Consider the following 72,089-nt stretch of genomic DNA (forward strand, 5'->3'; position numbering starts at 1 on the left):
AACCAACCGCTCGACCTTGATAATGTAATTTAATTTTTAAATAAGAGCATTCGGCCAAAACCAATAGCGTTCGGTCTCTATAGTGCTCGGTCTTCGACTAGCAGTCGTTCTCCTTGATGTTAAACTCATAAATAAGCTAAGTATTTATAGCATTCGGTTTCTTCATATAATTTCGTCACTCATTATTATTCGATGTCCTAAAGTATCACTTTCTATGGTGTTCGACCTAGAGTCTTAGTATTCGGCCTAGGCTTATTGGCGTTCGGTCTAAACTCTCACGAGTCAGTTCATTAAATTGGCTCACCTTGTAAATAACGTTCGATTTTATTAGTCTTTGAGAAATATTATTGTAATCGGTCTCTTTCTCAACCCCGATAGTAACTCTCTCGGTTTTGATCTGTTTTGGAACTGGAGACCTCTTGGTCTCAGTCCAAGTGTTCGGTCTCATTCGGGGTTGAAGATTTACGTTCGGTATTTGGTATCCTAAGGGATCTTTGTTCAAATTGGTTCAGTTCAGGTTTAATAATGAAAGATGATGGAATATGATATGGATGAAACGACTTTGATTATGAAAGAGTATTCCGGGGAGGAATATCTCATGAATGGATATTGGAATTGGTAAAGTATGAATGTGGGCACGCTAAGCTGGCGGTTCATCCTGATTTTCCGTGATTACTCATTCTCACGTAGAGAAGGGTAAGTCATGTGTGGGAATGGGAGGAGGTCCTAGTCCTTATGGTTAATTTGGACAGATAGGACTAACCTCGGGTGGCAACTGTTGAGGGTATCCCAGTTACTACATCACCCGGGTGCACGAACGTCGTAACTACACAGAATTCATACAGTCCGGACAGTCAGAGTCTAGTATTAGGCTTTGCATGTAAAAGTGAATGAACTATCTCGTTTATTTGAATTGTGTGAAATCTATGTTGATACTTGAATTGAATTACATAAGCTTACCATATTTCATGTCTTGTCCGTTTTGTACGTTCGGTGGTTGTCCTTCTGTTGCAATGATCATCCGTGTGGATGTGAGCAGAAGGAAAAGCGTTGCTGGAAGAGGCGCTAGAAGAAAAAATTTTGGTAGAGGTAGAAGTTAAGGTCGAACAGTAGAACCGTTCGGCCATCTGCTGTTTTATTATCTTAGAGGACCGTTCGGTATAAGTATTTTGTAAACCATTCGGTCTAGGATTGTATATTTGTACAGTTTTAATCCCTTGCTATTTTGTAAGGTCGTTCGACCATAACCGTACGTTATATCTTCTGTAAGAACTGATCTGTAGTATTATGAATGTGATGTTCCTATTATATGACTTTACACTATATTTTTGGGATGTTACATTTAAGGTTTTAGTATTTTTTTTTAGAATTACATCTTTTTTCTCAAAATGGTAAATAAATCTAACATATCAAACTCCTTTTGATTTTCCAAGTCAAGTATCCATCTACTGAATGTCCCGGAACAGGGTGGTGAGTTAATCTTATGCTATTCTTTCAGCAATTCTTTGATGTTCTGATAGATATCTATTAACAAAATCCTACTCACACCTCAACTGCTAAGAAGAGTAAAAGAATTAAACATTTTTCAAATTCAAAATGAATTAAACATTATTCTTCAGATAATTTCACACTGTACTTCTTTTTCGAAATATAAAATACATGTAAAGCAACGAACTAATCTAAAACTGATTTATAACATTTTTGTCGAGAAGAACTTGACGAATCATGTTGTCCAAATTAAGAAATGAAGTTCCGTAGGGGCCAGAAGCAGCACTCTTTGCCAATTCCTTCCATTGCAGGGCTTTCTCTTTCATCTCCTTACCCTTTTCACCACCCATCAACTCCTTCACAAGGCTCTCTATTTTGTCCCTCTTAACATCTTCAATCTCCAACCCAACCCCCCACTCTTTGCAGCAGAACCTGCAATTGGTCTGTTGCTCCGCAAAGAAAGGCCAACATATCATTGGAACACCAGCACACAAACTTTCTAAGGTCGAATTCCAACCACTGTGTGTCAAAAACCCTCCAATCGCAGGGTGATTCAGCACCTCCTCTTGAGAACACCAACTGGACAAAAGGCCTCTATTTTTTGTTTCTTTCACAAACTCTTGAGGTAAAACAGCATTTTCACCAGCCACAAGATCTGGTCTTATGACCCATAAAAAGCTTTTGTTGCTGTTACCAAGCCCCCATGCAAACTCAACCAGTTGCTCAGGAGTCATAACTGCGATGCTCCCGAAATTCACATAAACAACACTGTTAGGTTCTTTGGTGCCGAGCCACTCCATGCACTCAGTTTCCTCCTTCCAGAGATTGGACTCAATTGCATTCAGTTTTTTGTCATCAACACTCTTCACAAGTAAATTCAAAGGACCTATGGAATAAACAGGAGGCAAAATAGACGAGAACGCTTCCAACACATCATGCTCTAAGGTATCAAACGTGTTCAAAAGTATCGCAGAAGCTCTTCGAGCCCTCTTGCATTCCCCTTGCACGAAATCAAGCATAAGATCATTTGAATCTGTGGTCCTAATAAAACTAGGAATATCCTTCAATCGAATTTCCTTGATGCCTGGTATCCAATCGATGGTACTCTCCAAATACCCGTTCGTGACATCACTTGAGTCTACATAGCAAACACACAAAAGTTATAACTTACTAAATTTAAATAACATAAATACCAAACATATAAAAGATCACGTAAGAGTAATGGTATTTTGAAAGTCTTTATTTTGTATATTATTGTAATATGTATATACATACATATATTAATGCTTCAAAACTATTAAAACAAATTTTTAAATAAAATCATTTAACAATTCTTTCTGAAAAAAAAAGAAGACTGAAAGCTATAGTTAACTGTCGTATTGACGGTTAGACACACAATAGATATATTAAATACATCAATTTTAGGGGTTGAGTGGACAAATAATTACCCTCATGAAAATAAAAAAAAAATTAATTCATAAAATGAGTATGGTTCCAAAAATTTATGCACATAACAACCAAAGTACTCATCGTTTTCAACCGTAACATGGATCATTAAATAAGATTAGGGCAAATTACCTTTAAGCGGTGTTATGCCCTTCTGAATGAATTGTTCGTATTGAACATAACACATGAAGCCACATGCACTGGTTGTCCAAAACAGCACCTCAGGGACACCCAATTCTTGGGCAGCATCAACGGTGAAGCTCATGACGCCGTCAGAAACTATGCAGGTCACTGGAGGGGCATCTGAGTTATTAACCTTAGCGAGAAGGTTTCTGAAGTGAGGGAGGCAAGTTCTTCTGGTGGAGTCACAGAGGGAGGGAATATCCTGTGTGACATCCACATCAGAGTCGGGTAGACCATCGGGGATGGTTTCAAAACGAAATGAAGGGAGACCATTAAGGGAAGAAGTCCCTCTGGATTTGAGAAGGCGTCTGTGGTTGTACTCTGTGTTAACAAAGGTTATGTGGAAGCCATTGAAGTGAAGGAGTTTTGCTAGCTTTAGCATTGGGTTTATGTGACCCTGAGCTGGGTATGGAATGCACACGGCATGGGGTTTATTCATTGTTCCCAAAGAACCCATCTTTGTTATCTCTTCCTTAGATTGCACTTGTGTATGAAAAACAATATGCAAGTGGTAGCTGCATCCAACTCGGCTATCAAACGTTTGATTTTATAGTGGAACGATGGCGGTGGTCGTTTTCAAATTAATGTCGATAGCTCCTAGGTACGACTTCAACTTCAACACCACAATCATAATCATATTGGAGAGGTGGATCTTAAGGAGGAGTTGCTTGCGTACATGCCTCTTGTAACATCCACTTTTTAGGAATATTTAATACAGAACCAACTTTAAAATAATACTTTTATTTATATATAACAATGGTATTGTTTGACATATGTTTCCTATTGCTTTGCTTTTGTCGTCACGTGTGACATGGGAGATGAGGTGGGTTTCGAGATATTTTTTGTTTTGAAAAAGTTTTAATCGAGTTAAGAAAATAAAGATGCTGTAAATATACAAAATAATGCTATACATAAAATACTATAAAATGTGATGGTATATGAATTTATATAAATAGTATTTTTAACATATATTCGACAAATTAAATTAGATCTCTTTAATAATAATAATTTAATATAACTTTACATTAATATCATTTTAGAAAACACGATCATATAAACTCAATAAAAATACATTTATAGTTCTTCTAGAGTTTTTTTTTTTCAAATTTAAAGTAAAAATTAAGAATTATTTAATAAAAAATAAAAATAATATTTTATTAAAATCATCTCACTAAATATAGCTATTTTGTTTTCTAGTGTATTAAAAACTCGTTTTCTTAAATTGGTAAATAAGTTTTAATAGATGCCTCCACCCACAAATCAATCTAAAAGTCGTAAAGTTTGACTGGCAGAGCATGTGCTCCCGAAGTTAATTGAAATGAACAATCGTCATCTTGACCTCATGGGATTGAATGATAGCTTTTCTGGTGAAAAACAAGTAAGAATTTGAACCAGAAGATAAATAGTGAGAGAATGAAAAAGAAAATAATAAAAAATAAAATCATTCATAAATCTATCTTTTTTATATTTTCTAATAATTAAGTGTCTAGCTTTTTTTTTGTCTCCGTTTCTTACATCTTTGAAAACAAACACCTCATGTGTTTGCACAATTTTATTTTCGTCAAATATTAGTTGTTGTAGAAAGCAATTTATATGAACCTTTTCACTAAATTATATTCGTCGGTACATTTTTCCATTTTCCTATTTTATATTTCTTTTTACGCCAAAATAGGATACACTTTCATTTAAGACCTGTACTTGTTGTCATTGGTGACGAGAACAAATAAAAAATATATAAAAAAAGTGATTCAATAATTGAAAAATATTAATTGATAATGCTGCCCTGAACAGTGTAGAAGATTTGACGATCATGGAGGTTTAGATTATTCTTTTCACTCTCCAAACTCAATTGCGTTTTGATTAACAGAACTAAAGTCAAAAGTGAGTTTATAAAAAATGATAAATGAAGTAAAAAACAAAGCAAATGGCGTCTGTGCTGTCACACCGACGCCTATTAAGATTCTGTATATTTAACGCCGGCTATTAAAGGGAGGACCGACACGTTACACTATCAATTACAGGCTTTCTTCACTGTTAACGATCAATGTCTTTTAAATATATTTAAATTTTAATTACAATATAATTAAAGTTTAAATTTATTTCAACCCGTGAGAAGCTTATAAATTTTGTTTAATCTCGAATTATTTTTTACCTTAATGACGAAATATTTAGAGATTTTCTATTTTGTGCTAAAACAACTGTTTATTAGAATTTTATTTTCATTATTTTTTAAATTTTTAAATAATTTTAAATTCTTTTTAGAATTTTATGTGTTATAAAGTTTTATTAAAGATTAAATTAATTATTCACATATTTTTCTTTCACTCTTTTTTGTTCATATTTTTTACGATTTTAGTTAATATAAGATTTATTCATTTTTAGGTATTTAATGTAATTTTTATTTTACTAAATTATTTTTAATTTAATTTTTTCCATAATATTGTTTAAGTAGTTAATCCACTATGAATCATGATGTCATATGTATTTATTAATTTTTTTAAAAATTTTCTGAATTAAAAAAATTATTTACATATTAAATTAATATTGTATCATATAATAATATCACGTGTCAAGTATAATGTTAAAATATAATTCAAATAAAATTAGATCCATTTTTCTAGAAAATAAATTTAAATAAAGAAATTCATCTTTCTAGAAAATAAATTTAAATGAGTTCCATGAAAGTATAACTTTTAAAAATTATTTTAAATTAATTTCAATTTCATAGATCTAAATTATTTCATAGATCTTCAATTATTAATATTTCTTTTATTAATAATTTTATTTTAATCACTTAAACTTTAGAAAAAAAAATCAAATAAAATTTAATAACATAAATTAGGAAAAAATATTGTTTTCTAAATTGATACGTTATATTTATATCCACTCCCGTTAACAAATGAATAATTAAAATACTCATATCAATTAACATTCAACGAATTTTATCTACAAATATTCACATATACAAATTTGTTTTATCATCTCTTACCATTATATTCCAACACTAAATTCTCTCAGTAGACCAGAATCTCAAAACACCTCTCCTACATGTTACATAATGTAAATAAAAATTCCTTGTCTAACATGAAAAATACAAAAATAAATTAAAAATAATATAAAATACATAATACACCGATAATAAGGATTAGTCCACTTACAAAAATGTATAATGGACAAAAGAATTCTAATTAGGAAAAAAAAAAACACGAAACTCCAAAATTAACCATCAAACATAATGAAACACTCCATCCCCAAAACTCTGCTAACCAGTTATTTTAATCCCAAACCTAAGAAGAAAAATAAGTTTTGACACTTAACCAAAAACCAAAAGAATATTCAATGCAACATGACACTTCCTTTATAATTAAATACAAATTGAATTACTAATTAAATATTAAACTAATCTTAAATCAATCCTCACTTCAATAATTATAATCAAATAATTGTTATGTTGTTATCTTGTTAGACAACTTAAAAACATTGGAAAATAAGTTACAAAAGTAAGATGATTTATTATTAAAATAATGAAACAAAATAAAAAAACTAAAAAGAAATAATATATATATATATATATATATATATATATATATATATATATATATATATATATATATATATATATATATATATATATATATATATCCGCACACGTCGGCCATGGAGAATTGAACGTTGAAAGAATGCAGACTTCTTTTTTTCTTTTTCGAAAACGTGTGTGTATATCCAAAGAAGATCTAGCCCAGGAAAGATTGAAAGTGCCGAACGAAAGCAAAAATGTGTTTAATTAAAATATTTAATAGTGCTGAATAATTGCCGTCCATCGTAGACTTTAATTGAAGTATTCGTGTTTCACATTCTCTCTGAGTTTCTAAAAACAATAGTATGACCTACAGTAATTTGCTCATAGTGTATTTCTTTTTCTGGAAACAATGAATGAAATATGACATCATCATTATATCATATATATATATATATATATATATAAATACTACACATTTAAGGAACATAAACACATGTCCAAACCCGAAAATTTCTTAAAAGAGTTAAAAAGAAAACAGAATATAACTTAGCTAAAAGTGGAAAAGAGTGAATGAGGTGAGTCTAAAAGTGAAATTTGTGTTATTTTTTTAAGAAGATTTAGGAACGAAAGATAATGAATTTAAAGATAAAATTTATGAGTGATGTCGTAGAATAAAAAAAAAATAAATTGAACTAACTGTGAATCAATTAAAAATAATTATACAAAACCCATCATAAATTGAACAAAACATTGATAATCACCAAACTAATTTTATAACAACATACGAAAGTATATGTATTATTTAATTTTAACAAATAAATAGATAGGTGAAGAAGATGAAGATTAATATTAAAGGAGTATGATAAAATAACAGAGTGTGAAATTGACCTAAACATGTTATATTAACATCACAGTAACACATTCAGATCAAAAAACAGTAGAAGCAAAAATGAAATAATAATGTGCACCTTCTGTCATTGTAATTTTGTAAATCTAAACACAGACAGCTTTGTTTTCTAAACCTTAACTCACTCAAACTCGATAGTGTGTTTTTCTAAATAGAGGAGTAGGCTTAGTGATCAAAACTAAGAGTAACTCATTCCCTTATATAAAGTCTGGCCATCACAGTTTCAAAATAAATGGGTTTTACGTTTAAACATTAGTAACTGCTCCATAACCTCTATGCAGTTAAAAAGATAAAATAATGGCTTAATGGACCACTTTATGTTCCTTAAAAATAAGAACTGAAAAAATGTTATAATATTTATTTTATATTTAAAATAATGCTAACATTCTCCCACTTGGTCCATTTATCCAATTATTAACCACAGTAAGTGACAAAATATATACGAGTCATGACGATAGGTCCTCTGATAGTGAGTGTTATCTTCCATGTACCACGATATATATTTCTCTCAACATTAGCTCTCAACTTAATGCATAAACCATATGTTTATGCTAGATCAAAACTAAATGATATCTTCTCAAAATAAATGTGCACAAAAACATATGAGAAAAACATCAAACTGAATAAGAGTTTCATTGAAAATAATAAATGTACTGATAATGAAATTACATCGTGGAACCAAGTCCTATTTGCACTACATGATCCTTAAAATTCTTTGGTGGCATGCCTTTAGTTAAAGGATCAGCAATCATCAACTCAGTGCTTATGTGTTCAATGACCACTTTCTTTTCCTTAACATGTTCTCTGATGGCTAAGTATTTTATGTCAATGTGCTTACTTCGACATCCACTTTTATTGTTCTTAGCCATAAACACTGCAGCAGAGTTGTCACAGTACAACTTTAATGGCCTAGAAATAGAGTCCACAACTCTAAGCCCAGAAATGAAACTCTTTAACCATACACCATGCGAGGTAGCCTCAAAACAAGAAACGAACTCAACTTCCATAGTAGAAGTGGCAGTTAACGGCTGCTTGGCACTTCTCCAAGATACAGCTCCACCAGCTAACATAAAAATATCACTAGATGTTGATTTTCGTGAATCAACGCAGCCAGCATAGTCTGAATCGGAGTAGCCAATCACTTCCAAACATTCAGTTCGTCTATATATAAGCATGTAATCTTTTGTCCCTTGAAGATATCTCATTACCTTCTTTGCAGCTTTCCAGTGGTCAACACCTGAATTACTCTGATATCTTCCCAAAACTCCAACAACATATGCAATGTCAGGTCTAGTGCAAACCTGAGCATACATAAGGCTTTTGTTGGAAGTCCCACATCAACTAGAGATAAGGCCAAATTATAATATATAAGTGAGGTGCAAACCTCACCTTACAAGCCGGTTTTGTGGGTTTGAGTTAGGCTTAAAATCCACTTTCTAACATGGTATCAGAGCCATGGTTAGAGCCTATCCTAGCGAGTTCTAAGTGGGCATTCTATTCTTCTATTCCACCCACAATCGGGCCGTTATCGGACCACCCAATTTCTACTATCACGCACGAGATGTCTATACCTCAGCGTGAAGGGAGTGTGTTGGAAGTCCCACATCAACTAGAGATAAGGCCAAATTATAATATATAAGTGAGGTGCAAACCTCACCTTACAAGCCGGTTTTGTGGGGTTGAGTTAGGCTTAAAATCCACTTTCTAACAACTTTCAATAGCTGAAGCATATGGAATATTCTTCATGTGTTCCCGCTCAAAATCATTTTTCGGACATTGATTCAAATTGAGTTTATCACCCTTCACGATGGGAGCTACACTTGGTGAACAATTCTTCATGTTAAACCTCTCTAAAACTTTGTTGATATAGGTCTCTTGAGACAAACCCAAAATGCCTCGAGATCTTTCCCTATGGATCTTAATGCCAATGACATAAGATGCCTTTCCCATATCCTTCATGTCAAAGTTCTTTGAGAGAAATTGTTTTACTTCATATAGCAAACCCTTATCGTTGGTTGCAAGCAAAATATCATCCACATATAATACAAGGAAACAAATCTTACTCCCACTGACCTTTTGGTATATACATTGATCCATGACATTTTCTTTAAAACCGAATGAAGTGATAACATCATGAAATTTTAGATACCATTGGCGAGAGGCTTGTTTTAATCCATAGATGGACTTATTAAGCTTGCAAACTAAGTGCTCATTGTCTTTAGAAGAGAATCCTCTAGGTTGTTTCATGTAAACCTCTTCTTCCAGATGATCATTAAGGAATGTTGTTTTCACATCCATTTGATGTAACTCAAAATCAAAATGAGCTACTAATGTCATAATTACTCGGAAGGAATCTTTCTTAGATACAAGAGAAAAAGTCTCCGTGTAGTCAATTCCTTCTCTCTGAGTGAACCCTTTGGCAACAAGTCTTGCCTTATATCTCTCAATGTTGCCTTTTGAGTCTTTCTTGCTTTTAAAGACCCATCTACATCCAATGGATTTTACACCATTAGGCAACTAAACGATATCCCAGACTTTGTTGGATGCCATAGAATCCATCTCATCTTTCATGGCGTCATACCATAGGTCTGATTCTTTAGAACTCATGGCTTGTGAAAACGTTTCAAGATCATTTGCAGCTCCAATATTGTAGTCAACTTCTTGCAAATACACTACATAATCACTAGGAATTGCTGGCCTTTTAACTCTAGTAGATCTTCTTAATGTTGCCTCATCATTTTCTTGAGAAAATTGTTGCTCAATTAACTGTTCAGTAGGTTGTTCAACACCATCTTGTTGTTCCTCATTAGCAACTTGATCTGTAAGGTCATTTTCAGCAAGTTGTGAAGTTTCAATTATTTTTTATCTAACACCCAGTTGTGTTTGAGGGGTGTGAATGACAACCATTCTATCACTTGAGCTAGAGGGTTGAGCTTCATAGTGATCCCTTTCATTCCCAATGTTTGGAAACTGATCACTCCCACTAATCAAGTCATTCTCAAGAAATTTTGCATTTCTTGACTCCATAATCCTAGTGTTATGCGATGGACAATAGAATCTATATCCCTTAGACTTTTCAGCATATCCAATGAAATACCCACTAATAGTCCTTGGGTCTAGTTTCCTCTCTTGTGGATTATAAATTCTCACTTTAGACAGACATCCTCAAACGCGTATATGTAGCAAACTTGGTTTCCAACCTTTGAATAACTTAAACGGTGTCTTTAGGACGGCCTTGGTTGGAACTCGATTTAATATATACACAACCGTTTTCAGTGCTTCAGTCCACAAGGATTGAGGAAGTTTTGAAGTACTCCTCATACTTCTCACCATGTCCATTAAAGTTTTGTTCCTTCTTTCTGCCACACCATTCTGATCTGGAGAACCAGGCATAGTGTATTGGGCAACAATTCCATGTTCTTGAAGAAACTTCGCAAGGTGCTTGTCCATTCTCCGTGTATCTACCATAATACTCTCCACCTCTATCTGATCTCACAATCTTGATTTGTTTTCCGCATTGTAGCTCAACTTCAGCCTTAAAAATTTTAAAGGCATCCAAAGCTTCATCCTTAGAACGAAGTAAGTAGAGATACATATAACGTGAGTAGTCATCTATAAAGGTGATGAAGTATTTCAAACTACTTGCGTCCATATCCGGACAACAAATATCTGTATGAATAATTTCTAGTAAACTTGAACTCCTCTTAGCACCTCTTTTGGACTTGTTAGTTTGCTTACCCTTTATGCAATCCACGCAAATCTCAAAATCAGTAAAATCCAAAGTATTAAGTACTCCTTCATTTACTAATCGCTTAATTCTCTCAATGGAGATATGTCCCAATCTACGGTGCCATAAAACAGAAGAATCCTCATTCATAACACATCTTTTTAACCCAGCAGTAACGTGCATAGAATCATAAGCGACATTGTTTTGCAAAATAATGGAATAAAGACCATCACATAATTCACCAAAACCAACAACTTTAGATTTATTCATTAAGGTAAAACCAGAATTTGAAAAGTTAAAAGAAAAACCCAAAGGTATAAGTCTTGAAACAGAAATCAAATTCTTAGAAAAACAAGGAACATAAAATGTCTTTTCCAAATGCAAAACAAAACCACTACTTAAAACTAAGCTGCACGTTCCAATGGCCTCCACATGTGAGCTCATCTTACTCCCTGAGTAGATATATTGCTCACTTCCCACTGACCTCCTTAGGTTTTGCATACCTTGTAAGGTATTAGAAACATGGATTGTAGAACCAGAATCAATCCACCACGTGTTATGATTAAAACTAGTCAAATTAGATTCATAACAGACAAAAGCAAATGGAGATTTATCAGATGTCGTAAACTGCTCATCAATAGCCCTTAGTAAATCTTTGACATTCTCATATTGGTCAACTGAACCCCGGATCCCAGCGGAAATGTTGGTTTTTATGAACGTTACGGAGAGACGATTTGACCTCTCCCATTTTTCATAAAGATCAATGGCATCTGGAGTGCTAGTATTCGTAATACCCGGTGGTTCTGGTTTTCTAATAGCATAGTCAATGTCCATCCAGCCTAAATGAAGAAGAACTCTTTCCTTCCAAACCTTACAATTATCTCCTTTCAACTCGACAATACCACACTTGATATCAGAAAAATTCACAGATTGAGAAACTGCAAATTCAAAGTTACATGCTTATTATATAATTTGAGACTAAAATAAATGTCATGTTTACCAATGTAAACATGTCTTTTCCAATGAGTTTATTAACATAAAACTTGCCTGTGGGCTAAAGTCTTACTCAATTAGACTCATTATCTTAATGATAAAACTATCAAATTATGTTCCTTTTTCTTAATTCTTGTGGGTAAATTAAGAAATATAATTTAATATTTTATCCTAATTAATCATATAAATATGAAAAAAATTCCTGTGGGTAGATTTTATCATATTAAATATAATTATTTACAACTAATGTTTTTCATGTAGCAAAACTTTATATACAATTTTAATTAATTAAAGATGTTGTGGCTACTCTTTAATTTATTAAAATTATATTACTACTAAAACATTAATAATATATAAATATTTACATAAAATTCTTCATATGCAAATATATAATAATAATTCATATTTTATTTGTACATATAACAACAAATATATACATACAAATAATATCCTTATTATAAAACGTGTTTTATATTATATGCTAAATAAAAATAATAATAATAATTATATCATTATTTGAATATAAAAGCACCAATGCATCCATTAACAATATTTAATGTTGCGTGAAAAGAGAATAAAGCTGCAAGACAAATAAAGCTGCGAGAGGTCATTAAAATGACCTATTAACACTAGTGGAAAAATGACATTTTATAACGTACAAAAATGATCTTTTATAACGTAGTTACTGGGGACATAGTTCTGGGCGATATAGTAAGTCTGTGCATTTTATAACGTAGTAGAAATTTACGTTATAATATGTTGAACATATTATAACGTAGTTTCTAAAATCCGTCATAATATGCGCAGTTTATTATGACAAATTTTCATTTGTCCGTTATAAAATGAAAATTTTATAGACGTAGAAGTTTTTGTACGTTATAATATGTGCTATATTATTACGTACATATTTTTGTACGTTATAATATGTGATCAATGTATCATGACGTACATTGTTTAGTACGTTATAATATATGTTTTTTCTAAACAAAAAATTAATTATTACATTTGAAAATTATAATAATATACTTGTATTATCATCTCATTCAATCAATTTATAATCAATATACTTCAAATAAAAAAATTTAATGAAACTAACAAAATAGAATTCATTTCAAACATTAAATAGTGTAATATTTAATACATCATTTATATTATGCAGATTTAAATGATTCAAATACACTTGTGTTAAATGATTCAGCAGTAGTTGATTCACATCGTCTACCCAAGAACAAATCTCTACTCATTGACAACAATTTGCATCCCCAAGCAAATGCCTAGAAATGGAACATTATGTTCTCGAGCATACTTAGCCGCAAGAATTTTCCCTTGCACTCCTCCATCACCTAAACCTCCAAGAACTAGAACACCATCAACGCCCTGCAGAATAAGTCCAATTACAGAAAACCAATAAATAATATATCACTATATGAGATTTTAACATATATATCAATATTAAAGATCTAAAAATGGAATAAATATGTTTAGTCTAAATAGTAGGAATACCTTTAAAAGATTTCATGCAACTTTATATGCCTCAAGATCCTGCAGCAATATATTTTAATCAATCGTCAGAGGGTTGCATAAAAGCAAAACCAGAACCAAAAGGTCAACTAACATAAGTAATGTAGTAGATAGATCAGTAATCACCTCTTTATGTTTCAGTATGCATATTGAATAAAAAAAAGTTGTAGAGAATCCAAAAGGAGGAAATTATTATGTAAAGAATAGAAGGGTTCAGTTACTAATTTAGGAGTAAGTTACCTTCAGAACAGAAAGATATGCATATGAAAGGCCTGTGTATTTTCCCACCATTGCAATTCTAACCTGAGGCACGTAACAATTGTTGTAAGCTCCACATTGGCCACTATTAAGATAAATAAATATCTATGCACATGTTTTTTCTTTTTCTTTAGATGATGCATATTTGAGATGTCTGCCACTCACAGTTTCATCACATCTGTCATAAATTTTTTCCTTGCAGTCGACTCCTTCAAATTAGGCTATGCTACAACACTATAAATGATAAAGGAATTAGTTTGAAGACCCAAACACTTTAGGATAAACTCAAAGGAAAAGGTTTAGATATTGCATGAACTTAAACCACTTCAAATGCAAAAGTATGAAATTCAATTTTAACAGAAAAAAGAAAAAAAGAAAACCGTCAAAACCATGAAATTAACAAATTAAACTGCATAAATACGGTTCATACAGTGCTTCAATAAAAGGCATGGACTCAATATCCCCTGCATGAAAGAAAAGTCATTCTAAATTAGTTGCTTTAAAATATAGCCGATCCCTCCACCAAGTGAGAACAAACTTGGTGGTTGCCTTAGAATATAGTACGAAAAATATGAATATTAATATTATTTTCTCCCACTGTTTGCTAAGTATAATTCATTTTCAATTTTTAGTTTTCAACTTCCATCTAACCCATAATCTTTAGAATTAAATATGGGAAAAAATTGAATGGATATAGAAATATAATATTGAAAAAGTTCTATCTTAATATTGATTGAAAGTTTTCTTTGACTATTATTTACCTATAGTTCCACCCAATTCAATGACACAAACATCAGCTGGCCCTTCTTTCCCGTCAACTAGTATCTTTGCCACTTGTTCTATCCATTCTTGGATAACATCTGTTATGTGTGCAACTACCTAAAAATAAAGCAAAAAACAAAAATGAAAACCAAGGCACCAAGAACAATTACAAATAACTTCAAAGGGGAAGAAGAATCAAAGACTAAGCATACCTGTACGGTCTTTCCAAGATAATCTCCTCGTCTCTCCTTCTTAATAACAGACTATAAACATCCAAAACAAAACAATTAGAAACATCTGGCTCACCTGATACATTTTTCCAATAGTGATGTTATTGTCGTGAGTTAATTTAATGTCCAAAAAATGTTCGTAGTTCCCAAGATCAAGGTCAACCTTCCACAAACAAAAAAAAATAATGAAAATGGCAATCTAAAACTTCAGAGGAAAACAAACTGCAGATATCCTCTTTTACTACGACTCAGAAAGTTTTAGCTTGCACTTATGAAGTAAAATGAGAAAATGAAAAGAGTAGGGGAAAGTATAACATAAAATACAACCTCAACCTTCCATTGAATTTAGAAGGAAATAAAAAATCTAATGACTATCATCTTGTTGTAGAAAAGTTTCATGTGCTTACCTCTCCACCATCATCTAAGACGAAAACTTCCCCATGCTCGAAAGGAGACATTGTCCCCGCATCAGTGTTCAAGTAGGGGTCTGCAAATGATGGAAAAATTAAAACAAAGATAAAAAGAGTGAAAATAGCATTCATTACTTTACATAATATGATAATAAAAGCAAACAAGTTTTATTAAAGTTTCTATAAATATGAAAACTAAACTAACAGGATAAAGAGGGGAAAACTGTTACAGAGAAGAAGAATGTGAACTATAACTACGGTTGGAAGAGTGACTATGAGAAGATGACTGTAGGCGCCACACGAATCCTCGAAGCTTCTTCTAGAGAGAAGACGCAGCGGAAATATGACAAAAACTCGAAGAAGAACAATAAATAGAGGATTAAACTTGATAGAAACCCTAGAAGAAGAAGGAAACCTATTCTGGATCGATTGATCGGTGTAAATCAAAGTTGAATCGGTGGAAAAGGTTTCTAATGGTGAAAACAAGGTTTTAATCGGTGGAATCGAACGAAAATGGTGAAAAGGAGAAGAAACCCATACAGAGGGTTTAGCTCTACGAATGATTCGGTGGAAAATGAAGGATAGAGGAAATAGAGATGATTCTGTGAGTGAAGAAGACTTACCGCGATGATGAACGATGTGTGATGAGGAGATGTCTCTCGAGAAGGAAGACGCCAGGAAACCGAAATTGAGAGAAATGAGAGTGAGGCTCTCTGATGTGAGAAATGAAAGTGCTCTCTCGAATGCGCGAGAGGAAATGAAATGAGACCTCCAAGCGTGACAACGAGAAAAGGAATACGTTCCACGACGTGGCTGAAGCGCTGAAAATGATGTGGCTGATGACGTAGATGCCGAGAAATGCGAGTGAGAGGGATGAGACGAAGAGCGGAAGAAAGGAATGAGACCGAGAGTGAACTTAGAAATGAAATCTAGCGACAGGGAAATGTGAAAAATTAAAGAGGAAGAAATATTATAACTGATTTCTAAAACTCCGTTATAATACATCAATAATAGGTTTTGAACTTATTTACAAGTTTACCACCACATTTTATATTATAACTTATTTTTAAAACTACGTTATAATATGTCTTACACTTATTTACAAGTTTGCCACCGCATTTTATATTATAACTGATTTACAAAATTATGTTATAATATGTCCTATTTTTATTACCATCATGCCATCGATCAACCTAGTATGACGGATAATTTTTATACGTTATAATAGGTTCGTTATAGAAAGATATTTTTCCACTAGTGAAAATAATAATATTTTAAAAAAAAATTAGGAACAACTTAATTCTCATGTGCGTGACAAAGCAACACGCAAAAACGAGTGAAAAGAAAATACGGGTTCAAGGACAAAGCTGTAGTTACGACGCGTATAAACCCTTTCTCTATCTTTAAAGACCCAATTCTTCACCACGAAAAAACAACAGACCCTTCTTCATTCCCTTCATCAAGCAACAACACAGTTCAAGAATGGCTAAAGCAGAAAGAATCTAAACAGGGACGAGTCGCTGGAGAAATTGGTGAAGAAACACAGGCACAGAAAATAGTCGCTCATCTACAGGTTAATCCCACGACGTTATGGGAAATCCTACAAACTTCGATGAACAACCAGATATCACCATAGGTCAAGCACCATATTGTCACGCCGGGAAAGACGACTCCAAGGCGAAGAAGAAAAAATTTAAACGGTTCATCGTCAACCCGGAATCCTAATGACAATTTGGCTAATTTTATTCGCTTTTAAAAAATAAAAGCTCCGTTTAAGATTACAAGAAAAATTGTAATCAGGTTTAACGTTAATTTGGGAAATATTATTTGGATGGGCGGACGTCTATAATATTGTAGACGTCCGGCCCCCTCCAGAACGGACGTTCAGAAGGCTGAAGCAATCAACTCTTCAACTCCCCCCGTCAGCCTATTGATCGTCCATTCTGAATGGGGCCAGACGTCTACAATATTATAGACGTCCGTCCCCCTCCATAACGAACGTTCAATATGCCGAAGCAATCAACTCTTTAACCCCCCGTCAGCCATTTGAACGTTCGTTAGAGGGGGCCAGACGTCTATAATATTATAGACGTCAGACCCCCTCCAGAACGGACGTCTCCACACTCAATTATTTACATTTAGGCCACCGATCAATTATTTACGTTGGGGTTTTGGTGGACCGACGTCTAGTGGGTGACGTTAAAGGCCAATTCTGCACTAGTGATAATAACTTAATTATTATATATTAAAATCACATATGAAACTTTATTATGTTAACAAAGTTCACTTACCCAAATATATAAGGAATACAAAGTATCTTCTTCCCGCTTGCAAATCTGATTGTGAGATATGTTGTTATCTCATCAAAATCATTTGTTTCGTGAATGACTTGGGGATCAATGAACTCATTGACATCATTGTACCCCAAGTTGTTACTGACACCAAACACATACCTGAAATCAAAAATCACCTTTGATATAAGTATACTTGATATATAAATCAATTTTATATAAATAATTTCTCATAGACTTACACCATCCATAGCTGAACTAATGTAATATTTAACTCTTCTGTTCCCGACGCAAGCTCTCTGACATCTTGGCTATGCAGGTATATTGGGACCTTAGAGCCTCTCCCAAATACATTAGCATCATATTCAACCTCCAAAGGCTTATTTCCAATGATGTTAGCAAGTTGCTACAATGCACCAAGAGGATCGTCCTCAGATAAACGAATCTTCTCCTGTGCATGCGTCTGTTGTTACATGGAAAAATAAGATAATTTTTGACATCAATAACGTGTAAACTTTAGAATTGAGAAGTGTAAAGTAGAATTCCATACCGGGGGGGTCAGAAATCGAACCAACCAAGTGTTTAGGCCAAGCGATAAAAGACTGGAATGCTTGTGCCATAGTGAAAATCTCATCTGTGGGCAGAGGAACTGAAGCATCTGGTATGATAATGTCATCTACTGAGACCTTCACCTCATCCTTTGATAGATCCATACCATGAACAACAATTGCTGCCTGAAACACTGTTCCATGAGCTACCAGCATCGTCCCGGTACCATCTAAAATGAATAACAGACATGGACTAGCATCGTCCATGTCATCCCCTAGGACGGCTGGTGCTGAAAAACTTCCTTTCCCGCTTCTCCCTGTTAGAGTAAATGTTAGATTATACTAAACATAGAAATTATTGAACATAAATGTTTATTAGTTTTACCTGTGGGAGGCACAACATGTTCTTGTTCCTGTACAGGAGATGGCATCGGGCGCATGCCATAACTCTCAAACTATTGCTGGAACTGGCGCATAACTCTGTCAGTCACTTCTGTAGTGACCTCATTATACAATTCCTCCTTAAGCTCTATCCTAAGCTTCGTCCTAAGCTCCTCCCTAAGGTTCGCTCGAAGCTTTTTTGTGATCTCTTGTGTCAACCTTTATTCTTGTGCTTCGTTGTATGCATATGAAGTCTGACGAGAAGAAGTCCCAAAATAATCTCGAATGCCTACTCCAGTTCCAGCAGCACACACACGTACAGAGTGCTCAGGTTGTCCAATTGTAGTAGTAAGAATATCTTGACGACCCTCTGGAGTGAATTGACCTTGGGAGCTCTACTCAACCAAGGAGTCCTATAACATAACAAAACACCATTATTCTTAAAAAAGTTCAAAGGAACAGTGATAACTTACAATTCTTTAAGATATTTCCCATGCAGTGTCAGAAGAGTAGGCACCCGATGATCTTAAACGAGCCAACTTCCATTTCTCATGCTGAGAAGGTCGAGAAGGAGGCTGGGGGCTACCACCCTCAGATGATGGTCTAGCTTCTACCTTTTGCTTGAGGATTTTCTCCTCAAGCTTCCTATACCCACCACGAGATAATAGGTGAGGGTTTTTATTTTGAGCACTTATTCCTTGTGCTTTGCTTCTTTTTGCCTGTCACATATGTTTAATTAATTAGTTCATATGATATATATTTGTTCATGAGGAATTGAATAATATCAACTATACTAACCTGTCATTTCTCTAATGTCCGACTCTGTACAAAGAGGCGCCAAGTCTCCTCATCAATGGCCTTATATGTTTGACATGGAGACTTATTTTTTTTGCTTCCAAATATATATCTCGAGGTCAACTTACTCTTAAAACCCCGGAAGTTTTCAGCAACAGTTGATAAACACTTATTTTTAAGTGTTGTGACATTTGGAATGTCAAATATCATTTGAAATAAACATAATAAAGTTGTATCAGTACAAAATTATCAATATAAACAAATTGTAATTCAAATGATATTAATTAACTTACCAATATATCGTTCCATATAATGTTTCGATCAACCTCGGACACATGGTCAAAAGATGGAATAAGAATATTAATCCTATCACGCGCCACTACTCCAAGGTATGATCGGAAGTCATCTGCATTTGGGCTAGATGCCACACCCGTGATCATATTAACATTCACGAGTGTTCTTTCACCACTATTTTTTCTAACCAAAAGTTGTTTCATTTTGGTGGGTCTTCTAGTAGGTTTGGATGGGGAGCCTCATTCCCTGATGAATGTGGATGGTCAGCCACATATCTGTCAAAATAAATAACATGTAATATTAATAAAACACTTATGTAATATCATATAATTTAACAAAACATGTAATAGTAGTCATAGGAAATATTAATAAAAGACTTATGTAATATTAATAAAAAAAGTTATACACAAATTTGAAATTCATACATAAAGATATGGATTCATCATATGTATATTCCCTCATTATGATCTGACCGAATTGCATGTACATCGTCAACTAGAGGTTGATCATCCAAATTTGTCGTAGTTTGAAATGAATGGTTGTCAGCAATATGAATATTAATCATATTGTCTTCGTACCCTTTCAAAATCTTCATATAACGCTCAATAAGATACATCCATCTTAAGTATACCGGTCCGCTCAACTTGATTTTTCTAACCAAATGAACAAGTAAATGTACCATGATGTCAGAAAAAGATGGAGGGAAAAACATCTCTAGTTGTTACAAGATGATAACAATCTCGCCTTAAAGTTCATCTAACTTTGTAGGATCGATGGTTTTACTACAAATTGATGAGAAAAATGAACACAACCTGTTTATGGTCTGCCTCACATTTTTGGGCAAAATTCCACGAATAGCCACCGGTAACAATTGTAGCATTAAGACGTGGCAATCGTGAGACTTCATGCCAATAAGCTTTAAGTCCTACATCGACACTAAACTCTTCATATTTGAAGAGTATCCTTGTGCTATTTTGATAATCTTTAAACAAAGGCAAAAATTTATCTTCTCTTGTCTAGACATTGTGTAACATGCAGGGGGCAAATAAGTACGTTTACTAATCTCCCTAGGTGTCAACTCTTCTCGGATATTCGTGTCAACCAAATCCAAACGAGCATTCACTCCATCTTTTGTCTTTCCCTGAATGTTGAGTAGTGTACCAATCAAGCTATCACACACATTCTTCTCTACATGCATCACATCTATGCAATGTCTAACATCTAAATTTGACCAGTATGGAAGATAAAAGAATATTGATTTCTTCTTCCAAGGAGTCGTTACAGATGACTTCTTGGAAGTTTTCCCAAATACATGATGTATTTTATTAACTTTTTCAAGAATTTGAAGGCCAGTAAGTGGATTTGGTGCTTCGTTCCTCTCTTGATAACCATTGAATGCTCTTTTTAACCTTCGATATTGATGATTACATTTTACAAATCTCTGATGACGTAGATACACAATCTTTCTTCGATGTTTCAATTGATGAGTTGCAGTGTTTTCTTCACATATAGGACATGCTTTATGATCCTTGACACTGTATCCTGACAAATTACCATAAGCTGGAAAGTCATTAATGGTGCAAAATAACATTGCACGCATCACAAAAGTTTCAAAAGCGAATGCATCAAATATTTCAACCCCATCCACCCACAACAACTTCAAGTCTTCAACTAGTAGACTTAGATAAACATTTATGTCATTTCTAGGCTGCTTTGGACCAGATATCATCATAGACAACATCATGTACTTCCTCTTCATGCACAATGCAGGAGATAAGTTGTAAATTATCAATATAACTGGCCAACAACTGGATTGGTACTTAGATTACCAAATGGGTTCATTCCATCAATGGCTAAACCAAGCCTAAGATTTCTACACTCTTTACCAAATTGGAGGAATTGTTGATCAATATTTTTCCATTGCTTTGAATCACCTGGATGATGAAGCAGCCCATCAATTTTTCTCTAATCTGCATGCCATCTAAGGTTTTTAACATCTTTTGGATTCCCAAAAAAATGCTTAAGTCTGGGCACAATTGAAAGGTACCAAACAACTTTCAAAGCAGATCCATTTTTTTCTATCTGACCATTATCTTCACTATTTTTTTTGACTTGTATCGTGGTAACCCACATTTTGGACACTTTGTCAAAAATTCAAACTATTTCCTATATAAAATGTAGTCATTGGGACAAGCATGTATCCTTTTATACTCCATACCCATTGGATAAAGAATTTTCTTCGCATCATAATTACGAGTGGGTAGTGTATTTCCATCTAGCAACATTTCATTCAACAACGTCAAGGATTCTGTGAAACTCTTATCAGTCCATCCATTAGTTGCCTTCAAATTCATGAGCCTTAACACCGCTGACAAACGTGTGAACTTAGTTGAACCAACATACAAAGGTGTTTCCGCATCAGTCGACATCGTCTCATACACATGAGCTTTGGCAAAATTTTCTGCGCCAACATCGCGGACCATGTCCTCTAATTTGTCTTCATCCGGTCGATCTTCTTCCATGATGGAATCAATAACATTTTCAGTTTGGGAGTCAGTCGAAAATTGCATTTCTTCGTCGTGCCATATCCATGTTGTATAGCATCTACAGATAAGATGTTCTCTAATTTGGGTTGCGTTCAATTTTCTCGCATTCAAATAGTTCACACAAGGACATCTAAACTTCAGTTATAATCAATTCTACCCTTATTACGTTGCACAAATTGTATAAATTCCTCTACCCATCTCTCGTACTCAGCACTAATGCGTGGTAAATTAATCCACTTTCGATCCATACGTAAATATTCTACAAAATTACAATCATACAATTATACAATATAGGTTTAATAGGTTCGGAGGTCCTTATATTTGTGGGTTCGTTTCAATTGGGTCCTCCAATTTTGAAAGTGATCAATTTGGTCCCTAATTTAACAAAATTGAGTCAATAATACCCTTTCCGTTAAATGTAATGGACGACGTTAACTTTTTAAACATGTGGCATGTTGAGGCATCCTTTTATTTGCAGGTTGCACAGTTTTATTTGAAGGATGCTTCAACATACCACATGTTTAAAAAGTTAATGTCGTCCATTGCATTTAACGGAAAGGGTATTATTGACTCAATTTTGTTAAATTAGGGACCAAATTGATCACTTTCAAAATTGGAGGACCCAATTGAAATGAACTCACAAATATAGGGACCTCCGAACCTATTAAACCTACAATATATTCAACATACAATCAATTCAATCATACAATCAACCAAATATTAAACATTCAAATTATCAATTCAATCATACATAATTATTCATATTCAACATACAAAAAATTAAAAATTCATTAACAAAATAAAAATTAATAAACATAATAATACAATCATACAATCATAGAATCAAACAATTAAAAAACATTCAAATTATCAATTCAAACATTCAATCATACATAATTATTCATATTCAATCTACAAAAAATTAAAAATTAACAAAATGAAAATTAATAAACAGAATAATACGAACCTGGGAGCGTGAAAACCACACAATAATGGAGAAGATGGAACAACCCGCGGTCTGAAACGAAACAAATTTAAAAGAAAAAACGCAATACCTACAAAAAAATACAACAAAACGTAAGTTTGATAATCCGAATCAATAAAAAAACGTATCAAACCAACCCAAAAACTAAAAAAAAAACGAAAAAACTCAGGGCGACCAAAGCCAAATTTGATCGGATACAAACGTAGGTGATGAAAAATGAGGAAGGAAGTCATTCTATAGTCACGACGACGGCGCAACGGTGGGGTAAGGAAGAAGGGAGAAAGATCGTGGCGACAAGAAGAAGTTGTAGAGAAAATCACTGGAGAAGAAAATTGTTCATGTTCGAGGAAGACGAAATTGTTCACTCTTTGTAATATTTTTTTAACCTAATCAAATGTTACTATTACGGTTCATTAGAAAACCACGGTAATAAAGGGGATACGGCCTCGGTTGCCAACATAACCAAGGCCTATTCTCCTAAAAAAATTAAAATTGATTTGAAATGGCAATTTTGAAATTTTTTTCAACCTTTATGCCACGGTTCCCCGCCTAACCGAGGTCTATTCGCTTAAACATTTAAAATTTGTTCAGATCAGGGAATAGGCCGCGGGTCCCCTAAGAACCGAGGCCAATTCCCTGACGGTCTGACTCCATATTTATTTCAGGACTGCCTTTGGGGGAATGTTAGAATTTTGAAGGGACAATATGCCGCGGTTCCCCATACCCGAGGCCTATTCCCCGACGGTCTGACTCCAAGTTTATTTCAGGACTGACTTGGTGGGAATGTCAGAATTTTACAGGCACAATAGGCTGCGGTTCCCCTCAGAACCGAGGCTTATTCCCTTGCAAATTTATTTCAGGACTGACTTAGTGGGAATGTCATAATTTTGCAGGCACAATAGGCTGCGGTTCCCCTCAGAACTGAGGCCTATTCCCCAAATTTATTTTAGGACTGACTTGGTGGGAATGTCAAAATTTTGCAGGGAGAATAGGCCGCGATTCCTTTTAGAACCGAGGCCGAAAGGCATATACGACTGCGGTTCTGTTGCAACCGAGGCCTATACTGTCGTTATAATTTCAAAAATGCCACCGCACAATATTATGCTTCGGGTTCTGGTGAACCGATGCATAATGTGTGCGATAATAAATTAATTTTTTACTAGTGATATAAATAAAAAATAAATTGTTTTGAACTTATTTAAAGACATATCATTTTTTGTTTAATTTAAATTATGTCTTCTAAACACAGTAACTTTCACTCTTATATATTGTTTTTGCCATCGGCTTAGAATTCAGCTTTTGAGAATTAATTTCCGAAATTGTGAAAAGGAAAACGATCCCGTTCAGTAAATATTTTGGTACTATTACTTTCCGCAATGGGTTTACCAGAGAAAAAAAAATATTGGAATCTAGTACCCATTCAAGGTAAAAATTTACATGGTACTCGTGGAAATCATGGATCTTCTGGAATGGAGATAACTTCTCTGGGGCCTATATTCCCCTCCAACCAATATTTGCAAGTAATAAATAAAATAAAGTCCTCACATATTCAATTTCAAATACATTTTGTAGGGTGGTGCAGGTAGGATTAGACAGGCTTGTATATATTAAAAACATAACAATTATGCATGAGTTTCATATTGAATGGTGGGTGCACTTAAAAAGTTTGGTGAATGTCACAATGTTTTCTAGAAGCGCTTTAGTGTTTTTAATGTTAAACCGACATCAAATTATTATTTTAACAGGTAAAAATACACACACAAAATTAAAATTAAGGTAAACTAGAAAATAATAAATAATATATAATTACTTTTATTTGATATATATCATAAGAGATAAAACAGTTATAAAAAAAATAAAATTTTATATTTTTAAACAAAAAGAAAAGGAAAAGATAAATAAAGATAATATCACATAAGTAAAAAATTCATGTTCGTTGAAACAAATATAAAGTTGAAGTTGGAATGCGCTAATATACTCAAACTGGCTTTATTTGGAAACAAATAAACGAAATTTTAGAGGGACATATCACCCATCATCACCCAAATGGAAACCTAAACATAAGGAATTCATTTTCATAATCGATACATATTTCCCCATCATCACCTTTTTCTAAATAATTGTCATACCATTTCTGCCCTTAAGAACTTCACGGATCAATTTCTGAAACTGGACAAACGAAGAACCAGTGGGGCCAGAAGCAGCCTTTTCGGCCAATATTTTCCAATTTACAGCTTTCCTTTTCATGTCTTTACCCTTTTCACCGTCCATCATCGCCCTGACAAGCCTCTCAATGTGGTCCCTCTCAACATCTTCAATCTCCACCCCAATCCCCCATTCCTTGCAACAAAACCTACAATTTGTTTGTTGCTCCGCAAAGAAAGGCCAACATATCATTGGAACACCTGCACACAAACTTTCCAACGTTGAGTTCCAACCGCTATGAGTCAAGAACACTCCAATTGCTGGGTGACCCAACACTTGCTCTTGGGGACACCAACCAGATAACATGCCTCTGTTCTTAGTTTGTGTCACAAACTCTTGAGGTAGAACAGCTCTTTCACCAACCACAAGATCTGGTCTTATAACCCACACAAAGCTTTTTTTGCTGTTTGCCAGTCCCCATGCAAACTCAATCATTTGCTCATTTGTCATAACTGTCACGCTTCCAAAGTTCACATAAACCACTGTGTTGGCTTCTTTAGTATCAAGCCATTCCAGACACCCTGGTTCCTCCCTCCATAGGTTGGACCCTATTGCGTTCAACCTCTTATCAGTGACATTGTTTAACAGAAAACTTAAGGGACCAATGGAATACACAGGAGGCAGAATGGATGAGAATGCTTCCAAAACATCGTGCTCTAAGGCATCAAACGTGTTCAAAATTATTGCAGAAGCTTTTTCAGCTCTTATGCACTCGTCACGAGCGAAATTAAGCATAATATCTTCTGGATCTGTTGTTCTAATGAAGGACGGAATATCCTTCAATCGAATCTCTTTAATGCCTGCCACCCAATCGATTGTAGTATCCAGATATCCGTTTGTGAGATCACTCGCATCTGCATGTCAAATACAAAAATCACACGATTAAACTCATAAGTTCCATTAAAGTCAACAACCTTACTCCCTGCTTAAAGCTTCCAATAAATGTAATTAACTTCAGAAATCTTACATTTTATTTTTCTTTTAACTTTTTGTAATGATATCGTTTGTCACGCTTATTATTTCTGGTTTACTATATCTCTCTCTTCTTCTACCTTACCCAATTAAATGTCATCTCCAAATAATTGGAGTTAGAGAAGTAGAAACATTAATAATCGTGATACACATTTACATTCGAACCTTATTACAAAATTAAAATTATTATAAAAATAAAAGGAAACTTTTATATATTTTTTAAAAAATAAAATAAAATAAAAAGGAAAATATTATATAAAATGTAAAAAAAGTATGTGTTGATTAAAATATTTAAATATAAAATATGAATACGAATCCCAATAAGTTCTGTCAAAACAAAAACGGTACAATGTACAAAAATAAAATATCAGTGAATTTTTGTATTATTTATAAAAAAATAAAAATAATGTCAAATGTAAAAATTTTATCTATATCACACATAATTATTGAATGAAAAAAATCTTCTTTCTAAAGCAGGCAAACTTTCACCAATAATGTTAAGCAGCTTTACATTAACTTTACCATAGATGACTAACCTTTGAATGGCACAATTCCCCGTTGAATAAGTTGATGGTAATGTACGTAGCACATGAACCCGCATGCGCTACTGGTCCAAAACAACACGTTTGGCAGACCTAATTCCTGAGAAGCATCCAGAGTGAAGCTCATGACGCCGTCAGAAATGATGCAAGAGACGGCGGGGACACCGGATTCGTTGTTCAGTTTGGAAAGGAGGTTTCTGAAGTGAGGCAAGCAAGTGGTGCTGGTTGAGTCGCACAGCGAAGGCACGTGGTGTGTGCCTTCAACTTCGGGCTCGGGAAGCCCGTCGGGGATGGTTTCGAAGCGGAACGAGGGAAGCCCGTTGAGGGAGTTCAGGCCTCGGCTTTTGAGAAGGCGTTTGTGGTTATAGTGGGTGTTGACAAAGGTGATGTAAAAGCCATTGAAGTGAAGGAGTTTTGCTAGTTTCAGCATTGGGTTTATGTGGCCTTGTGCTGGGAATGGGACACACACGGCGTGCTGTTTCTCTTTTGCGTCGGGGGAACTCATTTCTTACACTATTTGTTTCAGAACAACGTTGAAAGGAGAATGGTCATATCTTCCTCTGTACTACTGAATTTATGATGGAAGAGTGGTACCATAAAGTGACACTTTAAAATAATAACATTTTAATTATATTAATATTACTTTTTAATTTTAAATTCAAAATATCTGTTTTCCATCGTTATATTATTACAAATGATGTAAATTTATCATGACTGTAAAAGTAACTTTTTTTTCATAATGAATTGAAATTTTGTCCGTGGTGCAAAAACTCTTGCTTGCTGTCAGTGGTACGACGTTGCCATTGTTCACGAGAATTCTGGAATTGAATGATATCAGTACGGAATTTAATGTGACAGGTGAGGATTACATTATTTTTGAAACGTTTAATCATTTAGAATATCTTTATTTTTGTGGAGTTTTTTCAATTAGGTCCTTGTAGGGTAAAATCTCTAAATTAAGTTTCTGAATGTGAAAAATTAGATCAATTAAGAGTTTACCGTTAATTTGGGTAGACGGCGTTAAAATTAAGCGTACGTGGCAGGATGACAATACTGAGGTGGTAGTGTACTGTTTACAGAGTTGAATTTGTTTGATTTACAAATTAAATTTTATTGAAATAAAATGATTCAAAACACAGTTTAAATAAAAAACAATTAACAAATGATTACACCTTTTCTAAATCAGAATCCTTTTAGAACCCTAATTTAAAATTTGCAGAGAACCCTAAATTAGTTATCTTTGTATCTCATATGGTTTTTGCCACCATTCTTGGTTTTTATCATAATTATAATCCATTTGAAACCCTAAATTTGAGAAATGGCACCTTTTTTTTTTGAACCCTAAGAAAATTCTCAATTTTCTAGGGTTCCTTCTTCTATGCGTGGGAGACCCACATCAAGAAGCTTCTACTTTTCCCAGGTTCAGCTCGTGCAGATGCAGGCAATGGCAAAACCCTTTCACTCGCAGATCTGGTATCGCGTTCACGCTGCAAAAACCATTTGTACATGCGTTTGTCCCCTCACCAACTTGCCAAATTAATTGTGATGGACAACTATACGTTTCAAATTCAAATTCAACTAAACGTTTGAAATTCAAATTGTTATTTTCTATCAAACAATTCAAATTAAATATTTTGTTTCATTTTTTTTTCTGACTAATATCTCTTCAAAATCAAGCACGTCAGTCAAATTCAAACCGTCATGCTCTTCAGCGTTCATAAGTGGTGCTCCATGAAATTCCTTTTTCTGGTTGCTTTCTTTCTTCTCCGGTGCTTCCATGGAGGAGCGACTTCCTTTCGTTCTCGCTGGTGGAGATGTGAAAGCTTCTTTCGTTCTCGCTGGTGGAGATGTGAAAGCTTCTTTCGTTCTTGCTCTCCTCAGGCACACGTTTCATTTCTGGGATTTCAGTCCAATTTAAGGTTTTATTCAAATTCCTTTTAATTTTCCAAATTCCCCCAGTTCTTCACTCAATTAAAACACAACGTTTTTATTTGTTAACTGTTTTTTACTTAAACTTTGCGTTTTGAATCATTTTATTTCAATAAAATTTAATTTGTAAATCAATTTTAATTCAAATGACCATACATTGCCACGTCAGTTGACCATACACTGTCATGTCAGTAATGTCACCGTGCCACGCATACTCAATTTTAACGTCGTCTACTCAAATTAACGACAAACACTTAATTGATCTAATTTTTTACATTCAGGAACTTAATTGAGAGATTTTATAATACGAGGACTTAATTGAGAAAATCCTATAGAAATAGGGATGTTCTAAATGATTAAACCTTTTTGAAACCCACGTTTGTCTTCGACATTGATTTCAATTTTTATAAATATGTTTAAATCAAACTTTTTGGAATATATTAATAAATAAATAATTATATATAAGTCTTTTTTTCATTTTATATGAATTAAGTAAAATATTATCTCCTTTAAGTGTATTTAAGATGAAAATTTGTACATAATGTGATAATTATGATAAATTAAAGTTATGTTACTAAATAAAATTAGATTATTTCATTTTATCTTAAAAATAAATGTGATATAAATTTAAATATACATAGTGAAAATTATGTTAAAATTAAATTGAAATTTTTATTTAAAATTACAAAAGAATTAAAAGAGGAAAAATTAAATTAAAATTAAAAGGGATTATTAAAGTTAAAATTGTGTTCATGAGTAGGAATCAATTATAATTACCTTTTTCTTAGATAAAAAATTCTATAATATTAACATTATAAGTATATCAATAATTAAATTTTATTATTAGAGTTATTATAAAATTACATTATTGTATATAAAATTAAAAATTCACAATTTATAGAATCATATTAAAATTATAATAAAAATGATCAACATTATTATTGTTGTAATGGTTATTAATAACATTTTCTTATTAATATTGGATTATTAATTATAATAATAATTTTTTATTCATTTTATTTTTATTGTTATTAAAATTATAATTACAACTATTATTAACTTTTACTTTTATTTTTTTTTAAATTATGTTTGTATAATGAAATGTAACTTTATAAAAATAAAAACTAGAATTATATTCAAATTGTTCAATATATTTAAAAATAATACTTTGATTAAGATTAATAGAAAAGAATATATATAATAGAAAAATAGAAAAGAATATATATAATAGAAAAAATATGAATTAAGTCCAAAATATTAATAGAGACTAATAACAAATTAACTAAAGATAAAAGATATAGATAAGATATTTAATAATATAATATGTCTAACACTTCCATAAGTTGGTGGATACAAATAGTATGTATCAAGCTTGTTACAAATATAATTATTTCTTGGCCTCATAAAATTTTAGTGAAAATATATGTTAATTGATCACTTGAATTAATGAACTCAGTCTTGATGTCTCCAAATATAATTTTTCCTCGAATGGAATGACTATCAATCTCAATGTGTTTGGTCCTCTCATAAAAGACAATATTAGAACTAATACGAAAAATGACAAGATTTTAACATAAAAGCATCATTTGAGTAAAATCTCTAAATTGTAACTCTTTGAGCAGTTGCTTAAGACAAACAAGCTCACAAGTGACTGAGGCCATAACTATATTCTTTGCTTCTACATTAGATCTTGTCACAACACTTTATTCATTATTTTTCCAAGAGATCCTTTAATATAGTTTAATATACAGATAATTTTGTTCCAATGATCTTCAGAGGGGAATTAAGTAAGTGGCTTATCACAAATTGCAAAGGAAATGTCAGAACGAGTAACTATAAAATAATTCTATTTTTCAACTAGTCTTCTATACTACTCGAGGTTTAACATCAACTCCTCCTATTTCGGTAAAAGTTGAGTATTAGGATCAATGGGTATGTCAAGAAATTTTGAATTCATCAACACAGTTTCCTCCAAAATAACATACTTTTTTTGAGATATAACAATACCATCATTAGATTGTGCCAACCCAAGAAATATCTAAGTTACTATGAATTAAAAAAGTACGAGTTATTTCAATAAGATGTCTATTTTTATGCTCAGCAATCCCATTTGGTTAAGGTGTATAAGCACATGAAGTTGGATGGAGAATACCATGCAGTTGCAAGAAGAAGGGAAAGAGAGACTCTATTACCGCTCCAGCATGTGTAGAATGACGAATATGATAAAGATCATGAGACTCACATCTAGTGCCAATCATGTGTCTCAAAGTCTAGTCCCGTAAACAAACAAAATCTTTGTTAAAAGAAATAACACAATCAAAAGAACAAGTTAGAAGACTAATGAATAATAAGTTAAAAGGAAACCCAAGGATATAAATAACACTATTAATGGATAGAAAAGGAAAAAGTATAACAGTCCCAATACCATGAGCTAAAATTCTAGATCCATCAGCCATTGTAACAAAAGGTAAAGGATTTGGAGAGGATAAAGAGGAAAACAAAGATTTGTAACTTGTAATGTGATTTATGGCGCCAAAGTCAAGAACCCAAGGACAAAGAGAAGAAAATGGAGTCAGTCCAAAAAAATATGTACATGTGTATGTTATAGATGTAGTGAAACTAGAAGGTTGTTGATTCTTATACCATTTGAGAAATTTACTAAAAGTAATAGAGTTGTTGATAAGATTGGATGAAGGAGGATCCTTAGTAGGTGATTATGAGGGAGGAGTAATTTGGACAACAACAAAAGATCTAGAAGGACAATCATGTAACTCATAACACTTATCAATCTTGTCGCCTAGCCTGCCATAATGGTCACATTAATGACATCTTTTTCTTAGCTTGCAAGAGTGATGATCATCACATTGAGATGTTAACGTAGAGGAATTACTAATAGAAACAGGTGTATCATTCATGGGTTTACTAGATATACACATAAGGATGGAAGAAGTAGAAGTTAAAGTGGGCACAACATGTGAACCCAAAATTTGATCACGGATAAGGGAATATTTATCAGAAAGGTTGTGCAATGCCAATATCACAAGGAACTTTGACTGTTTCTTTATTTCTTGGGCAGGAATAGAGGCAAAAGGCAATAACTCATTAAATTCATGAAAAAGAGCACAAATTTTATCCATATAATCAACTATAGAGTTATGATGTCGAGGAGCAAAAATATTGAAAAAGATCATGACAAACACCATAAATACGTTGAGTATCATTGGTGTATAATAATTTGGCATGTCTTTCAATTTCAAAAAAATCTTTCTTAGGAACAACATCAATTTTCAACCAATGAGTAATCGTAGTAGAATCAATAGCCATCACGTTTTGAGTAATATGATTAACATACCCTTGATGCTTAAGCCAAAGTTTAACGTTTGATGTCCAAGTCGAATAATTAGTGTCATCTAACTTATCAATAGATAAATTCACATTGTTATAATTGGTATATATGGATGAGTCATACATATTGGTGAAAGAAGAAAGGTTAAAAGAGATAGTAGTAGAAGAAGCCATTAACAAGAAGGAGAGAAACAAAAATCAAAAAGTGGAAAGAGGCTCAATCAACGCAACAAGGCTAGATAATAGAAAGGAGGTTACAACGAGTCCAACGAAGGTGGTCGACATTGGAGAAAACAATGCACACACCACCACGCATGGCGCTAAAGGACGATGACAATGAACTATTATTGGCACATGAGAATGAGTCTAGACTCTGGTGTCAATGATCTTGATGACACTATGGTTTCCTATTCGAGATGAGCAGAATCGTGTGATCACCAATCAAAACTAATGCTTCGACAACGGTGACAACAATAATGTTGGCTCTAACAATATAGTCGGTTATAGTGGGCAAGGGTGACGAAATTTTTTCCAAAGCATCAAGTTCTAATACAATGTTCAATACAGTAAAAAAATCTATGTGTGAGATTACTATTCCTTTGTGTTGAATATACACATAGGATAATGCATTTATAATAGAAGAAATATGGGCTAAGCCCAAAATATAAATAAGAAATAAGAACAAACTAACTAAAGATAAAATATCTTATAATCCAATATATTTAACACAAATAAAACAATCTACATTATATTAAGTTGGAATTATGCTCAAAATTATGAAAAAAGAATAATAATGACATGTAAATTATGCATCTCAACCATTAATAATAATAAAAATAATAAAATACATTACTTATATAGATGAAATTCAAAGGAATAAAGAAAAAATAAAAAATAAAGTTATACAACTTTTAAATATTATTCCTTTTTGCACACGTAAGACTATAATATAATTGAAATAAGCGTACAGAAAAATCTAGGTAAAGCATGTCATCATTCTAAAATATGTGTGTTGGAAGTCCCACATCGATTAGAGATAAGGCCAATTTAGAGTATATAAGTGGGTGCAAACCTAACCTTACAAGTCAGTTTTGTGGGGTTGAGTTAGGCTTGAAGTCCACTTGTTAACATGGGATCAGAGCTAATGGTTAGGTTTGGTGATCGGGCTCAAACGAGTATAATGGTCCCTATACCTCTTGGTGAAGGGTTATAGGTAAGCGTGTCCCGTTAAGATGAACGACGATACGAAAGGGTACTCATGGTTGGGAATGCTTCCACTAGAAGGGGAGTGTACCAATGTGGAAGGGACTCACCCTTGAGGGGGAGATTGTTGGGAATCCAAGTGCCGGGTTAAAAATTGGCTTGTATCGAAAAACTTCATTTCTTTCAAACCCAACCTGGTCTAAACCCGTGGTGGGCCGGGTTGGCCTCCGAGTTCTAACCCATTTTGACAACACTACATGTAAGCAAACTCTTTTATAAACTTGAAACTTATATTATTTTATGACTATTAAGCTTCCTCCTTATACTAACACTTTGCATATTTTTTTAATAGGAAGAATTTTCCACTAGACTCTCGTAAGTCAGATTCGAGCAAGGAACATGGCCTCCTCATAATGCATCATAAGAAAATAACGATGACGAAGACATCATCAGGACACAATGTTGGGTGGACATCATCAGTGAAAAAAATAAAGGACGAATATATGGAGCAAGAGAACTTGATGTCCATTACACTACTATAAGAGGTACATTGAAGCACCAACCATCTACGTCCAACAGTGTTGACCTGGGTTATGATAAGCTAAGACAACAATTGCAAGCTCGTGACCAAGCTTATGAAGATCTCAAGAAACAATTTTAGAATTTTCAAAATTTCGTCATGAGGTTCTTGCTTATAGATGTAAAACCTATGGTCCAACCGCCTTAGTTCGTTCCAACATCGTCCCGGTAATGATGCTCCTTAATGTATCAATCTCCTCAACAACAACAACAACATGAATAAGAAGAAGGAAATAACTATGATGATAAGTATGACGATTATTAGATATTTAGTTAGTTTATGTATATATTATAGAATTTAAAAACACTTTTATATGTTTGTATTTATGACATGTTAGAATTTATGATTGATAGATTAACAATTAATGAGAAATAAACCCTCTAATCAAAGCAGTTCCCAATATCCTTAGAACATTAAAGCAGAAGCATACATGAAAGATTAGAGATTGGGAAGAATGAATAAGTAACATGAGTTGGTCTCTGATCTTCCCTCTGTAGAGCACCTTAGGTTTGCTCTGGATTTTCTCTTCTGATGGGATAAAGAAAAAGAAACAAGAATGATACGATGTGCTCACAGATGGGGACCATGACCCTTTAAATAACCTCTGACGATTCATTTTCGTTAGTTTCAATAATTATAATTTGGCCCCTTCAACAAATTAAAATTATTATTGTTCTCTACACAATATACCTTTCATGACAAATATACCCTTAGCCATATTTAGCTTACTTAGATCGCTTTATAAAGTTGGCTACTAAAATATAATGATCCTAACACATTTAATAATTTATATATATATATATATATATATATATATATCCATATAAATTCTTACAAATGTGTTAGACTTTATGAGCTCAAAATTGCCATTATATACCTTGAGTATATCCAAAAGTCCCGTTCATTGATTATATCCGCATGTAGAACGAAAGGAGTTTTAATTGCAACAATCGCAACCAAACCCAACAGTGATCACTAATGTTGATAGAACCAAATGACATGGATTAATCATGAAATGTGTAACATGAACTAGAATATAATTTTTGAATAATAAACTAGAATGTATGTATACATGAAAAACACAGAAGTGACTAACTCCCACTGAACCACAGATCCCTCAAACTGTGAAAGCACCCTTATGAGCAATATACTCATGAAAGACCTTAGGTGTAAGAGCCTTATTAAAAGGATATACCTGCAAGGAGTTTGTCCTTAAGTGTTTTATGAAAATCCATCAACTCTGTACTTTTTCTTTAACAACTAATTTAATGTCACAATATAACCTGAGTAGTCTTTCAATTCCCTTCATAATATGTAGCCCTATGACAAAAATCAACCATATATCTTGATTTGATGCCTTATAAGACTCTAAAAATTCTACAATCATAGTGGATAAAGCCATATGGGTTTGCTTGGTACTAGACCAAGAAACCACACCACCAGCTAGGATGAAAATGTAACCTGAAGTGGATCTTAAACTATCTTCGCATTGTAGAAAATTATCAGAATACTTAATAATCTCTTACTAGTCTGACCCTATATACGTGAGCTTGTGAACCTTTGTTCTCTTGAAAAAATCTCATAACTTTATTGGCTGCTTTCCAAGGATCCATTAATGAACTGCTTAAATATCTGCCTAAAATCCCAACTATGTATGCTATATCCGGATGCATACATACTTAGATATACATCAAACCCCTTATCGCTAAACATGGGGAATCTTCTGCATTTGTTGAATTTCTACATTTCCCTTGGACACTAGATTGACTCATTCTTGTCAAGTATGTAAAAATGATTTTCACAAGGTTTTCAAAAACTTGCACAAGTAATGAGTAAAAATGGTTTTCACAATATTTCTTTGTTTTTGGTGAACGATTTCTAAAGAGATTCTAGAGGCAAAAAATGTTTCCAAGTAGCTCCCAGGAAGAAGAGGTGAGTCACAATTGGACAAGCTTAGAAACCAAGTTCTTCCTAGCCAGAGTTTCCTTAGAATTATCTTTTACCTTGGTTTCTAGGTAGAAATCTTTCAAAATATTTTCCAATGCTAATGAAATGCTCCTAAAACCAAAAGAAGGTTTAGCTAGATGCTATGCTATCCTATATACCACAGAGGCTTAAAACAAAAAGATCAAACAAGCAATTTAAAGAAAGCAATAAAGATGCAAAATGTAAATGCTAGACGGTCCTAAGTGAAAGTGCAAGTGACACTTGGAGCCCCTTAACACTTCCACGCTAAAGAAACAAAATTACACTATTACAATGTTCAAATGTGATCTTGGAATTGCTTCAAAAGCATTTTCCTAAGTCACTTAGCCAAAAACCAAAAATCAGCTTGAAACAACAAAGGTTTCGTGATATAGTGACTTAAACAAGCCTAAAAATATGCCTAAAACTAGTGTAGGCTTCAAACTCTGGCTGCTGCTGTTTGCCACTCCAAAACAGGTTGCAAGGCAAGCTTTTCTGGTGTAATTTAGCTGCTCGAACAACAGGTTTGCAGCTGCTCAAAAGCATCCTTTCTGTTTCCACTTCAGCCTCCTTTCCATTTCCTAATATGCTACCTCAATAGGTGAAGGTTTCTGCTTTTGGATGCCTCACAATGGTAACACAACACCTAAAGATTCCACTTAAAAACACACCAAACAGAATTAGCAAACTGCACCAGAATTTCAAACCAGATTTCTAAACTTTTGACAATTTGGAAGCCAAGCATGAGGAAACCAAATGGAAACAGGGATGGAATAACATCAAGCACTCAAAAGGAACCTAATAATGACACTAGAATAGATGAAGAAAGCAGTAAAACGAAAATAGCAGATCACAAACTCATCCAGACCAAACTGTTTGATATTTTACCAAAGTGTTTGATAAAATTCCCCAATGAATTTCAAATTTTGAGTTTTTGGGCTTCTAATCTGGATTGCAAGGTTCTATATGCTTTTTGTCACTGGATTTTACTTCTTTTGATCATTTAATATCATTTTTAAACATTGAATCAGCTTTTTCCACAATCCAGAAATGAATTTGAACAAAAATACCAAAACAGTGGCTGGAAGTGTATTCTGCACCAGAAAAAGTGGACTGAAATGGTGGTTTTAAACCCAAAAACGAGTGGAAGTGATTCAACAATTCATGTGAATGACCAAACAACTTTTCTTGATGATTTTAAGCATGTTCAAACTCTTAAACAACTCAGAAACTTATTACAACTCAAAATCACTGGTTCACTTCCATTTTAATTCAAAGATGTTGGTTCAAAATGTAAATCTGCATATAGGCTAAATTTTGACAAATGAACAGTATGAGCAACTTTCAATCATCAATTTGGACTTGCTCAAGCTTTCCAAAAGCACAAAAACAACAAATTCCAAAAATCACCCATGCTATAACCAATTTAAACCACCCAAATTCAGTTTTCCAAGGATTCAAAGATGGAAAGCAAAGAAAATTACTCTAGAAAGTGTAAATGCACAAAATTAAGCTAGAATTAAAGTGCTTAGTATGACTAAACTCAGAATGGACCAAACAAAGAGTGATAACACGGTGAAAAGCTAGAATAAAACTTGAACAGCAAAATGCTAGTGTTTATGCGCAATCAAGCTATGCAAATTGCATTTCCTTGCTTATAATGGTTTGCTACATTTTCAGCATCATTTAACAACACTAAAAAATGTTGTACCAAGCTTCAAACTCAAAGGAAAACCAACTGAAACAGATTTAAGGATTTAAACCAGAATTTAATTCTGCAGCAGAATTTAATTCTGCAGCAGAATTAAACTGAAATAAAAAAACATATTTGCTTCTTTGGTGCTTCAGCTTGTATCACCAAGGCTAGATCAAGTCTTTATTGCCTTTATTGGTAGATATACAGCTTATCCAACACTTGCACTCAAGAAAAATGAAGTAGACCAGTAGAGAAGAATACCAAAACAGAAACAAAACTAAAACTGCATCACAAAGTGCACATGACTAAGACAATACGAAAATTGAAAATTAAAGCTAGAATTGATTCAACCACACAAAATTCATCGATTAAAATAAATGATAAACATGATAATATAATGGAAGCACACCGAACAATGATTAAACACACCAAATTAAGAAGAACAAAACCAAAACAAAATGGAAACAGTGCTGGAACAAAAATTGGACAGAATGCAAAAACAGAAACAGAATTGAAATAGAAAATGGATGAAATAGCTTAGCTCTTGGTGCATGGATGACCTAAGCTCTGATACCACTTGATGGAATGCTACTTCCAGTTGGATTCACGCAAGGAGGAGTTCCAAACCAGAGTAGAACAACCATGGAAATAAGTGCAGCTGAAAATGGAAGATAATGAAGTGTTTAAGGTGAAGAGAAGTGTGTGGGTGAGGCCTCACATCTCAGAGGGCCTTCCTACAGAGGAAGGAAGCTAGAGGAAGGGTGGAGAAGTAGAACCTCAAAAGTGACTCAAGAGCAATAAGGCTGGGAAATGAATTTAGCAGCATATCACTAAGCTCAAAAGTGAAAATTACAAAGGAGAGGCCTTCTTATTTATAGGTGAAGAAGGGCCTCAATTCTGTCCTAATTTCCCTCCAAAATTCAAAATAAGAAACGAGCTTGGAGGCCAAGCCAGCTGAGTCATGGGAAGCATGCTGGGTCACATGGACAATGCTGCCAAAAAGTGCTCCAGGCAGCTCCGCTGGCGCTGGAGCGCCCCTCTCCTGAAGGCGCCTGGGCGCACGTGAGCTGGGAAGTCCATTTGGTGCATTTGCGCTGGAGCTCCCCTGTTTGAGGGCACTTGAGCGGCCCTGGTGCTGATTCCTTAAAGAATGCTTTTCCCAAATCTGATTTGTTGGCCATGGTTCTTGCCTCTATTGTATCCTACAAAACAAAACAACCACATAGTATTAAAAGAGGAATCCTTCTAAGACATAGAGAAAGAAAATCAAGAAAAAGCCTTTAAAAGTTCTTCTTGAACTTCCCTTTCCCAGCCTTAGCATGAGTTAGTACTCCTTTGGATGGCTTGCCTAATTAGGTTTCAATCAGGAAGCGTACATGAAAGATTAAAGATTGGAAACAATGAATAAGTAACATGAGTTGGTCTCCAATCTTCCCTTTGTAGAGCACTTTAGGTTCGCTCTGGATTTTCTTTTCTGATGGGATAAAGAGAAAGAAACAAGAATGATACGATGTGCTCACAGATGCGGACCAAGACCCTTTAAATAACCTCTAACAATTACTTTTTGTTAGTTTCAATAATTATAATTTGGCCCCTTCAACAAATTAAAATTATTATTGGTCTCTACACAATATACCTTTCATGACAAATATACCCTTAGCAATATTTAGCTTACTTAGATCACTTTATAAAGTTCGCTAATAAAATATAAAGGCCCTAACACATTTAATAATTATATATATATATAGATATATATATCTATAGATATCTATATATATATATATATAGATATATATCTATAGATATCTATATATATATAGATATATATAATATATATATATATATAGATATATATATATATATATATATAGATATATATCTATAGATATCTATATATATATATATATATATAGATATATATCTATAGATATCTATATATATAGATATATATATAGATATATATATATATATAGATATCTATAGATATATATCTATATATATATATATATATATATATATATATACATAAAAGTGACCCAAATTGCTAACAATCTCCCACTGGTCATAAATATATATATATATATTCATATAAATCCTTACAAATGTGTTAGACTATATGAGCTCAAAATTGTCATTATATACCTTGAGTATATCCAAAAGTTTTGTCCATTGATTATATCCGCATGTAGAACGAAAGGAGTTTTAATTGCAACAATCACAACCAAACCCAACAATGATCACTAATGTTGATAGAACCAAATGACATGGATTCATGATGAAATGTGTAGCATGAAAAGTTACGTGAATGTGACCTGTGCACGTTTATTTTCAACTAGTCCTTACTTTATCTCAATGAGATCAATACAATAACCTTATCGTACAGAGTGTAATTTATGCATAATAAACTCGAATGTATGTATAAATGAAAACCACAGATAGAACAGAAAAACACAAAAGTGACTAACTCCCACTGAACCAAAGATCCCTCAAACTGTAAAAGTACCCTTATGAGCAATATGCTCATGAAAGACCTTACGTGTAAGAGCCTTATTAAGAGGATATACCAACAAGGAGTTTGTCCTTAAGTGTTCTATGAAAATCCATCAACTCTGTACTTTTTCTTTAACAAATGATTTAATGTCACAATATAACATGAGTGGTCTTTCAATTCCTTTCATAATATGCAGCCCTGTGACAAAAATCAACCATATATCCTGATTTGATGCCTTATAAGATGCTACAAATTCTAGACCAAGAAACCACACCACCAGCTAGGATGAAAATGTAACCTGAAGTGGATCTTAAACTATCTTTGCATCATAGAAAATTATCAGAATACTTAATGATCTCTTACTAGTCTGACCCTATATACGTGAGCTTGTGAACCTGTGTTCTCTTGACAAAAGCTCATAACTTTATTGGCTGCTTTCCAAGGATCCATTCATGAACTGCTTAAATATCTGCCTAAAATCCCAACTATTTATGCTATATCCAAATGCATACATACTTATATATACATCAAACTCCCTATCGCTGAAACATGGGGAATCTTCTGCATTTGTTGAATTTCTACATTTCCTTTTGGGCATTGATAGAGACTAAACTCGTCTCCCTTAGCAATTGGAGAATCCCTTGATTTACTATCCTTCACGCTTAAAGCTTTAAGTTTGTCAACAACATATAAACCCCTTCCTTTTGAGTAGAGTCCTTCACCACAAGACAAACTTTAAACCTCTCCATATTACCATTAGAATCCCTTTTGGTCTTAAGTATTCACTTATTTCTAATGGGGTTCATACCTTCTGGTAACGGGACAAGTTCCCAAACCTTATTAGTCTTGCATAGATTTATACTCCTCATGAAACACATGTTTCTAAGGATCTTGAGTTTTTCTTATAGAGGTTCAAAACTTACAAGAGGTTATGAACTTTACGAATCAGATAACTTCCAACAATTCTTCCTCTAAACTTTATTCTTCCCCTAAACTCAATATCCTCAAAGAATATTATACTTAATATCATGCAATTCCATATTTAAGGAATCATAATAGGAAGTCACCATACGAAGAATATATAGATTATTATTTTCCAAAAGTGAATTGGTTTCAACAAAACTTGAATAAAAAAAATTTGAATTCATTATTTATAAACTAACATAAATAACAAAAGTTGTCCAAATAAACAAATGAAATCAAATTCCACCGAAATGACGGTACAATGAAATGTCTTTCAAAACCAAAAATTAGAAAACTAGTACAAAATAGTAATCTAAAACATTCTATCAATTCCATCACTATGGATGTGACATTTCTAAATAGATTTATCTTTCAAAATCTCTTCTGATAGCTTAGGCAACCCTTTCTTTGCACGCCAAACATGATATTTTGTGCATTCCTTCTTCATGTGTCCAACTTTATTGCAAGAGAAACATTTATTAAACTATTTTTGTTTCTTTTGTGATGGACCTTTAGAAGCATCACTATTAGGATTCTCAATTATCTTTCTTTTACCCTTGTCATTAGAGTTACTAGTTAAGTGAGCACTTTCAGTCCTTTCTTGCTTTAGTCTCTCCTCTTCTTGAACTCAATATGAAATAAGCTCATTAAGAGACCATTTCTCTTTTTGATAGTTATAGGAAATCTTAAATTGTCCAAACTGTATAGGAAGAGAGTTTAGAATAAAATGTACAAGTAATTCTTCTTGCCACTTAAGTTTCAACACCTTATGTTTTGAAGCAATGTTTGACATTTCAATAATGTACTCTCTCACATTTGCATTACTTTGATACCTCATGGAAGCCAAGCTTTGAAGAAGTGCACTTGCTTATGCCTTTTCGCTTTTCACAAAGCGCTTTCCAATCTCAACAAGGAAATCTTTAACACTTGTAATTTCTTCAGATATAGTGCGTACCTCTATAGACCTCTGGAATGTCGTGCTTATTGACCATCAAACACATGCGATTTGAGTGATCCCACTTCTCATATTCTCTCCTCTCGTCAGAGGTACTTGAGTCCTTAAGAGAAGGAGGTTCTCAATCCTTAACGCGAGGTCGAGATCCATGCAACTGAGAATTGTCTCTATGTTGTCTTTCCAATCCTTAAAATTTATACCGTTGAGGACCGAAACTAAATTTAAGTTGGCAGATATAGAAGCCATCGTAACTATTTTTTATACAAGAGAAACAAATGAATTAAACTCACACTATAAAATTAATAATTATATAAATATAATTCAAGTAATATTCTATCTCATCTCAAGACACCCAATGCCCCCATCAAGTCTTTGGACAATAATATTAACTACGAGAGGTATCTTGGTGTAATGATCAACATTGATAATAAGAACATCTCCAATAACAAACCTATCTTTGGATTGATCTTATTATTGACACGTAAAAGACCTTATAATTATCACATGTTACCATCACAGGTGCTATATAATTCGACCAAATATTAACCTTCCTTTGGGCTGACCAATACTCGCATGGATATGCATAAACACGAACGTTTATAAGTTCTCTATGAACTACTCTAGATAAAAAAGACTGACTTTGATGATTTCTTAATTATCAATAGCCCATTTAAAAAATTACAAACAAAACCAAAATTGAATTTTATTTATTACTAATTAATTACTAATTTTACTTTTATTTATTCTTAATTAATAATTAATTTTATTTAATTTTAGAATTTTAATTTTAAATAAAAATTCATATTAGTTCAAAACACATCCTCTTAGATCTTAAACTAAATCCAATGACCCAAAATTGGATATGCAATCTGCGCCAGAATGGCCCTGCCCCAGATTGGGCCTGGGCCACTTCCCACACATGATTTGCCAGACTACAAGAAAATTGCGTTTTATATACGGATTATTATATACTGATTTAAATTCGTATATAATGAGAATGTTACATACGGATATTATATATAGATTCGTTACATACAGATTTTTCCGTATATAATAAGAAAAAAAGGTTACATACGGATTATCCGTATGTAACTTCACGCGCTTTGGCGGGAACTTTTCGAAAGATATATCTGTATGTAAAATCTATATATAAGTGAAAAAATAGTGACATATAGATTTTATATATGGATTTATAATTAATTAATAAATAAATAAAATTAAGTTATTTAGAATGCATATAGAAAAAGTCGCGAGTCCTATTTTTTTCTTCCTCACTCGCGCCGCAACCATTTCTTGTTTGGAAAAAGGATCGAGCCACTCAGCCTCCTTCAATCCCACCACCAAACCTATTCTTTTTTCTCTTTCACTGCAACCCTTCCTAAATCAGTGTTCTGGTCGTGGTTCTCTCTCATCGAGTCCCGTTTCCCCTTTAGTGGAGCCTCGGTTCTCCTTCGTTGAGCTTTCGTAGGTCGCACATTGAAACCCTAGTTTTCCCTCATTCGGACTATCATTTTGCGGCCTTGGTACTGTGGTTAATTCTTAAGTAATGTTTAATTTTCATTGAGCTAAATTTTTCAATTGCAAAAAGCCTAATCCTCTTTTTCTCTCATCCATTTTTGATTTATGCAATTCCTCGCGCGATAAGGTTCTATTTCTTACCCGCAAAGCTATTTTGCACAACTTTCACTAGTGCAAAAATAGCATATAATGTCACACGTTCAACGTCTAAGCACTCAATAGCCAACGTTAAAAATAACCGGTGGCAATTTTATAAATAAATGATATTATTACACGTCGTTTAGAATTATAATTCGACATAAAAGGATATAAAACGTCGAATGCCTCAGCATTAGACGTCAAAAGGTTAGTGAATTCAATAAAAATTTGAGCGCGGGAGATTGAAAATTCATTCACTTTATCTTAGCGCGCGAGAGTCTCTTCTCTGCTCAAACTTTTCTCGAATGAAGTTTGACGACCATCACATGTAATCTTTCTTTCATTTGATACAAATGCATTTTAATTAACTACTTTAGGTATGATTTTCGTTTTGTTTTCACCGATTATTTTCGTGTTCTTGTCCTTCATAGGGGCATTCTGCTTTCTCTCTCATTGGTGGCAACACTTTATTCCGATGAACCCACCTTTTGAAGGTTAGTTTTCGTTTTCGTTTTCAAGAACTTATTTGTTGAATTTGTTTGTTTTTTGATTGAATTTTTTGTTGTTTGTTATTGTTATTTGTTGTTGATTCTACATTATTGTTCATAGTTCTGCTTTTCAGGTCTCGTAGAGTTGTAAAAAAGGATTTAATTAATTAAAAAAAATAACGTTAAATTCGACGTTAAATTAAAGTCGTATATTGACAAAATTTGACATTAAATTAACGTCGAATTTTTTAATTTTGATGTCAATTTAATATCTCCCAATATGACGTCGTTCTTGAATTCGACGTGAAAGACCAAAAATATTCGACGTTGTACACTATTTTTGTACTAGTGTTTCTTTTTTCTACATGTATTTCCTCTTGTTAATCGCCCAAGATTTAAATCTTTTGTTGCACTGAAAAATAGATATTTTTCGTGCTTGCGTTTTGATTTGCACGATGGCCTCCAAAGGTCCCAAATCTAAGATTGATCACGAGAGCAAAGCCAAATGACAAAAGGTTAGTTCGTGTGTTCATCTTCTTGGTAGTCGTCTCTTGGCTTTTTTAATTTTTTTTTTGTTTTTTGTTTGGATAATTCCGGCTTTGAATGATACTGTTGGTACTGGTTAAGAAATTAAAAAGAAATTTATTAATAATTATGAAAATTGAATTTACCTTGTTCCTCTGAAATGCAAAATTACCACCTGCATCTCTTAAAATTATTTATTTATTTATTTTTCTTTGTTTTGTGTGGTAGTCTTGGAGTTGGATGAAATTTTAGTTGCTGGATACGATTTCTTCCTTTCTAGTTTTTTTTTTCCTTTTCTTATGAGGGTCGACCTTTTGGTCCTTTAAACTGTTTTTTTTTTGTGTATAGAAAAAGGAGGAATTGAGATTTGAGAAAACATAGAAGTTGAATAGAGTAAAACTATTTAAATAACACTTGTGGTGATTGAAACTGACTAATAAGAAAGAGAACGGTAACGGGAGTTAAACTATAGTGGAGGTATGGAATGATGTTTAGATTTTATTTATATGGTAAAAGTAATTATGTTAGTTAAGCTTTGCTATGTGAACATAAGTTGCTGGAGATTTTTTTTATTCCTTTTGCTTTTTAATTTCAATCTAATTACCACAAGATTGTGTTGGATTGATTGATGAACACTCTTAGTATAGATGATCTATATCAGTATTATAGAACTTTGACTTTTTTAAGTACTTTGTTATCTCAATTAACTCTCAAAAGCCTTTCTCCATTTTAACTGTCCAACTTGTATCCTTTGAATGATATTATCAATTTACCCATCTTTCTTGGAGTATTATTTTTTATTTGAATGTCTTAACGAATTCTACCTATAATATTTTCATTCTAAAGCTTTGTTGGACTTTTATTATATAAGGAGTAACAAGTATGATATATCTCCAGAGCTTGCTCTTTCATGAAGAAAGGTACAAGCAGGAAACAGAGAGAAGGAAAAGTGCAAGAGGTATGAAATTAAACTTTTATTTTTCTAAAAACTTACAACTAAAAAAAAGGAATGTTTCCATAAGGATATGTTATTCTTTAACATGTAGTATTGATTTTATTTAACATAGGTTGAGTCAATAATAAGTAACATATAAATATATATAGTTTTATAATGATGAGGTGTACTATTTTCATAGGGCTTTGCTATTCATTGATCAGCCACTAATAAAACTTAGGTTGTATCTTTCTTTTAATCCTAGTTGTGCTTCTTTCTAGAACTATGTAAAAGTTGCCCATTTTAGGGTGATGAAGCATAACAATTACAAATGTTTATACCTTAAATGTTTTCTTTTATCTGCCATGTGTATAGATCTATTTGAAATATTATACATTAAGACAAATAGATCTATTTGAAATATTATTTAACTAGATTTGTTTCCAATTGTTAAAATAGAATGACTCAATTTCTCACACCAAGAGGGGGGGGGGGGGTGAATTGGTGAAATGTAAAAAGAAACTCTTTTAAAATCTTTTTCACAAATGATGCCTTGATAGTTTTCTTGAATTGCAAGGTAAAAGATTTTCAATGCAGCGAAAACTTAATCGAATGAATGCAGAACGTAATCGATTGAATAAAGAGAGTAGGGATGAGAAAATGCAAACATTGTGTTTTTATACTGGTTCGGCCAAGCCTACATCAAGTGTCCTCCCAACCACAGGAAGCCAATGCACTATGACGGTCAATGTTTTTACAACAAGGCTTTTATGGCAACCACACGTCAAAAATATAAAACACCTCTCTAACCCTCTAATCAAAATATAGGCAGTACACGACAAGACCAGCAGCAAGAATCCCCTCTTCTGTTGTCTAAACCCTTTGAGACACTCTCAAAGTCAAGAACGTCACACACTCTTCTTCTTGTAATCACAACAGGAAACCTTAAACCAATCTTCAAAAGATTGTAGAATCTGATCTCTCAATGACACCCAAATGTGCAAGTTCATCAGCCTTTGAAAAACACAACAGTCTTGCTCTTCAAGAAATCACTAGTAGTTGATCACCACAATCACTCTTGTTTCTTGGAGCTTTTCTCTTCATTCTATAAGATCACATCTTTCTGCAAAAGATATGAAAATGTCAGAATCACAAAAGTTCTTACAGAAATCAAATCTGCGTCAATTTATAGAATAACTCATCTTAGACGCATTTTCATCGACTTAGCTACTAATGCATTTGAATACAACAATTCTATTGTAGCAGTTAGCAGCAAACACGACAATTAATTGAATGCGCAATTAATGCAGTCGACTATCATTTAATGCTTTGTCAACACAATTAAAAATATGACCGTTAGACAATTATGTCAAGCATTAACAAAATTTTAAAACAATAACTAACTTAATCGAATACATCACGCATGTAATCGATTATGCAATAGTGTTAAGCATAGTTTTGAAAAACTTTCTCTTTGAAAAAATCTCATAGCACACTTGAAAATAGTTTGTGCAAAGACACAAGTTTTAATCGATTCACCCCATAATGAAATCGACTTAAAACTGTTGTTCTACCACACATTTAAAGTTCAACTTAAGTGCTTGTGGTTTTCCTTTTCAACATCATATGTCATGTATTCACATATAAAAACACATATGTAACACAGTGATATGCAATGAACAACACAATCATGCTCAAACATGTTCTCAGATATGCTTTAACAGATTAAACACATTAAAGAAAAGCATATAACATGTAAACATGGAACATGGAACATGTAACACACAATATACATGTGTTATTAATTATGTGTTGTCCAACAATCAACAATCTCAACACCAATGATCGGCAATCGAAGTCTACTATAGTTATGTCATTTCTTATCTCCTCCCTTTGTTTTCAGATTCCATAAAGCATGAAGAAGGTCTTCCACCCAATAATTTTTTGTGTAGCATTTGCAGAGCTAGCAACAATTGTTTCAGAGTTTGTCTCTGAATAGAGCTTGATTATATTTTAGGTGTAAATTATAGTTTAGTTAATATTAAACTCTATATTATATAAGGGCCTATTTGTTTTGAACTCTGTTTATAGAGTCTTTCAATAAAATTTTTATGTTTAATTATTTGTTTTAAGCATAATTATATATTATAAATTCTTTACATTTGATGAAAGTTGAAACTAATAGCAATAACCTTATATAAAATTGTATTTTTAAGTTTCTTTGTTTATTTGAAAGCTTTCTATTTTTTACAAATAAAATTATTTTTTTCTCTGTTGTATGTTACATACGGATTTATCCGTATGTTAAAAAGATTAATTTTTTGGTATATTACATACGGATATTATATACGGATAAATTCGTATATAACTTATATACGGATAAATCCGTATATAACATAGCTACGATAGTTTTATATACATATTTTTTTCCGTATGTAAGTCGTATGTAATCAAGTGTTATATACGGATTTTGGACCTTATTATACGGATTATAGTTGTATGTAATTCAATTTTTTCTTGTAGTGTCATTGGCACGACATACTCTGTGGTCTAGAGAGCATTGCAACAAGATCTACCGTCGTAGAAGCACCATTGAAACCCCTCTACGAAAGAACCTGATCAGAAGAGAAACCACACTGTGGCCAAGCGCGAGCACCATCGCGCCAACCAGAAGCAAGAGAAGACCAAATCTGAGACGTGAACGAGATCTAGGGAGCACCACTACGTTAAACAGATCTCCACCACCGCGAGCCCCTCTAAATCACGAAACAGAATCGCAAAATGGCTTTACGCATCTCGCTGGCGTCAAACTAGATCTTCAACCTATAAGAAAAAATGCTATTATCTACGGACAAAATCTATATGTAAGATTCAAAATCGATATGTAATACAATGTTATCTATGGATTATATACGGCTAACAATCCGTATATAAAACAGTCATAGCTAAGTTACATACGAATTTTTCGTATATAATTTATATACAAATTTTTTTGTATGTAATTTACATACAGATATTTTCGTATGTAAGTTATATATAAAAAAATCTGTATGTAATTACATACAAAAAAATCCGTATGTAATTATATATGAAAAAATCTGTTATACGGAAAAATTCATATATAATTACATAAAAAAATCGGTAGATAACATGCTAACAATTTATTGAAAATTCTGCATTGCACATATATTAGTCATAGACCTATGATATACACACAATCAGTCACAATATCATTGAACACAATAACAAGCATTTTACATTTAAAAAATATATATATTACATAAACAAATAAATTTACAAAATGTCTAATATTCATTAATAAATTTACAAAATGTCTAATATTCATTAATAAATTATATGATTCCTAAGATGCCAAACAATATTAATCCTATAATTCGTCGAGAGTTCATCATCTTGCCAATTAACAAAATTTAAGACATCTTCAATGTTTGTGTGACCCCTTCTACTTTTTTTTATAAGATCATTCGTAAATCTTTTCCAACCTACAATGTCAAAGAAAAATTTAATCAAGTTTAATCCAGCATGAAAATTTGAACTAAGAAAAATAGAAGTTGTAAACTTGATCAGATTTAATTACAATAACTATGTTAGTTATCTAAATATTTTCATTCTCTAAATAAATAAATGTATTATCTTACGAGTCTGTTATGAGTTTATATCCTAGGAAATTTGTTAAATAAACAATAAGTTAGAAGTCATAAACATAGAAATTGTTGTTGAATATTGTAAAAGTCAATTCAACATTTGGAAAATTTGGTACATATAAAATGTTGGAAGAGAGCTGACGCACTTGTACATATAAAAGCCAAAACTATTTGTAGCAACTTGTGGTCATTGCAAAACATTATCATATCAAATTGTGCATGAATAGGGATAAAAATGGCCTACCAACATTAGGCCCCTTAGAATAGAGCTGGCGCACCCCTTGTTCTTCCAAGCTTGGTAGAACATCACTAGTCTACGAGAAAATAAACAAACAACTATAATTTTAATACGTTATCATGACATAGAGATCCTACATAAAAGTACAAATAGATAAACAAAGACTTTGTGATCATAATCAAAATAAGTTTATATTTGGATAAGTTTGCAGAGAATATATTTCTAAATAATTAATTTTATTTCGATACATAAAATAGATCAGCTTTTACATTATTAATTAACAAAATAAGAGAGGATATGTATAAAGCTGAACGAGAATAAAAAAAGTGATTGGAAAATTTGATTAGAGATAAAATGTTTGAGGGTGGGAAATTATCATAAACTACAAATGTCCAGATACATAAAGCCAGCTTAGATTTTTTTTTGTTTACAGCTGAAATCAATAAGTTTAAGCTATTTTACCAATCTCTAAGAATTCAATAAACAAACCAACTGACTCCCACATAAGCTGTTTCAGGTTTCTTTTCAAAAGCCAAAAATCGATGCTAGTGAAAACAAGCATCCAGAAAAGCTTTCAACTAATCTGAATACATTTTGACCAAGAAAGTTCTTAGTATACCAACGCCACTGCAATTGCAACAACAAAAGTATTGTAATATTATATCCTGAAAAGGCATCGAAAAGAAAAAAAATGGTTACCGTGTAATTGCCTCCAAAACAAACGTAGGTCCCTTCAATAGGCGGTAGAGGTAGAGCTATCAAAACAGGTAACCCGGCCCGACCCAACCCGACCCATCACGGGTTAGCCACTTAGTGAGTCAACCCAACCCGGCTCATTTATTAGTGAGCCGAAAAAATTTGAACCCGACCCGACCCACCACGGGTTGGTGGGTTAAACGGGTTGGCTCATTGACTCACTTAACTTTTTTTCACCCTCTTCTTCTGAGATTTTTATAACATGTTATTTTGATCGATCAAATTCAAACAGTAATAATTGGACCAATTGATATAAAAGAAAATGAAACAAAAGAACTCTATTGTTATATATTCTAAACTATCAAGCATAAAATTTTGCCAATTTAGTTTAATGAGACATACACAACTGTTTGACCAAGAAACTACATATAGCCATTAACAAAAATATATAGTTGAGGGCAAATTTTGGATAGACAACAGCACAACGCAGCATGAAAAGCTCTACTAAGAAGTAAAGGTTGTGCGTTTTGAATAATTAATTTAATTAATTTGATTTCAATAAAAAAAATAGGATTTGAATAATTAATTTAATTAATTTGATTTCAATAAAAAAAATAGGTGGGTTGGTGAGCCAACCTGGCTCACCACGGGTTGAACTCGGGTGAGCTGGGTTCTTAGTGAGCCAGGTCAAAATTGGCTAGCATCAAAATTTTCACATTTTTTTCCAACCCAACCCGGCTTAAACTCGTGGTGAGCCGGGTTGGCTCACGGGTTTCAACCCATTTTGACGACACTAGGTGGAGGCTCGGGAGCAGACTTAGGGTCTTGCAAGTAATCTTTGTAAAGCCTGTAAAAAGGTGGCGGTGGAGGGTATGTCACCGTTGCCATGATTAAAACCTTTTAAACTTCTCAATTTCTCGATCTGCACCATCATTGTATGATACGGCACAAAATTAGGGCATGGAAGACATAAATGCTTACTCTCTCTCAGTTGCGAACCTAATTTCGCGAGAGTGTGTGAGTGACAACTTTGCTGAGACACAGCCAAATGAAATAGACAAATTGATTAACAGAGAAAGAGGAACTCACGAAAATCGGTGACCAGTGACCAGCGAGCTACATCGGCATGCAAGAAGGAGACAAAGAAATTAGATTTAGAAAGGGGAAAAGTGAGATGTAAATGCGAGATAGAGATGTCGAAAATAAAAAATCAAAGAAAATATGTTGTCCTACCTCTTTTTCGTTATAAATTGGGACTTGAACTAGAACCATAGAATAGGTAGAGTTTCCCAACTCAATGTCCTCCTTCAAAGGCTCTCATTTGTAACGCTTCTTAGGTCTTCTACTAAAGAGCTTCACCAAGAAAATGACAAGGTTCCCATATACGTGAATCACATCACACACCAATTTTGTGCCAACAGAAAAAAAGAGGGGATTAGGGTTTGCAAATAAAAGATTTAGCTCAAACAGAATTAAACATTACTTACCAATTAACCACGATACCAATGACGCACAACGATGGTGAGGGAAAATTAGGGTTCTAGTGAGCGACCTACGAAAGTTCAACGAGAGAGGACCAAGACTCCACAAAGGTGGAAGGAGGGCTCGACGAGAGAGAACCACGGCCAGAACACTAAATCAGTGAGGGTTGTAGTGAAAGAGAAAGAAGAATAGGTTTAGTGGTGGGATTAAAGGAGGTTGAGTGGCTCAACATTTTTTCCAAACGAGAATCGGTTGCAGTGCGAGTGAGGAAGAAGAAAATAGGGTTCGCGACCTTTTAAGATATGCATTTTAAATAACTTAACTTTGTTTTATTTATTAATAATAAATCCGTATGTAAAATCTATATATAACTATTTTTCCACTTATATACGGATTTTACATACGGATATATTCTCCAAAAGTTCCACCTAAAGCGTGCCAAGTTATATACGGATTTTACATATGGATTATCCGTATGCAATCTTTTTTCCTCATTACATACGGAAAAATCTGTATGTAATGGATCCGTATATAATATTCGTATGTAGCTTGCCCATTACATACGGATCTAAATCCTTATGTAATAAGCTGTATGTAAAACACAATTTTCTTGTAGTTAACATGCAGGAAAACAAAACAAAAAAGCAAAAGTCGTCACTGTTATGACGCGAGACAAAAACAGCAAACACGCCACCACTATCATAAGCTCCAAAGGATCTCGCCGTCACTGTTGCCACTGCGGGTCGCCTCTGTGGCGTGTGATAACAGTTGAAAATACTATTATCTGTCATGCAATTTTGATACTAAATCAACCCTTTTCTACTTAGAAGCTTGCTTGAACTCATGTTTTTAGTTTAGTTTTGTGAATAAGTGAGTAGAGGGTATACTTGATCATTTTATCACGAAATTCCCTTGATTTTGTAGGTTATTGAAATGATTTGAAAGAGGAGTTAAACTTCTAAGGAGTTGAAATGCAGAAAAAGAGAAAAAGACGTAGTACAAAAAAGTCAAGCTGAAGCTAAGGGCCCCCTCTAGGGCCCTGAGCGTCAGCCAGTTAAGGCTGAGCGCCAGCCAAGGGCCCTGAGAGCCAGTTTCATGTATCGCACAGTGCCTGGACGCCCTTTCAAGGGCGCTGAGCGCCATTTCTCTCGCAGTTTCGCCCGGTTGCCCCCACTTTGGGCGTTGAGCGCCAACGATGTTGGCTCATGATCCAATTTTGATCTATTTAAGGATTTGTACGACCTAGGGTTGGTATCTCTTGATGACTTGAGCATAGAAACACACTTTTCGCACCTTGGAGGCAGATTTGGGGATGTGGGAGCTCTCCTTTTCAGTTTCTAGGGTTTTTCTATCTCTTTCATTCCATTGTTGATCTAGTTTCTCCATGATAATGGAGATCTAAATTCATTTGTTGTTGGGGAAGATGTAACCTCTAAACTCTCATATATTTGAATTGATTCTTATTTATATATGCTTCTTTCATTAATTGTTAGGGTTATTCTTCTTTGCTCAATGCATGCTATGTTTAACTCATTCACGGCATGATAATTGATTTGTCTAAGTATCAACAGATATCTTACAATTCATGATTTGGGGACTTTCTCCCAAGGGAACTATTGCCTAGACATCGGGATGGAACGCTCGGTTGTCATAAGCTTCCGTTCGTAATCCAAAATTAATTATTAGGGATGCAAGACATTGTGTTCTAGTAATTGAGGATAAGCTTCTTTTGCCGAGACATCGGGTTCTAAGTAATTTAGAAAGTGACATTGACATTTAATAAAGAAGAAAATTTCTTATATGCATGAGAGTGATTAGGTGAAATCTAAACGTCAACAACATTATCATCTCATATTATCAACTTCATCCATTCATTCTAGTGTTTAGCCTCAATTGATTAATTTGCATTTATATTTACTTTTGTTGCATTTGCATTTGAAAACCAAAAATATATATTTTTCGTCTTAATTAGTTAAGTAATTATACAATTGTTTAGTGTTGTGAGTCTCTTGGGAAACGATATTTGGTCTTACCATTTATTATTACTTGATACAATTTGGTACACTTGTCGAGGTCTTAACAGTGAACACGAAACCCCCAATGGTTCGCGCCTTTGCTGCTGCACCATACCGAATGACTACAAACGCAACGCTACGAGCTCAAGATGAAGGCAGAGAAGAGAAACAACGAACCATGCAAACTTGAAGAAAACTAGAAACACAACACTCATGGAAGGCAAAGCAAGTCGTTGTTGTTGTGCGAACGCAATTCACTACAAAGGCGCCACCGTCGCAAGTGCCACCTGATAACAGTTGAAATACCGTTATTTTTATACTATAATAAATCAACCCTTTTTGACTTAAAAACTAGCTTTAATTCATGTTTTTGCTTTAGTTTTGTGAATAAGAGAGTTGAAGGTGAATTTAATGGTTTTGTGCTAGATTCCCTTGATTTTGTAGGCTATTGGAATGATTTGAAAGAAGAGTTAAAGTATCGAATGGTTGGAATGCAGAAAAGTCAACCAAAATGCAGAAAAGTCAACTAGAGTGCAGAAAAGTAAACCAAAATCTAGAAAAATCAACCAATCAACCGGAGTGCAGAAAAAGTTGCGCTGAGCGCCAATTTTTGCTGTCTCACGCTTGCCAAAACTGCCGCTGAGCACCATTTAATTGGGCTTGGGCCTATTTTCTGCAATTTTTAATAAACTATATAAGGTTTTAGTCGACCTAGGGTTGGCATCTTTGGACAGAAAGAGGCGAAATCACACTTTCTTCACCCCTTGGAGGAGGATTTTGGATGCTCAAGCTCTATTCTTCAACATCTAGGGTTCTATCTTTCATTCTTTCATTGTTTTTTACCTAGTTTCACCATGTTTATGGTGAACTAAACTTTCATTGTTGTTGGGGAACCGATGTAATCCTTTGAAACTCTCATCTATTGAATTGGTTCTATATTCTATATGCTTTCTTTCATTAATTGTTAGGGTTTTTCTTCTATACTCTATGCATGCTTTGTTTAACTCATTCAATTGCATGATCATTGATGTTATTTGTATGGACACATATAAGTAAGTCTAGAACTGAAGAAATTCTCCCAAGAGCAATATTGCCTAGACATAGGGATAGGAGGATTGATTGCCTTTAAGCTTTTGTGCGAATGTAATGCATGAATAATTGCTAGGGAGACAAGACATTGTAAACTAGTGATTAGGAGTAGGCTTTCTTCACCAAGACATCGGGTTTAAGGTAAATTAGAAAGTGGCATTAACATTAATGAAGAAAGATGAATTCTTGAATACATGAGAGTGGATAGGATGAATCAGAAACCCCAACAACATAATCATTCATATTCTACATCAACCGTTTTTTGCATCTTTCTATTCCATTGATCAAAACTTTGCATTCATGTTTATTTTTCACAATTCAACAACAATGTTTTCGTTTGCAAGTCTAATTTAATTAACAAATCACATAATTGTTTAGGCCGTGAGTCCTTTGGGAAACGATACTTGGTCTTACCATTTTATTATTACTTGATACAATTTGCTACACTTGCCGAGAGTTAACACCACCCACCATAAAAGAAGCTTTCTCACCTTCACTAGCGAGAAACCAACACGCGTCTCCGATGATCTTTGCTGCACTATCGAGAACTCCATCAAAGCAACAGAACGAAAGGAAGCAATTCCTCCATGGCAGCAACGTTTAGAAGCAAAGGGAAAAAGAAACCTTTGGAGGTGATTCCTCCATGGCGGCACAGAGAACAAAGAGGGCAACCAGAAAAGGGAAAGGGAATCTGTAACATTGTAATTAGCATATTCATAAAACGAAATTCTTCATTGGGTTTTAATTTTCCTTTTTCTTTTCAAACTGAAGAATTAATGTATAATTCATAATCAATTAAAAATCCCAAATTGGGTTCATGTTATTTAATCATAAAGTAACATGCTCTGATACCAATTGTTAGAATTTATGATTGACAGATTAACAATTAGTGAGCAAGAAACCCTTTAATCAAAGCAGTTCCCAATACCCTTAGCACATTAAAGCGGAAGTGTACCTGAAGGATTAAACATTGGGAACAATGAATAAGTAACCTGAGTTGGTCTCTAATCTTCCCTCTATAGAGCACCTTAGGTTCGATCTGGATTTTCTCTTCTCATGGGATAAAGAGAAAGAAACAAGAATGATACGATGTGCTCACAGATGAGGACCATGACCCTTTTAAATAACATTTGACAATTATTTTTCTTTAGTTTCCATAATTATAATTTGGCACCTTCAACAAATTAAAATTATTGATGGTTTCTAGACAATATACCTTTCATGACAAATATATCATTAGCCATATTTATCTTAATTAGATCACTTTATAAAGTTGGCTAATAAAATATAATGGCCTTAACACATTCAATAATTGTTATATATATAAGTGACCCAAATTGCTAACATGACATTGTATTATATTTTGAATGATATGAACTTCATTGTGACCAATGCATTGCTTAATTGATGTTTTCATGTATATGGATTATGTGATTTTCATTATTTCTTATTGTCCAAGTTCAATGTGGTGTGAATCAAATACTACGTACTGCCCATGAATTTGTTTTGCATCTTACTTACGGATATAGGTTGTCAATAATTGTTTTCGACTAGAGCATTACCGTAGATCTGAATCCGTCGATAATCCGTTGGAAAACATACAATATCAATGAATTTTAGACGTTTCCAACTGTTTATATCTATGGGTAAATGCATGTTTTTTTTAATGTCAGACGCAATGTAATTTCTAGTAGGATGGTGCTGATTTCCGATAGGTACAACATGCATGAATCATACACAATGTGATTAATAAGAGGGAAAACCATAATGGAGGGAGTATGTAAATGAAGGTGCCGAAAAAGAATACTGAGATTCAAACATGGAGAAACATTTTCATTGAAGAGAACATTTCGTGAAACGAAGATTTTTGCCATTGGGATGTAACTATACGTAGCCTTTACTATTTGTGGTATAACCTAAGAAAAGACATCCAGGAGAACGAAAGTTTAGTTTGTGAGTTATATGGCCGAAGAAGAGGGTAACAACTACAACCAAAAACCCGAAATAAAGAGTAATCATATTGTTTTCCAAATAGAGATTGATGAGGTGTATTGTTATGTAAGATGGGTGCAGGAAGATGATTAATAATAGTTGTGGCAGAAAGAAAAGCATGGCCCCAAAATTTAAAAGGAAGGGAGGCATGAGCTAACAGACTAAGACCGGTTTCTGTAACATGACAGTGTTTGCGTTTGATAAGACCGTTTTGTTGGTGCGTGTGAGGGCAGAAGAGACAGTAGTGAATACCTGTAGCATGAACATGTTGTAAAATCTGACAATAAAAGAATAAAGATCATGAACAAAAGATTTTCTGAGGCGTGTAGATGACTGTCCTTAAGGACTTATCCATGATGTATTGCGCAAGTCCCTAGGATAACAGGAACTTCTCAGAATTTATGGGGATCTCAAAACTAGCAAGGATCTCTAAAAAGAGAATAAAGTAAACCCAGAATATTTCTAGGAAAAGAAGAAAAGAGAAAGTATGAAACCAAGAAAAGAGAGAATGAGAGAAGAATGATTTCTGATGATCATTTTGGAGTGAATGTGCTCTATTTATAGAGTTCATGGATCAGGCCCATGACCTAAAAGATCCAAAATATCTATTATGAAATTGATTTTTTAATAAAATAGGAACGTTGCAATTTGAAAGAGACGTTGGCAACGTGCATCTAGGAAAAAATCTCCAAGGCAAAGACTTGCGGTTCAAGCTCATAAAAATCTTCCGCATTTTAAGAAACATATCTTTTGCAATTTTATATTCAAAAATAATAACAATCCCACATATTGCAAAAGATAAGAAACAATTATTGAAAGAATGAAAAGAAGAAATATCCTGAGTTTTATAAGATGTAATGCTAGAGAGCTGGTATCGCAAGCTATATGAACCAGTCCTAGATCGATAAACTTAACACACAGTATAGTTAGTATAGCAAGCTATATGAACCAAAGATACTTGAGTGTGTTAGAGGTTTATCGATCATAGTACACCCCCACAATCGTTGTTGTTATCGTTGTGATGCGCTCATGACTAGGCCATGCGCGTGCCCGATATTCATGAGTGCTCTAGAGATCATGCCAAGATCTCATGCAAGCGGCCTCCCTTGACACTCATATAGGTGATTTCATCAAGTGTATGCTGCAAATCATACACCACCCATAAAGGATATGAAGATCATTAAAACTTTGTTTAATTACAAAGTTTAACCTCTCAATAATGCAGTCTCTAGCACTTTCACACATACCATAGGAATGGATAAATTTGATTTAAAATCAAATTAGTGTTATCAGAACTAACAAGTGACTTGTTTTTACCCATATGAACCTTATTCATGGGATCTTGAATCAGAAAGGTTGGGTTACCATCACTTGTTTGTTTGCCAGTGGCTTAAGTCTCATTCCCCTCGATGTTTCTAAGATCATATTTCTTCCCAAGGATTTTGTCAAAAGATCTTTTAGATTTCGTTCTGACTTCACATAGTCAATGGAAATAGTTTCACTCTTTAGCAGCTGCTTCACCAAATTGTGTCTCAATTGGATATGTCTATTCTTTCCATTGTAATTCTTGTTTTTAGCTATAGCTATTACCGATTGGAAATCACAGTGTATTGACACCGATGTGGTTGGTTTCATTCCTAGTGGAATGTTTGCTAAGAAGTTTTTCAACTACTTAGCCTCACTACCAGCCATTTCAAGAGCAACAAACTCAGATTTCATTTATCTTGCAGTAATGGTTTGTTTGGCTGATCTCCATGTAATCGCACCACCCCCAAGTGTGAATACATAACCACTAGTGGATTTTGTCTCATCTGAATCAGAGATCCAATTAACATCATTGTACCCTTCTAGTATAGTAGGAAATCCACTATATTCAATGACATAATCCATTGAACCTCTGAAGTATCTCATAAGCCTGGAAAATGCATCCCAATGTTCTTGATTTGGACATTGAGTGTACCTACTTAGTCTACCTACTGCATAAGCAATATCAAGTCTAGAAAAGCTCATCAAGTGTAGTACGCTCCCAATTATCTAGGCATATTGAGGCTGAGATAATAATTCTCCTCTATTTTTCATTAATTTAGAGTTAGCATCATAAGGGGTACTCACGGGTTTGAAATCATAATACCCAAACTTCTTAAGAAGTTTCTCAATGTATTGTTTTTGGGATAATAATATATTATCTCCCTTCCTTATGATTCTAAGACCTAAAATTACAATGGCTTCACCCATGTCTTTCATTTCAAAATTTGATCCTAGAAATAATTTAGTTCTAGCAACAATCTCATTACATGTACCAAAAATTAACATGTCATCCACATACAAACCTATAATGACACAATCACCATTTTCAAATTTAGAGTACACTTATCAGCATCATTAGGTGAAAAGCCAAAGTTATTTCTTCAAGTAATTAAGTAAAATTACCTATACCCCCACAATTTTAAAATATTTAAGATTGGTAAACAAGAAAATACCTAGTTGTGCTTCTCTTACTTATAGGTAAAGTATACGAAAATTTACTCAAGTACCTAGCCTCATATTCTTATTTCTTTTTCTTTCTCTGGAGAGAAATCTTCTCCACCTTTCCTCAAACATTACAAAGGCACGACACATGAAAATTAGGATTCATCATCCTAACTCCAACCACTACAAAAAAGAAGGGCATTACCGAAGGCCAAAAGCCCTCGGAAACAGCCCAAAACCGTCGGTAGAAGACATTTACAGACGGCTTATCGACGGCCAAAAGGCCATCGGTAATTCGCTTGTCGCTAACATTTACCGAGGGCTTTCACCCTTCGGTAATTTACCGAGGGCTTTCGCCCTTCGGTAATTTCCGAAGGGCAAAAGCCTTCGCTAATTACCGAAGGGCAGAAGCCTTCGCTAATTACCGAAGGGCGAAAGCCTTCGCTAATTTCCGAAGGGCAGAAGCCTTCGGTAATTACCGAAGGGCGAGAGCCCTCGGTAATCAGCCAACATGGGTATTTACCGAAGGGCAAAAGCCTTCGGTAATCAGCATGCGTTGGTATTTACCGAAGGGCGAAAGCCTTCGGTAAGACGGACGGAAATGTCAAAGACATTTGTGTTTATTATGAAACCAACAACAAACCTGCATAGCAATTTTCATACACAAACAGACCTGCATAACAATTTTCAAGCACATACAGACCTGCATAATGTGCATCTCAAAGATGCAATCATTGATCAATAATATCCATAGAACATCGATTAATGCATAGAACATGTATTTATATTAATAACATATAAGAATGTAACATAATGATAGACTAACATCCAAATCATTAAACTGATCTAACATCCAAATGATGTAAACTCCAAATGTGATAATATCCAATTGTTTCTATAACTTCATTATAACAAAATGAATTCAATACTGTACATAGTTATCATCAGAATGATCTTCATCATCCTACTCCGGTATAGATAGTTGGACTGCTGTGGGTTGGACTGATGAGGGTTGGACTGATGAGGTCTGCTGAGGGACAGCGGGTGACGAGGAGGGTTGTGGCTGGGTCGGAGGGATAACTAATTCATCCTGTGAAGTAGCAGGCAACACTCTCATGACCAGGGCCTTGAAGTTTGTAAACTCTGCTCTCAAATCAGTGATTTCCTGGTCACGTTGCTCCAGTGCCTGCGTGAGGCGGAGAACGACCTCGTCAGGAGTAGTGGTGGAAGAAGAAGGTTGGTGCTTCAGAGTACCTCCTCTCGATGCTGTATAGTTTGCAGAATGTTGTCCTGCACCGTACACTCGTCCCTTTTTCTTTCCACCAACGATGTCGATCCAGCACTGTGTCCTACGGATGTCATCTTCTGCATTATTGGCATCATCCGGTGTAGGAGCTGACTCATGTTCAGATTTAACCTGTGAAAGTCTCGTAGAAAATTCTTCCTGTTGAAACATTAAAAGAAATGTTAGGGAATGATAGAATAGCTTAAATGAAAAATTAGTAATAGTAATAGTAATAGTAATAGTGTTATTTGCTTACATGAGTCTTCCGAGATCTTTCATCAACGAATTGATTAGTGCCCTTCCTTACATGAGTCTGTGCAAAGACCTCATCAACATGGACCGCCCGTCCCAAAGCTTGTGCCTGTAACATAATTTAGAATTAGAAGTGTACGTATGAAATAAATACATAACTCATATATGAAAGAAAAAGTTATGTAATGAAATTATACCATACGAATGGCATGCTCATGAATCGTGATCGACCCACCAGTATGCAGGGTGCCACCCCTTTCAGACGTTCTGTTCCTCTGGGCTTTGGCACATTTATTGCGAAACTCTACTGTATTCCAATGAGCCAGTAAAGAGTTCCAAATTATTTCACCCAGCCAGTAAAGGCGCTGTCCTGCATTGCGGGCATCCCTAAACATCTCTGACAGTCTATTATATTTGAAGACATTACAACTAATCCATTAGTCTATTCATAAATAGTTTCACCAAATTCTTACATAGACAAACTTAATTAGATATAATATTATATCAATTACAATATCTTATATTACTTACAATATTATGCAATATTATGTATGTCTAAACTTAATCTATATTTTCATCATTATTCTTTAATATATATATATATATATATATATATATATATATATATATATATATATATATATATATATATTATAATTTTTTTTCTGTATTTTTATGCAAAATTTCATTTTTGTCTTCTTTGAATTATACAGTAAAACAATTTTAAATTGTACTATATAAAAACTGGAAACAACTTTCACATATTTTATAAATTAAAATAAAAGATTCTTAGAAAATGCTTCTGAATTATGAAATTCAGAAATCAAAATTAATTTTTAATAGAATCTTGGGACCAAGTGATTTCTCTCCAGTTTAGATAATAATCTAAAGGTAAAATGAGATATTTTGGTGTGGAGATTTACAAAGAAGAAACTGCAGACATGACAAAAAGGTAATGAAATTGGTAAAGAACTTTACTTTAGCATGTGAAGAACAAGATTGAATTTTCTAAGAATAGCTACTAAAACACAACTTACAAAAACAGTGATTCAGTTTAGCCATTACCTTGAGATCAGAGAGACCAATCACACAAGCATACTCCACTACTTTAGCACCAGCAAGTTCTACAATTGAAAGCAAACTTAACCATTTTAGGAACAACAACAAAAAATGGGGTTAATTCATAAAGCTTTTTTTTATATATATTTAAACATGTTTTTTATTTCTTGTATTATAAAGACTACATAATTCCTCTATAAAATAAAAAGATAATATAAGGTGGTAGCTTATGGCAGAAACAATGTAATAAAAAACAGAGAATAGTATGATTAATATGAGAAAAGGAGATAAAGGGAATACTACTTTTATTCATCCGCCAAGAACAAAGAGTTGCACCATGACTAAGAAATTAAAAGAAGCACAAAAGCAGCATGATCATAAAGGTGAAAGAAAAATATCTCACGTTCATTAATATCTCAAAAAGTGCAACATTGACTAACAAAAATGACCCTTTGTTAGACAAGTAAAAACCATCATTTATTTGAAGCCTGAATCCTAATCATAATCAACTTCATTCATTCTTTCAGTTTCTTCACCCCTCAACGCATAAAACACCTCCATTAACCTAGGAAGAAATTCCAGAGGCAGCCATGGTGGAATTTCCTAATTTCTTGCCAAACAAATTTATGACCTCTAATTTCTAATACCTGCATTATGAATTTATGATGGCCCAGAAAATGTATATTCATATTTCCCATATCAGCATATATTCACACTCTTAAATCTAAACTCTCACGCATATTTGATTTAACAACGAACATGCATTCTCCAAACTTTTTCTTTCTTTTCTGATATGAAAGTAGCTATTTTCATGTTTTGCTGATTTTTTTTAATGTTATATAACTTAATTCATACAGAAAACAAAAAGAAAAAACCTTAATTATAATTTATATCTCTGTATTTAATCACCTAATTACTCTCAACAACCTTGATCTCCACAAAAAAACAGTTCAGACCAAGTCAAAGAACATTGTTACCCTTTGCTAACAAAGCTCACACACCACCCCTACAACGTGCTCGGTAATCCTCTCCCACTTCCTTGTTAACTGACTTCATTTTTCAACTTTAGGTCTCTTTTTAAGTCCAAGGTGCCCAACCCTACTATTATAAGAAGAACACTTTCACTCTTTGGCAGCAACAAAGCACACACTACACTAAAGAGAGCATCTTCAAATCCGAATATCGAAGGTGAATTCATCTTCCAATTGGTATAATAGGGTAATGTATCTTTATGGATGTCAAAGCAAAGAACCTAACAAGGAAACAACTTAGGTATGCTACGGTGCAAGGGTCCCATTAAATTATTGTACTTATTAGGTACAAGAAAGTGTTTTTGGCAATAAGAAAACAAATGTTACCTTCCGGGATGCTTCAACTTTCTCACTTTGAGCTACTACATGAAGTCCTTGGACATGTCTTAGCTCAATTCTCAACTTTTCCAGCTCAAGGTTCAATTTTGCCTGATAATATATTAGCCCACTACAAAAAAGCTCACTTGTAAATTGGAGTTGTATCTATCTAGAATTTGCTGAAGCAATAGCTATATGACAAGCAACATAAAGTTTTTTATGAAGGATTGCATGTTCAGTAAAACTTTCGATTGTGCACAACATATTTGTAGTTTTACATTTGCATGAAAAAAATGGTTCTAGTGGAAGATCAAATATGTGTTGCTGGAGACTTCTCAAGTATAGGATAGAACGAAAATTAAATAAAAAAAAAGTAATTAACACTTTGCCATCCGATGTTGAATCATCTATACATATGTCTATGTTTTCCAATAGGGTACCATCACCTGATGTATGAGCTAGAAATCAGTACCATTTCATCAAGCCAGATGAAAAAAATTTCAATTAGCTACCTATTAGGTGATGGAAGTGTAGTTGCTAGTGGCACATCCTTTATAGAATTTTGATCGTACATCCAAGATTCAGTATCAGAAATAAAGCTTTTTCAACTACAGACTCGAATTAAGGCATGATCAATGTCTGAGTTTCTGGCAGAGCTGGTAGCAGTATTTTGTCTCCCAAAATCTACAGATTGGCCTCTACAATGGCTAGTGTCACTTAAACTCAGAATTGTGCTTACAAGTACACTATTTATACTTGAAAGAGGTTGAAATTGTTGTGTTGCTAGGGATAGACGACTGTAAACCAGCATATGATCAAACTGATGCAGATTATGTATACATCAAAAAATGATAATAATTATACTACAGAGGGGATAGTCAATTTTTATGTTTTCATGATGCAACACAGGCTACAATTTCTGAGAAGAGATAAACATATCTTTGAAACCAAGCACCTCATACTGTTGCCTTTATTTGCAACGTAGGTGAGTAATATGAACATTAAATATCACAGTAGAACTGTAAAATATAGTGGCACAATTTAGATATAGATGATTTCTTATTGTATTTCCTTATTACTAATAATCTGGATGGGAGTCATTGGAAATTACTATTTCAAGAATAATGTGAATGTGTACCATTTACAGGACAACATATGAGCAGAATTAAAGCTAAAAATAGGAAAAATAGTGAAAATTATAAAATATGACATCCAACTAATATTTTCCATGGTTAAATGGTTTAGAACAAGTTCAGAACAAATTCTCAAAGCTAAAAATTAAAGCAAAACAGTGAAAAGAAGATGAAAAATAGGAAAAATGAGGAGTGAAGAGACTTACAGATCGACGCGAGACAAGTCGAGCAGTTGTGTTGTCTTCGGTTGTTGCCTCCTCCACGCACCATGAAGCCCCTCGTCACCGTTGTCGCCTCCTCCACGAAGCCCTCCTGACGCACCGACAACGAATTTGTCACGCAGCCCCTGCAACCACAGAACGAACCGCCACCGCAGAATGCTTGCGCGAAGGACTGAGACGACGTCCGACAACAAAACCTCTCAAATTTGGGGAATGTTGGTGACGGTTCGATGGCTCGAAGAAACGGGAAAGCTGGTGAGGGCTTGATGTCTCCGACAAAGGGGGAATGTTGGTGAGGGTTCGAAGAAAGAAAGGGAAAATTTTGGCTCGAAAAATGAAAGTTAGCAGAGGGAAACCAAGTCTGCTGGGGTTTAATTACACGAGCACCTTACCGAGGGTCATATATCCTTCGGTAAGTTAATTCACCAAAGCCAATACCGAGGGCCCAAAGACCTTCGGAAAAAAACCTTCGATAATGACTGCATTTCACCATGGCCTTCGGTAATCATCTATCCGACCGTCGGTAAGGCACTTTTACCGAAGGGCAAGAGGCCGTCTATAAAAACCCTTCGGTAATACACCAATTTCTTGTAGTGAACGAACTCCAAGTTGTCGCCTTGTCTCCCTCTTCTTCATCCTCATCCGTAGTCCCTACAAATGCTATCAAAAGCCATCGTTGTTGCGAGCACCTTGCCAACCTCTGGAAGTTTTGTCTAGAGAAGACCTCGACTTTTGACACGTCCGGAAGTGATTTCGCGAAGGACCGTTTGAGTTCCGGAAACAATGGTTTGGCTCTCCAAAGGCATGTAGTTGATGTCAGCCATAAGTCTTTAAGATTGTTGTAAAAGCTTACAATAAAAGAATAAAGATCACAAACAAAATATTTTCTAAAGAGAATAAAATAAACCCATAATATTGTTAGGAAAAGAAGAAAAGAGAAAATATGAAACCAAGAAAAGAAAGAATGAGAGAAAAATGATTTCTAACGATCATTTTGGAATGAATGCTCTATTTATAAAGTTAATGTATCAGGCCCATTACCTAAAAGATCCAACCAAAATATCAATTAGGAAATTGATTTTTTAATAAAATAGGAATGTTGCAATTTGAAAGAGACGTTGGCAACGTATATCTAGAAAAAAAATCTCCAAGACAAATACAAAGACTTGTTGTTCAAACTCATAAAAATCTTCCGCGAAACATATCCTCTGCAATTTTATATTAAAAAATAATAACAGAACATACTTTTGAAAAGAAAAAAATTCTTTAGCATTTTCAGTCTGATTGAGAGAAAGTGCGCCCAGTTCGAGTATTGTTGGATCGCCCAGGTGACTGATTGTTCTAAGATTGTTAGGTGAGATTAACTTGAAGCAGAGAATCCGGTTGTTTGTGTCTTTCAAGACGGGCTCTTCTTGGGCAAGGAGAAGAGCTTCAATCTCAGTAACAAAATAAGGTTCAACGCGTGAGAGAATGGAAGTAACAAAAGCATCATATAGTGCGATCTTTCTTGGTCATTTTTTATTGCACTTTGAGTTTCTTAATTCGAGCATGTGAATGGCTTGCATAGTAGATGAAGAGCTTCTTCCAAATATCTGCAGATGTGTTGAGCCCAACCATTTTGGTGAGGATCGGAGCTGACATAGATGATGGCAGCCAAGCCACAATGAGGTGGTCTTGTTTTTGATAGTGAAGATATTGAGGATTTACAGTGTTGTTGGTGTTATCGGTAAGGAAAGAAATAATGGTGGAACAGCTCTGCCATCAAGAATGTGTAGAAAGTTTAGACTTTAAATAGTAGCAAGGACTTGATGTTTCCAAATAAGAAAGTTGTCATCATCTAGCTTGATCGTCATAGGTGTGATGAAAGTATGAGGGTTGAACGTCGGAGGGAAAAATTTGTGGAGGTTGCTGAAGTTTCGGAAGCCATGGTTCTAGATACTATGTTAAGAGAGATGAAAGAAAAGAATTTTATTATATTGAAAAGAAAATCAGAAAAGGGTTTATATGCAACATCATGCAGACGTGAAAGGAAAGAAAAGGTTTATATACAACAGCATGCATACGTGAAACCAAAGAAAGGAAGAACCATATTTTTCATAACATATCATAGAAAAATACCGTTAAAAGTAAATTAAAGATAAATTTAATTTATAATATATAAGTAAATTAAAATATCACTTTACTAATAAATTTTATATGATTGTGTTAGACTTAAAATATATTTTTTATCATAGCTATTATTTGAATTTATTTTAACGGTATTTTGTTTTATTTTTCGAAGTAATATGAGATGATATTTTTATATTTATTTGACATATGATAATGATTATTAAAAAATGATTTTTTGTATTTTTCCTGTGGCAAACCCCTCCGGGTGTTATGCGTCAAACCGATTTTCAAAAATAAGAGTTGTGCATGAAAACGTGCCTAAGTCTTGAAATTCTCATTGGCACGTGGCATGTTTCTGTTGGAGAGAACAAAAGTGATGTTCTGAAAATGTGAATTGTTGTATTCGTTGGAAAGAGGAGAGGAGTGCCACGTGACAAATTTCAAGAGATATTAAGAGGGGTATGAGAGGAAAAACAAACATTGGAGTGAAGACCTAAAAACAAACAGGCTTGAAAAAAAGCCCATGAGTTTGTAAAAGAAAAACAAAATGGAATATTTTTATTTTCTTTTACTTATCATCATTCTTTTCTTAAAAAATTATAAAATTAAAATATTTAAAAAACAAAATAACATTTAATTAATAATATACTTTAAGAAATTTTAATTTTCATCCTTTTTATTTATATTTTTTTCTAAAATCAATTAACCACTTAGTTTTTAACTTTTAGAAGTAAATTTATTTACTTAGACGAAATTCAATGTTAACATAACCAATGAAACAAGTGATGTATTTTTAAAATTTTTGAAATTATACAAACTTGTTGAGCGTGTGTTATAAATAAGGCTCTCAAGGTTTGGATCTATAAACAAAAAAACCCTTTCTTAAGAACGATATGACATGTACAAAACCTCTAAACTTAAGTAAATACACAAGTATTTGAAAAGTATAGTTAATTGTCTACTATGACATTGATCTTGATGATATGAAAATAATCAAAGGAAATGTTATGCAGAATTATTTGATCTTAATGTTGCGAACCCTATACCCAACGAGCAATGTTATGTCCATCAAAGTATTATAAATAGTCATTATTCACATTATGTTAGAGTTATCATTGTTGTAATCTTGTTATATTACCGTAATTGACTTAAACGGACTTTAACTCATTTTAGTTTCTCCAACTTTTGAAATGTTTTGTTTTAAGCCTTGGTTTGTAATGGCATAAACTACCTGTTTCGACTGAATCGGTGAGGAACCTGTTAAAACATACAAGCTTACTTGTCGAAGACGGGCGGGCGGTCGCAAACGGTAAAGGCAGGCGGGCGAACGGCGAAGCTGTCATGGACCGGGCGGACACTGCTGAATCCCACGAACCGAAGCAAGCTGAACTGGCGGACGGTACAAAGATGGACGGACGCTGCTCCACACTCCAAACCGGGCGGTCGTCCTCGTACTCCAAGCGCTGCTCCATACTCCAAGCCGGGCGGTCATCCTCCTCTCCTGGCGTTGCTCCGTGCTCCAAGCCGGGGGGGCCGGGTACTTGCTAAAGACACTCCGACGCTCAAGTCAGTAATATAACAGAGCAGTTTGTGATGCATGGATGCATTGTAAGGAAAAGTTCCTCTAGAACTCATACCTGGAACCTTTATTTATACTGATTATAATGGGCTTTTACCTTTAGTGGGCCTGACAAAGGCCCTTTTACCTTTAGTGGGCCTAATGATAAACGACCAATCACACCTTAATCTTCATTAAGGACTTTAACGAGTCATTAGTATTTAATCATGCAGACGGCATAATGAATGACGGTCGTGATGGTCGGCCAGCAGGGCAACCGGCCAAGGATGCCAACTTGGGAGGGACAGTCTTGGACGTCAGCCAGTTTGGACGCTCGGTCCTGATTGTGACCTGGGTGGGCGGCCTTGGACGTCCGCTAATTTGGACGCTCGGTCATGATTGTGACCTGGGTGGGCGGCCTTGGACGTCCGCTAGTTTGGACGCCCAGATGGTCATGACCTTGGTAGGTGGTAGTATTAACCGCTCGTTCGCTCTGCGCGTTGGGAGGACATACAGTGACGTGGGCGTCCGGTGACATTTGGACGCTCGGTCCTGCTGGTATATAAATGGGCATCCGCCCTGACATACGTTCTGGACAATCAGGAGGATGACATGGGCGGCCGGTCCGTTTGGCGACGTGTGTCCTTCCGTACGGCGTTCGGTCCTCCTGGTACATAAGTCCCCCAAGCCCGAGCATAATTTTATTATGCGGAGGGGTTTTTGTAGACGGTTCTCATGAAAAGGGAGACGAGATCCCTGCCGTGCTTTTCCTTTTTAGGTCCTTTCTGCTTGTTTGTAAGTAGACGGGAGAGTAACAGTCATGCTCATTCAAGCTATTCGAAGCTGAGAATTTAGACCGAGATGTTGGAGCCCTTGGGCGTGGCCGCCCTATTGAACGTTCGGTTTATTAGTGGTCGTCCGGGGAGGATGGCTTGGTCCCTGAGCAGTCGGACGTTTGCTTGGACGCTCACATTGGTCGGTCAGTCCTATTCGACTAAGTGGATGGACGTTCGGCCTTGGCGCTCGACCAGGGCGGACGTTCTTGTGTTATGCCTCGCTCGGTCCATGCGGGGAGGACCGATATTCGAGGTTTCATAGCCGAGAGTTGAGACCGGATAGCCGACAGCTAAGGTCAGATGGTCGAGCGCTTGTTGAGGCCGGACGACCGTTAGTTGGGCTTGATAACCGATAGTTGAGGCTTAATGGTCGAAAGCATGTTGTTGCCGGACGGCCGAGAGTTGAGGCCGGATGGCTAAGAGTGAGGCCGTATGGACGAGCGCTCTTTGAGGCCGTACGGTCGATAATTGAGGTCGGATCGACGAGTGCTTGAGATCGGATGGACGAGCGCTCCTTGAGTCCGGATGGACGAGCGCTCTTTGGAGCCGGACGGACGAGTGCTTGAGTCCAGATTGGACGAGCGCTCTTTGAGGCCGGACGGACGAGCGCTGAGTCCAGATTGGACGAGCGCTCCTTGAAGCCGTACGGTCGATAGTTGACGCCGGATGGCCGAGAGCATGTTCAGGCCGGACGGCCAATTGTTGAGGCCGAATGGCCGAGAGTCTAATGAGGCCGGACGGCCAAATGTTGATGCCAGATTTGGCTAAGTACCTAAGGTCGATCGGCCAAATGGTAGAGATTGAATACGTACCTTTGGGAGCCGCCTGGCTGAGCTATGTTCACCGTCCGGCCAAGCTGACGAGTGATTCCGTTCATCAACTTGGACTTTTGTTGGGCGGACGGCAATGGTTCTCGGAAGAACTCTCCGTTTACCGTCCGGCCAAGTTGACAGTGGTTCCCGGAAGAACTCTCCATTCATCAACTTGGACTTTTGTTGGGCGGACGGCAGTGGTTCTCGGAAGAACTCTCCGTTTACCGTCCGGCCAAGTTGACAGTGGTTCCCGGAAGAACTCTCCGTTCATCAACTTGGACTTTTGTTGGGCGGACGGCAGTGGTTCTCGATGGAACGCTCCGTGCACCGTCCGGCCGAGCTGACAGGAGTGAAACTCCGTTCATCAACTTGGACTTTTTAGGGCGCGGACGGCAGTGGTTCTTCGGAAAGAACTCTCCGTTCACCGTCCGGCCAAGTTGACAGTGGTTCCCGGAAGAACTCTCCGTTCATCTACTTGGACTTTTGCTGGGTGGACGGCAGTGCTTCTCGGTGGAATGCTTTGTGCACCGTCCGGCCAAGCTGACAGGAGTGAAGCTCCGTTCATCAACTTGGACTTTCTGATGGGGGATGATTAAGGAGAGCCCTTTTTGCTTTGTGCAGTCGTGTAATTATGGCAGGTCACCTGTATTACGAGGGAAACATGATCGTATTTCCAGTTTTAAAGAAAGTATGTGTTCATACCTTGTAAGGTGGACCGGTCGGTTGAAAATATTCGGATGAAAAGGATTGTTCCTAGAGAGCACCTCCGAGAATAACCGCTCGTTGGGTGCCTTAACCCTTGACGCCACAAAGGATGGACGATAGAGGTATGATAGCCCAGTGTCTTTGTGGCCGAACGGTCGAATGCCGCCTGCCAATTTTGGCCGAGTACCTAAGGCCGAACGGTCGGGAAGTAGAGGTGGAATCCGTAGGCCGAATGAGCGGACGGTTGGGGACGGACGTCCTGGTAATTTTGGACGAACGACCGAAAGTTCGAGGCCGGACGGTCGAGACTTGTTTGCCAAATTTTATCGCGCACCTAAGGCCGAACGTTGAGACTTGCATGCCAAAATTGACCGCGCACCTAAGGCCGAACGGCCGGGAGATAAAGGTCGAATACGTACCTTGGAGGCCGAATGTCTGGACGGTTGGGGACGGACGTCCTGGTACGGCCGAGACTTGAGGTCGGATGGCGGACAGGTGAGGCCGTACGGCCGAGATCTTGTTGAGGCCGAAACGGCCGAGTTTGAGGTCGAATGGTTGAGTGACAAATTTGGCCAAACGGCCGGGCAACTTTTGGACGAACGACCTGGCAGCTGGGGCCGGATGGCAGAGACTTGGGGCCGATAGCCGACAGCTGAGGCCAACTGGCCGAGAGCATGACGAGGCTGGACGGTTGGGAGACATTTGTTGGGTTGATGAAGCCGAGTGCCAAGTGCTGAACGGAAGATGTTGACGCTCTTTTGAGGTGCCCCTCACTGGTCCCTTGTGTTTACAATGGGAAATACGCACTCGGCCCCACGGTGGGCGCCAAATGTTTCGACTGAATCGATGAGGACCCTGTTAAAACATACAAGCTTACTTGTCGAAGACGGGCGGGCGGTCGCAAACGGTAAAGGCGGACGGGCGAACGGCGAAGCTGTCATGGACCGGGCGGACACTGCTGAATCCCACGAACCGAAGCAAGCTGAAATGGCGGACGGTACAAAGATGGACGGACGCTGCTCCACACTCCAAACCGGGCGGTCGTCCTCGTACTCCAAGCGCTGCTCCATACTCCAAGCCGGGCGGTCGTCCTCCTCTCCTGGCGCTGCTCCGTGCTCCAAGCCGGGGGGCCCGGGTACCTGCTAAAGGCACTCCGACGCTCAAGTCAGTAATATGACAGAGCAGTTTGTGATGCATGGATGCATTGTAAGGAAAAGTTCCTCTAGAACTCATACCTGGAACCTTTATTTATACTGATTATAATGGACTTTTACCTTTAGTGGGCCTGACAAAGGCCCTTTTACCTTTTGTGGGCCTAATGATAAACGACCAATCACACCTTAATCTTCATTAAGGACTTTAACGAGTCATTAGTATTTAATCATGCAGA

The 72,089-nt window shown here is 34.8% G+C and overlaps 2 protein-coding genes across 2 annotated transcripts; both read right to left on the minus strand.

The window, feature by feature from the left end:
- Window positions 1-1,581: 1,581 nt before the first annotated feature.
- LOC108337568 (7-deoxyloganetin glucosyltransferase) lies at window positions 1,582-3,743 on the minus strand. Its single transcript, XM_017574125.2, has 2 exons — window positions 3,067-3,743; window positions 1,582-2,626 (listed from the first exon to the last, which is right to left on the minus strand). Exons 1-2 carry the CDS (start codon window positions 3,572-3,574, stop codon window positions 1,680-1,682), a joined length of 1,455 nt encoding a protein of 484 aa, XP_017429614.1. The 5' UTR covers window positions 3,575-3,743; the 3' UTR covers window positions 1,582-1,679.
- A 21,517-nt stretch (window positions 3,744-25,260) lies between these two features.
- LOC108337688 (7-deoxyloganetin glucosyltransferase-like) lies at window positions 25,261-27,530 on the minus strand. The gene is given in 2 exon segments (NM_001329827.1): window positions 25,261-26,344; window positions 26,999-27,530. Coding segments are annotated over 2 exon segments (1,458 nt in total). The 5' UTR covers window positions 27,510-27,530; the 3' UTR covers window positions 25,261-25,397.
- Window positions 27,531-72,089: the final 44,559 nt, after the last annotated feature.

Source organism: Vigna angularis, chromosome 7 (assembly GCF_016808095.1).
Source record: "Vigna angularis cultivar LongXiaoDou No.4 chromosome 7, ASM1680809v1, whole genome shotgun sequence".
Taxonomy (NCBI): domain Eukaryota; kingdom Viridiplantae; phylum Streptophyta; class Magnoliopsida; order Fabales; family Fabaceae; genus Vigna; species Vigna angularis.

Bases quoted from the DNA above. Each gene is read 5' to 3' on its own strand.
- LOC108337568 (XM_017574125.2), bottom strand. From the start codon at position 3,574: ATGGGTTCTTTGGGAACAATGAATAAACCCCATGCCGTGTGCATTCCA. The intron at 2,627-3,066 runs GTAATTTGCCCT...TTTGCTATGTAG, and splicing joins GGGCATAACACCGCTTAAAG to ACTCAAGTGATGTCACGAAC.